Source organism: Triticum aestivum, chromosome 1B (assembly GCF_018294505.1).
Source record: "Triticum aestivum cultivar Chinese Spring chromosome 1B, IWGSC CS RefSeq v2.1, whole genome shotgun sequence".
In the NCBI taxonomy this organism is placed as follows: domain Eukaryota; kingdom Viridiplantae; phylum Streptophyta; class Magnoliopsida; order Poales; family Poaceae; genus Triticum; species Triticum aestivum.
The window spans coordinates 154,754,911-154,826,999 of NC_057795.1; the positions used below are offsets into that span (position 1 = coordinate 154,754,911).

Genomic DNA, 72,089 nt, shown 5'->3' on the forward strand with positions numbered 1-72,089 from the left:
GTAAATCTTTAGTTTCATATTTCTAGTGGAGGAGATGTGAGACCAGTTTATATAGTGGATTGTCCTCACTACACATTGTGATGATTATGAGAAGAGAAAGAGAACAACACACACTCGCCCGGCTCGCCTGGCGAAGGGCGCGAGCATGCGACATGCGCATGAATGGTCCGTCGAAATCCGGTCATGGCTTTGGAGGAGTGCAGCTTCCTTTTGCCATTTTTTTATTTCTTGGCAGATAAGTTGATTGTTTTCTTGTCCAGTAGTTTAGGACTTGGAAATCAAATCAGTTTGAGATCATGATCGCTACGCGATACCGCGTGGGTTCTCCTATATACATGAGTTACCTGTCGCGGCCAAATATACACCGGAATAAGCTAGGGTTTTTTCTCCGCTCTCCTGCATACCGAACACCGACATGCACCAGCGAGTGGGGAAGCAGGTCTCCGAAACCTCTCGTCCTTGTGATCCTACAACGAGAGAAGGTGAATTCGGTTTTTAGGTAGTACTTTGCGCGGCTGCTCGTGTTCTTCATCATAGGTCGTCTTCCATCCAAGTCAGGCGCAGCCAAGTACTGGCGTCTGCAACATCGTCTACTTCGACCGGTCTTCACCAACGTCATCGTCTACAACATAACTTCTGCAACAACCATGGCTACCAACGAACAATATGTGCATCGTGATCTAGTCATGTCTATAATTATGGTTGATGTTGTATGAGCGATGTTGTTGTTTTGTTCATCTAGTATGCTACAGCTATGCATGCTAATTACTGTTCTAGACCTGAATTATTTGCTGAAACTAATTATGAATTTGCCGGATATTCCAACGGTCCTCCTGATATAATCTTGTATACCTGTGTCTATGAACACTGAATAAGTGTATTGCCCCCCCCCCCCCCCCCCCCCTAAGAAAATAACCTTGACGCAACGTCTAATCAGACGGTCATGGGTGTGAATGAGACACAACTCAATCTCAGCTAGTTAGGTTATAGCAAAAGCATTCGATATAAATGGAGATTGAGTTGAATATTCTTTTTTGCGTAAGATTGTGATGAATGTTGACATGCACAAATATATATATATATATATATATATATATATATATATATATATATATATATATATATATATATATATATATATATGACATTTTCTCATTTATTCATTCATATGTAGTGACTTTTTTGTTTAAATACACTTGCATGTATGGATAGCTCTCCCTCTAGATTACATATATAACATGTTTCAACGTGTTAATCATTCTTATGTCATCAGATTTCTAGAAATCGTCACAATTTGATTGTGTCCTAAGTGAACACGCGGTATCTTCTTTGTAAAAATAGTTGAAGAACCGAATTGTTAACAAAATATGTAGTTTTTTATCCATATATAGTTTAATTCATTTAACTAAAGTTCAGCACCAGTTGCTATCAGAAATTTAGAATAGCTAATGGTTTTTGGAAAAAAAATCAGAATAATTAGTTGTAGTTCACTGATTGATTGCTTTAACTAACTTAAGCTTTCCTGAATTAGCTGTATCAAACAGACCGTTCCCCAACTGAATTATTATTCCGATCCTGGGATATCTTCTAATATCGTAGCCATAAACTATTTGTACACGTGAATCACAACCCAAATGTCAACTCTAGGGAGAATATTACATATTTACACCAAAAAATGGCAAAGAAATACATCCACGGGACCACCGCCCTGCGCAAGGATACATTTGCAGACTTCAACAATCAAGTTTGTTTACATATCCATGGCCAATCTAACAGTATCATTTGTATCTGGCCATTTGAAACAATTAATTTTTTCGTCAATTGTCAAAGCTAGAGAAATCTGATGGCCCAACCTTTTCTTTTCTGAGTAGATATTGAGCTATTTTATTTGGTTGAAATTTTCCATGTTGATCTGATGTTCCAACTGAATTGGAGTTGCGCAATCACACGAGTTGCATCTGATATATTGCAGGAGTTTTTTTTTTTTGAGAGTTATATTGCAGGAGTATTTGAAAGATAAGATAGCACAAAAATATTATTAGTAGATTTATTTTAGGATTTCTGGCGACGCGCGTTCAGTGGGAAGAGACGCCTCGTCGACTACGAGGCGTTTTTGGTGACTTCGTCAATCTTAAGATGATATGTCGGCTCGGTCTCTCGGAGGTGCTCATAAGGATAAGGCATGCGTATGCATTCATAGGGATGAGTGTATGCATGTATAGTGCCTAAAAAAAACTATGTGTTAGATAGCTAGCTGGTCTAGCTAGGTCAACTATGGGATCCCCATAAATTAACTCCGACGCGCAAAATTATGGTCCCAAAGAATCAGCAGTATCCATTAATTTACCAAAAAAATGCAAAAAAAATGCAATCAATGTTCTCAAAAATAATTTTATGCATAAATGGATCTGATAATAAAAATCGAGCAATCCAGAGTCAAAACAGTGTCGCATCCATGCAGACGCAACGGAGTCCAGATAGGCTTATAAAGAACAGCAGCACGCGCAGGCGCGCACGTCGTCGGAGCTAGCTTGGCAACGACCGACCATGGTGATGGCGGAGCCGGAGGAGACCCCGGGATCCCAAAGGCCGTCGGCGGACCGTGGCTCCGTCGCCGGGGAGCCGTCCCCGCCCGCAGCGGCGACGCCTCGGCGGCTGACGGTGTGGTGCAAGTCGCTGGTGTTCCGCGGCGACGGGTACGCGGTGTTCGACGACGTGGACGGCCGGATGGTGTTCCGCGTGGACAACTACGGCGTCGGGCCGGGAAGCATGGCGCTCATGGACCACGCCGGCCGCGTCCTCCTCACCCTCCGCCGCCGCCAACGCAAGGTGATCGCTGGTCGACCGAGTAGATCTACTCTATCTACTTTTTTTTGGCTATTATACATTACACGCTCTGATTAGTTTGCTTCGTGCATGACATGAACCCGTTCGACAATTGGCCGCATGCAGATGCTGAGCTTGATGCCGGAGACATGGGAGGTGTACAATGGCGACGTCGACGACGACTCGGCCGCGAACGACGGCCACGGTGAGCCGCACCTCATGATGAGAGCCACCAAGGACCTGGGCAGGTCCAGCTGCACCGCCTCCATGCTTGCCGTGGACAAGCCAGAACTCTACCGCCTGAGCTGGTCCCGGCGGGAGGAGTGGTCGAGGATCCACCGGCGCAGCTCGACCGGCAACGAGACACTCATCGCCGAGGTGCGACGGAAACGAGGGGGGCCAGAGAAGGCGACATTGCTGGGCAAGGACGTGCTGTCGCTGGTGGTGCAGCCGGGGATGGACCTTGCCATCACCATGGCCATGCTCATGATCTCCAACTCGTACCGATGACCCTGGCCCCGTCCAAATCGCCAGGGCAACAAATGTTCATGCATATAGAAGCATCTAGAACATTCCAGAGGTTGTAGAAGAAGCACGTCGGTATACCCATTGTACATCCCCATATTCTTTGGGATTCATTTCAATGTTGCATTCATCCTTCCAGAACAGTTGCAATGTAAACCTTGCAGTGTTGCTGAAGTACTGAACGGGTTCGCTACCATTTCATCTAAGGCCACACACCATGTTCCCAATAGAGATACCAATAACATGGGAAAGGTAGGCAAGCAACGCAAAGACGTGCACATCACAACACTAGTCAAACAGACATCACCAAGTGTTTACTTCCCAGGGCAAAACAACTCACATGCTACAGCTAATTTACAGATCCTACAGATTCTTCCTCCCCTTCTTGTGTGACAGGTTTGCGCCATTGTCAGTACGTAGCAGCATTGTCGTGCAAATCACGGCGAGAACAGCCGCTGTGGCGATAGGCTTACAGCTGGGTACTCGCTGTGCCTGGCCGCAGCCTGCCTGAATTCATCACACCCCTCGCAGTTGTCTAGCATAGGGAGAAAAATGTATTAAGTACAAGGGCAATACAATGTCTATAGATAATTAACTAATCCCTAATTGGAAGAGCTTACCTCAAAGAAAGAGTTGAAGTTTAGTCTCATCAGAAACTGCCTCAGGAAAGGTGCTCTCTGACTTCCAGCAAGTCGACTACTCCTTAGGATGGTGTACAGCGAATTTGATTTCTTGTTGAACTCCTGAATATCGCCAAATGTATGTAAGTTTATGCTACATATACTAGGAAACTAAGCAAAAAGCTGGCTAGCTAAGACATCCATGAGTGATGTGCCAAGCGCTGGCACGTCACTATTTGTTCACAGAAGGCCGATAGTGTTGGGTGGGACAATACCTCAGTTATGTGATCAATCTCAAACATGTTTGAGCCTGTTTCGTATTGCTCGATACTCCAGCAGAACTGCAAGCAGAGCTTCATTATACTGTCCAGTATTCTAGACACTGATCCTATATCCAAGAAGGACTGTGATATCAATGCCGACAAATAGCTGCAATGCAAGAGGTTATAGTCAGCCAAGATACCATAACAGATTAAATCTGTTGCGACCGTGGAAATTCAAAGGTAACACTAGTTGTGGTGGTATTTCCATGTAACTAGGCAAGGAAATCACTATAGTATAATTAAGTGGCCAGGGTCGACTACACAAAAGTACAGGGGAAATTATTGCAACCTGTAGAAAGGGCTATGCAAAACCAAAACATTCATCTATACAAGCTTCAGATAATAGAAAGCACCAATATGCAATGAAACCAACACCATTGGTGGTGAAGCAAAAGAACAAGTTGGTATGAACACAGATCCATAATGTTCCCTTATCTTCTAGGATCGGACCATATGAAAATATTCTACTCAAAAGAAGATGAACATGGCGTAGCATGGATTCGCTAAACAGTACACTATCAAATAAAAAGCTTAACCTTCCTATTGGTAAAAACAAATAAAAAAAGTTAGACAGCATAAAGTGAAAAACGGTTGCTTACTCTTGATGAAAGGTCACTAGTTCTGTAAAATCATGTGAGTCTTGAACGTGAGTTTGTAAGACATTCCACTGTGATTCAATTACATCAACCTGCAAAAGGAAGTAAATAAGAAAGGAAAAGTGAAAATTATCAAACTAAACAAAAGAAATTAAAGTCTAGAATAAATTTGAGACCAGCACATTCCTAGCAGCTATCTGGTCAAATGCCGTCATGTTGTAGCTTCTCGTTATTAAGCAAATGTCATGCACATCCTCCGAATTATTACCAAAGGTAAATGGTAGTTTATCTGGTTATTACCTGGATGTAGAACTGTAGGTTTCTGATCAAGAAAGCCATATGCTCCCTTACTCGCCAAAAAGGCTTCGTGCGTAACCGACGCAGTTGTGTTGCAGAGGAATTCTTCCGATCCTTGCAATAATCAGAAAAATCAACATGATCTTGATGCATTACAGCTGTCCAGGATTTCTCCAATTCCATTTGTGTCCTCTTCAACCGAATGAGATACTGAAAAACTTTGCGATACCTGGATACAGTTTGTGTATCTTAAAAATGGGAATGTAAAAAGCTCAAAAGACTTCCCCTGACTTCCCAGTTGAGTTTAGCAAGTCTTGATGTAACTTTTCAGGATATTAATCACACTCAAAGATCTATGAAATTCAAAATATAATAATTTTGTTGAGAGTAACATATGAAGAACAACACTTACTTAGAAAGAACGTCAGGAGTAAAGAAGAGTTGTAGTGGCCAATCGACGGAATATTCCAGGGCAATACTATGCCAACCATCAAGTGCCAACTCTGAGCTAGCCTTTCCATGCAAGGAAATATCTGATGTGTTGGACTTCTGAAGATCTTTCTGTGATGTACTAGATTTCATACCAAACAGTGGCATCCTACGAAAGACAAACAAAATCAGCTGTCAATGTACGGCACTGAAATTCAAAAAGCATGGCTTGACATCAATTACTCTATGTGCCAAACAGAAATGCTAACCTTAGAGATACCCTGGTGAAGTATTTGTCTTCATCACCTATAGTTTTCAGCGCAGCCTGCAGAATTAAGAACAGGAAATAAATCAAACCTATTTGCTAACATGAGGTAACGCAGCAGAAAACAGAACTCAGCAGGATTCTGTTAAGTTGGTGACAATTAAACCACATAATAAACTGAAATAATAAAATTGTATATCTGTAGGTCTTTGGCAAGAAAAAAGGGGTTGTGTCACTTACCAACTGAAATGGGACAATGAGATCTGCTTCAGCTGTAGATTGACGAGGTGGTAGGCGCATTAATTGACGGCTTTCCTCAAGAAAACACTGGTTCAAAATCGTGATTTTGAGTTTCCAAAAACAACCAAGGAAGGCACTATGGCACAATTTGCACTGTACTAGCGCAACCACGGAGATACATACACGCAAAAGGAATACGGTAGATATATTACCTGGAAAAAATCACCTTTCGCCAAAAGAAAATAATCTTTAAGTGCCTTCAAGTGGCCATTGAGATCAGCGCGTACAACCACTAACTTTTACCAAAGAAAACAATCGGTGATGCTCATGTGCAATAAAACATTGATAGAATATAATGCTTTAAGCCATCTAGTACCTGCCAAAGATGATTAGCTGCAATTGTACGTATTGAGCTAACAGCAGACTCAAACAACCTTTTATGAAACTCGGAAGCATGCTGCAGAAACAATATGGACTTATGTCAATAATGCTCCCATAAAGGATAAGGATAAATGAAAACTTTGACACACAAAACAGGGAAAGATGCATACAGCAATATAAGATGCTGATTTTAAATATTGCCAGCAGAAAGCTAACAACTAACCTTTAGCTGCTTAAGCATGGCATCAACTCTATCTGCTTCAGCCTGTGGCAATAATTCTTCTGCACTAATGTTAGAGAAGTTTGGCAGCTCTTTCAGAGCACCGGAGCCCCCCGTGAAACCTTGCATTCTATGAGATCCTTTCAATGTCTGACTTTGGTTAGTTGGTTCCAGCAATGTAGCACCAGGACTAGGATTTCTAAGAACCCTTATTGCTTTGCCAGCGAATAGAATTGATTCTGCAACTCGCATGTGGATATAATCCGGCAACATGTCCTGTCAAGTGAGAGAAAAACGGATATAATTAGCTAGGGGAACATTTATTGCCTGATTGCCTCATACACATGCATTTCAGAATAAGAGTATAAGCATACCAATGATACATGAAATCCTGAGTGCCAACTAGTAAGGGATGTGTCTTTAGCTAATTTCTGCGCAAATTTATCAGCAACATCAGACTGAGCCGGTTCATTCTCCTCATCCCTGTCAACCTGTCTGAAAAGAAAGGTAAGAAGTTTTATATTGCTCTGGTTCAGGGGCTCAATTAGCTTACTTTTCCCGCTTTTGATACTTTCTTGGTGCCCTTAGTTCAAGCTCCTCTGGGTTTTGACCAAAGGCCTGCCCTTGTAAATATTACAACATGTAACTTGTCTTCTCTCGTTTATTAATTTAAGACTGTAGGGAACTCTCCTACAGTCATTTCATGTTCAAAAAAAAACTAGTAGTTCTCATGCAAAAGGCAACTGATGCAATTCCTGCTATAGACTGTTGGACATAGAGATAATCAAAATCATTAGACAAAGCTCCAAGCAAGCAAATTCTTGTGCCCATCAGTTGACAATATTAGACTTTTTGTGAATCATAATTAGAATTATCACAGAATTTATGAAATAAAGTAAATATGCACAACAAAATATAGAGTTATTCATATTATAACCAAAACTTCAAAAGCACTCGGGATTTGTGCTCCTATAGTTGAAATTTCACGTGCCATTTAGCAGGCCAAAATGTCTAACTGGATATGCCGCTATAATATATCAGAAGCAGCAACTGGATAAGAGAATAGCAATGACAAAATTACAAGATAATTTAATGGAAGCTCTGTAAGTCATGCTGACCTTCTGATGAAAAATTCATGGTACTGATCTTGAAGAATACCATAAACCATCCAAGAAGTCAGCTGGTTAAACATGACCTGGTGTCCATGCCAAAGCAGCCTATTCTTATTTTTACCATCAATGAAAAGAAAATGAATAAGCAAACAACTGATCATAAGGGGCATAAGAAATATGCAGTGAAGTAGTGGCAATAAAAACAGAAGTACAATGTTTCCCATGCAAACACTAAAGGACTGGAAATGTCAGTTATATTTCTTCAAACGCCACATATATATAAGAATAATTGAGGCAATACCTCTGAATGCAGCTTTGCAATTCTGGAACCCCACAATGGCATCTTTTATGTAACAGGTTAAGAAGCTGTCCTCCCTTGATGTCTTTCTGCTCGATTTCCATAACAAGCTCATAAAGTGGAGGCAGAAGAACCTCAAACTACAGATTCACACAACAGTGAATAGGGTCAGTGTCAAAAACCAGACAAATCACATCAGATAACGCACGCCAAAGGAATATAATATTAATCTCTGTGCAAAAGCTAATAAAGACAGTAGAGTCAGTGCTTAACAAATATTGTAAATGCAATAGTTAAGTCCATGGTTGTGCAGAAATTAAAAAATGACACATGGACACAGAAACTGTAAGTGCAAGATGTCGAAGAACAGACCTTATTTAGCCCATGGGTTACTGTCGCCAGGATAGGCAATGGATCTGACAACAGGTTTTGCTCAACCTGCAGAACAGCTGACCTATAAACTGATAAAATCTCAGCAATACCATTGGCAATTGCCCTCCGGTATGCACTCCCTTTTCTCACTTTGCCCTTCAGAGTAATATCAGCATTAGGTGATGAAACCTCAACAGAAGACTGAATCCAACTCAGATCACGAGACTCGGTTGCAAAACGATTCAGTTCTCTGTAATAAAATCCCAGAGATATGAGCCTTTCAATAGCACTCCTGCACAAATAGGAAAAGCCATTTAGTATTTGGTGAACCATGATCTAATGACAAAACATACTGTCTTCTATCTATATCTTGCTTGCCAGGCCATGTCCTACAACATTGATGACGATTCTAAGAACTAAATGCACCAAAATGATTGCTAATACTTTGGCACTGAAAACTTCTATACATTGAGATTCTAATGTAATATTCCTCCCTATTAGGTACGATTTCTTGTATCCAGTATGAGTACTTCACAGTTAACACACAAAATGGACACTTACATGTAGAGCAAAAGCACTGTATATGTATTAAATATGAATATTTTCAGGTACAATTGTTAAGCAGTATTTGTGGTGTATTTATCATGTAAAGTGGTCGGATCCTTCCCTGGACCCTGCGCAAGCGAGAGCTACATGCACCGGGCTGCCCTTTTTAAAAATGGTTAAGCAATAGTTTTTTGTGTATTTATCATGTAAAAGAGCAGATTGGGTAGACACGGAAAGCACTAAATGTGCAATGGATGAACCTGTAAATGTATGTGCTTGCTTCTGAGGTGCATTCATCTCTATCTGCTTAACTAGTTTAAATTATCTACCAAACCTAGTTATCTACAGAGGTTGACGAGAACTAAAGTGTGAAACATTTGAAGCTCTTAAGTCTAGACTTGGACTACTGAGGCTACATTTCTACGAAATATTTCATTTCAGAATTTGTTATTTAGTCCCTTAGTTGAGGCCATATTTCTCGTAAATTCATCATGTGTCAATGTCTTACTCCATCCCAATGTCCGCACAGCACGGTCAATCATGGCATTATGCAATTCTGTATCAACTGATACACTCGCGGACCGACTGGTAGGCATTATTACAAGCTAAATGATGAAAAAGAAGCAAATTGGTCCAATCCTCCATTCACCGATTGCGGTTAACTCTGATTTAGGCAGCCATAAAGCACTTAACGCGGCAGAAACTATGCTTACTCAAGCAATACGACCAGGGAAACAAGTCCCCTGACGCTTCATGTTTGCTTGCTTGTGCCGCATCGCATCGAATTCGACCACCTAACTACACCACAGATCACAGACACCACGACGTGGTTACAGATTCGCAGCAGAGGAGAGGTCTCGGATCTCCCGTACCTCTCTGACGGCTGGAGGAAGGTGAGGTCGGGCGCCAGGCGGAAGGCGGGGCCCACGTCGCCGTCTCCGGCGCCACCGGCTTCGGCCGGCTCGGGGCGGCGGCGGCCGGAGGAGTTGTCGAGCACGAAGTCGCCGGTGAAGCCGAGAAGGGCGAGGAGGAGCTCGTGCAGCATCCCGGCCTCCCCGGGGTTCTCCTAGGGTTTCGGGAGATCGCGAGGGGAGAGAATGGCAAGGAGAGCGACGCAGAGTGGAGTTGGGGAAGGGCGGGGACGGCGGAATTCAGGCGGATTTGTTTTTTTGTGTGGGTTTTGAAATTATTCTTATTGAGGAAAATTACTTGTATTTTTTGGAAAAAACTTCAAATCTATTCATCAAATGTCATGACAGTACAAAGAACATAAACAATAGAAATTACACCTTCATAGAGCACTTGCTGACGACTACAAGCATTGGAAGGAGCCGAAAGCTGGGCAAACCTTATTGTAGTAGACAGTCGAAAGTCTTCATGGTAAGCCCCGAAGAACCGACACATAAAAACAGCAATCGTTGTTGTTGATGAGCGTAGATCAGAAGGATTCAACCAGTAGATGAACGGACGCGAATGAACGAAAACCGAATCAAGCAAAACCACTGAAAACAACTGAATCTCACAAGATCCACCGAAGACACACAGTCCGATAATGTTAAACGCTGTTGGGGAACGTTGCAGAAAATTAAAAATTTTCCTACGGTTTCACCAAGATCCATCTATGAGTTCATCTAAGCAACGAGTCATAGGAGAGAGATTGCATCTACATACCACTTGTAGATCGCGTGCGGAAGCATTCAAGAGAATGGTGATGATGGAGTCGTACTAGCCGTGATCCAAATCACCGATGACCAAGTACCGAACGAACAGCACCTCTGCGTTCAACACACATACGAAGCGCATGACGTCTTCTCCTTCTTGATCCAGCAAGGGGGAAGGAGGGGTTGATGATGATCCAGCAGCACAACGGCGTGGTGGTGGATGCAGCAGAACTCCGGCAGGGCTTCGCCAAGCTGCTGCGGGAGGAGGACGAGTGTAGCAGGGGGGGGAGGCGCCAAGACACAGGGTGCGGCTGCCCTCCCCCTTGCCCTCCTTTATATAGGCCCCCGGGGGGAGCGCCGGCCCTGGGAGATGCAATCTCCCAAGGGAGGCGGCGGCCAAGGGAGGTGGAGTGCCCCCCAAGGCAAGTGGTGCGCCCTCCCCCCCCCCCACCTAGGGTTTCCAACCCTAGGCGCAGGGGGGCCAAGGGGGGCGCACCATCCCACTAGGGGCTGGTTCCCCTCCCACTTCAGCCCACGGGGCCCTCCGGGATAGGTGGCCCCACCCGGTGGACCCCCCGGGACCCTTCCGGTGGTCCCCGGTACAATACCGGGTGACCCTGAAACTTTCCCGATGGCCGAAACAAGCACTTCCTATATATAATTCTTTACCTCCGGACCATTCCGGAACTCCTCGTGACGTCTGGGATCTTATCCGGGACTCCGAACAACATTCGGTTTGCTGCATACTCATATTCATACAACCCTAGCGTCACCGAACCTTAAGTGTGTAGACCCTACGGGTTCGGGAGATATGCAGACATGACCGAGACGGCTCTCCGGTCAATAACCAACAGCGGGATTTGGATACCCATGTTGGCTCCCACATACTCCTCGATGATCTCATCGGATGAACCACGATGTCGAGGATTCAAGCAACCCCGTATACTATTTCCTTTGTCAAACGGTATGTTACTTGCCCGAGATTTGATCGTCGGTATCCCAATACCTCGTTCAATCTTGTTACCGGCAAGTCACTTTACTCGTACCGTAATGCATGATCCCGTGACCAGACACTTGGTCACTTTGAGCTCATTATGATGATGCACTACCGAGTGGGCCCAGTGATACCTCTCCGTTATACGGAGTGACAAATCCCAGTCTCGATCCGTGTCAACCCAACAGACACTTTCGGAGATACCTGTAGTGCACCTTTATAGTCACTCAGTTACGTTGTGACGTTTGGTACACCCAAAGCACTCCTACGGTATCCGGGAGTTACACGATCTCATGGTCTAAGGAAGAGATACTTGACATTGGAAAAGCTCTAGCAAAACGAACTACACGATCTTGTGCTATGCTTAGGATTGGGTCTTGTCCATCACATCATTCTCCTAATGATGTGATCCCGTTGTCAACGACATCTAATGTCCATAGTCAGGAAACCATGACTATCTGTTGACCAACGAGCTAGTCAACTAGAGGCTTACTAGGGACGTATTGTGGTCTATGTATTCACACGTGTATTACGATTTCCAGATAATACAATTATAGCATGAATAAAAGACAATTATCATGAACAAGGAAATATATGAATAATCCTTTTATTATTGCCTCTAGGGCATATTTCCAACAGTGTCCCACTTGCACTAAAGTCAATAATCCAGTTACATTGTGATGAATCGAACACCCATAGAGTTCTGGTGTTGATCATGTTTTGCTCGCGGAAGAGGTTTAGTCAACGGATCTGCGACATTCAGATCCGTATGTAGTTTGCAAATATCTATGTCTCCATCTTGAACATTTTCATGGATGGAGTTGAAACGACGCTTGATGTGCCTGGTCTTCTTGTGAAACCTGGGCTCCTTGTCAAGGGCAATAGCTCCAGTGTTGTCACAGAAGAGTTTGATCGGCCCCGACGGATTGGGTATGACTCCTAGGTCGGTGATGAACTCCTTCACCCAAATCGCTTCATGCGCTGCCTCCGAGGCTGCCATGTACTCCGCTTCACATGTAATCCCGCCGTGACGCTCTGCTTGCAGCTGCACCAGCTTACTGCTCCACCATTCAACATATACACGTATCCGGTTTGTGACTTAGAGTCATCCAGATCTGTGTCGAAGCTAGCGTCGACGTAACCCTTTACGACGAGCTCTTCGTCACCTCCATAAACGAGAAACATGTCCTTTGTCCTTTTCAGGTACTTCAGGATATTCTTGACCGTTGTCCAGTGTTCCTTGCCGGGATTACTTTGGTACCTTCCTACCAAACTTATGGCAAGGTTTACATCAGGTCTGGTACACAGCATGGCATACATAATAGATCCTATGGCTGAGGCATAGGGGATGATGCTCATCTCTTCTTTATCTTTTGCCGTGGTCGGGCATTGAGCCGAGCTCAATCTCACACCTTGCAATACAGGCAAGAACCCTTTCTTGGACTGATCCATTTTGAACTTCTTCAAAATCTTATCAAGGTATGTGCTTTGTGAAAGACCTATGAGGCGTCTCGATCTATCCCTATAGATCTTGATGCCTAATATGTACGCAGCTTCTCCAAGGTCCTTCATTGAAAAACACTTATTCAAGTAGGCCTTAATGCTGTCCAAGAGTTCTATATCATTTCCCATCAAAAGTATGTCATCTACATATAATATGAGAAATGCTACAGAGCTCCCACTCACTTTCTTGTAAAGCAGGCTTCTCCATAAGTCTGCATAAACCCAAACGCTTTGATCATCTCATCAAAGCGAATGTTCCAACTCCGAGATGCTTGCACCAGCCCATAAATGGATCGCTGGAGCTTGCATACTTTGTTAGCATTCTTAGGATCGACAAAACCTTCCGGCTGCATCATATACAGCTCTTCCTTAAGATAACCGTTAAGGAATGCCGTTTTGACGTCCATCTGCCATATCTCATAATCATAGTATGCGGCAATTGTAACATGATTCGGACGGACTTAAGCTTCGCTACGGGAGAGAAAGTCTCATCGTAGTCAATCCCTTGAACTTGCCGATAACCTTTAGCGACAAGTCGAGCTTTATAGATGGTGACATTACCATCCGCGTCCGTCTTCTTCTTAAAGATCCATTTGTTTTCTATCGCTCGCCGATCATCGGGCAAAGTCAGTCAAAGTCCATACTTTGTTTTCATACATGGATTCTATCTCGGATTGCATGGCTTCTAGCCATTTGTTGGAATCTGGGCCCGCCATCGCTTCTTCATAGTTCGAAGGTTCACCGTTGTCTAACAACATGATTTCCAGGACAGGGTTGCCATACCACTCTGGTGTGGAACGTGTCCTTGTGGACCTACAAAGTTCAGTAGCAACTTGATCCGAAGTACCTTGATCATCATCATTAATTTCCTCTTCAATCGGTGTAGGCACAACAGGAACATTTTTCTGAGCTGCACTACTTTCCGGTTCAAGAGGTAGTACTTCATCGAGTTCTACTTTCCTCCCACTTACTCCTTTCAAGAGAAACTCTTTTTCCAGAAAGGATCCGTTCTTGGCAACAAAGATCTTGCCCTCGGATCTTAAGTAGAAGGTATACCCAATGGTTTCCTTAGGGTATCCTATGAAGACGCATTTTTCCGACTTGGGTTCGAGCTTTTCAGGTTGAAGTTTCTTTACATAAGCATCGCATCCCCAAACTTTTAGAAACGACAGTTTAGGTTTCTTCCCAAACCATAATCATACGGTGTCGTCTCAACGGATTTAGACGGTGCCCTATTTAAAGTGAATGTAGCTGTCTCTAGAGCGTATCCCCAAAATGATAGCGGTAAATCGGTAAGAGACATCATAGATCGCACCATATCCAGTAGAGTGCGATTACGACGTTCAGACACACCGTTACGCTGAGGTGTTCCAGGCGGCGTGAGTTGTGAAACGATTCCACATTTTTTTAAGTGTGTACCAAATTCGTGACTTAAATATTCTCCTCCTTGATCTGATCGTAAGAATTTTATCTTTCGGTCACGTTGATTCTCTACTTCATTCTGAAATTCCTTGAACTTTTCAAAGGTCTTAGACTTGTGTTTCATCAAGTAGACATACCCATATCTATTCAAGTCATCAGTGAGAGTGAGAACATAATGATATCCTCCGCGAACCTCAACGCTCATTGGACCACACACATCAATATGTATGATTTCCAATAAGTTGGTTGCTCGCTCCATTGTTCCGGAGAACGGGGTCTTGGTCATTTTGCCCATGAGGCATGGTTCGCATGTGTCAAATGATTCATAATCGAGATACTCTAAAAGTCCATCAGCATGGAGCTTCTTCATGCGCTTGACACCAATGTGACCAAGGCGGCAGTGCCACAAGTATGTGGGACTATCGTTATCAACTTTATATCTTTTGGTATTCACACTATGAATATATGTAACATTACGTTCGAGATTCATTAAGAATAAACCATTGACCATCGGGGCATGACCATAAAACATATCTCTCATATAAATAGAACAACCATTATTCTCGGATTTAAATGAGTAGCCATCTCGCATCAAACGAGATCCAGATACAATGTTCATGCTCAAACTTGGCACTAAATAACAATTATTAAGGTTTAAAACTAATCCCGTGGGTAAATGTAGAGGTAGCGTGCCGACGGCGATCACATCGACCTTGGAACCATTCCCGACGCGCATCGTCACCTCGTCCTTCGCCAGTCTCCGCTTATTCCGCAGCTTCTGCTGTGAGTTACAAATATGAGCAACGGCACCGGTATCAAATACCCAGGAGTTACTACGAGTACTGGTAAGGTACACATCAATTACATGTATATCACATATACCTTTAGTGTTGTCGGCCTTCTTGTCCGCTAAGTATTTTGGGCAGTTCCGCTTCCAGTGACCCTTTCCTTTGCAATAAAAGCACTCAGTCTCAGGCTTGGGTCCATTCTTTGACTTCTTCCCGGCAACTGGCTTACCGAGCGCGTCAACATCTTTGCCGTCCTTCTTGAAGTTCTTCTTACACTTGCCCTTCTTGAACTTAGTGGTCTTATTGACCATCAACACTTGATGTTATTTCTTGATTTCAACCTCTGCTGACTTCAGCATTGAAAATACTTCAGGAATGGTCTTCACCATCCCCTGCATATTGTAGTTCAGAACAAAGCTCTTGTAGCTCAGTGGGAGCGACTGAAGGATTCTGTCAATGACCGCCTTGTCCGGGAGGTTGATCTCCAGCTGGGACAGGCGATTGTGCAACCCAGACATTTTGAGTATGTGCTCATTGACAGAACTGTTTTCCTCCATCTTACAACTATAGAACTTGTCGGAGACTTCATATCTCTCAACCCGGGCATGAGCTTGAAAAACCATTTTCAGCTCCTCGAACATCTCATATGCTCCGTGTCGCTCAAAACGCTTTTGGAGCCCCGATTCTAAGCTGTAAAGCATGCCGCACTGAACGTGGGAGTAATCATCAGCACGTGATTGCCAAGTGTTCATAATGTCTTGGTTCTCTGGGATGGGTGCTTCACCTAGCGGTGCATCTAGGACATAATCTTTCTTGGCTGCTATGAGGATGATCCTCAGGTTCCGGACCCAGTCCGAATAGTTGCTGTCATCATCTTTCAGCTTGGTTTTCTCTAGGAACGCGTTGAAGTTCATGTTGACATGAGCGTTGGCCATTTGATCTACAAGACATATTTTTGCAAAGGTTTTAGACTAAGTTCATGATAATTAAGTTCATCTAATCAAATTATTTAATGAACTCCCACTCAGATTAGACATCCCTCTAGTCATCTAAGTGTTACACGATCCGAGTCGACTAGGCCGTGTCCGATCATCACGTGAGATGGACTAGTCATCATCGGTGAACATCTCCATGTTGATCGTTGTTGGGGAACGTTGCAGAAAACAAAAATTTTCCTACTCGTTTCACCAAGATCATCTAGGAGTTCATCTAGCAACGAGTGATTAGATGCATCTACATACCTTTGTAGATCGCGAGCGGAAGCGTTCAAAAGAACGGTGATGATGTAGTCGTACTCGACGTGATCCAAATCACCGATGACCAGCGCCGAACGGACGGCACCTCCGCGTTCAACACACGTACGGAACAGCCACGTCTCCTCCTTCTTGATCCAGCAAGGGAGGGAGGAGAGGTTGAGGGAGATGGCACCAGCAGCAGCACGACGGCGTGGTGTTGATGGAGCTGCAGTACTCCGGCAGAGCTTCGCTAAGCACTATGGACGTTGAGGAGGTGTTGGGGAGGGAGAAGGAGGCAACCAAAGGCCGAGGCGTTCAGGTATGAAGTCCCTCCTCTCCCCCACTATATATAGGGGTGCCAAGGGGGGGTGGTGCGCAGCCTAGGAGATCCAATCTCCTATGGCCGGCGGCCAAGGGGAGGTTTCCCTCCCCCCCAAGGCACCTAGGAGGTGCCTTACCCTCCTAGGACTCTTGCCCCCTTAAACCCTAGGCGCATGGGCCTATGTGGGGCTGGTGCCCTTGGCCCATTAGGCCAAGGCGCACCCCCTTACAGCCCATGTGGCCCCCCGGGACAGGTGGACCCACCCGGTGGACCCCCGGGACCCTTTCGGTGGTCCCGGTACAATACCGATAACCCCGAAACTTGTCCCGATGCCCGAAACAAGACTTCCCATATATAAATCTTTACCTCCGGACCATTCCGGAACTCCTCGTGACGTCCGGGATCTCATTCGGGACTCCGAACAACATTCGGGTTACTGCATATACATATCCCTACAACCCTAGCGTAACCGAACCTTAAGTGTGTAGACCCTACGGGTTCGGGAGACAAGCAGACATGACCGAGACGACTCTCCGGTCAATAACCAACAGCGGGATCTGGATACCCATGTTGGCTCCCACATGCTCCACGATGATCTCATCGGATGAACCACGATTTCGAGGATTCAATCAACCCCGTACGCTATTCCCTTTGTCTATCGATATGTTACTTGCCCGAGATTCGATCGTCGGTATCCCAATACCTCGTTCAATCTCGTTACCGGCAAGTCACTTTACTCGTACCGTAATGCATGATCCCGTGACCAGACACTTGGTCACTCTGAGCTCATTATGATGATGCATTACCGAGTGGGCCCAGTGATACCTCTCCGTCATACGGAGTGACAAATCCCAGTCTTGATCCATGTCACCCAACAGACACTTTCGGAGATACCCGTAGTCTACCTTTATAGTCACCCAGTTACGTTGTGACGTTTGGCATACCCAAAGCACTCCTACGGTATCCGGGAGTTACACGATCTCATGGTCTAAGGAAAAGATACTTTGACATTGCAAAACTCTAGCAAACGAACTATACGATCTTGTGCTATGTTTAGGATTGGGTCTCGTCCATCACATCATTCTCCCAATGATGTGATCTCGTTATCAATGACATCCAGTGTCCATAGTCAGGTAACCATGACTATCTGTTGATCAACGAGCTAGTCAACTAGAGGCTCACTAGGGACATGTTGGTGTCTGTTATTCACACATGCATTACGATTTCCGGATAACACAATTATAGCATGAATAAAGACAATTATCATGAACAAGGAAATATAATAATAATGCTTTTATTATTGCCTCTAGGGCATATTTCCAACAGTCTCCCACTTGCACTAGAGTCAATAATCTAGTTACATTGTGATGAATCGAACACCCATGGAATTCTGGTGTTGATCATGTTTTGCTCTAGGGAGAGGTTTAGTCAACGGATCTGCTACATTCAGGTCCGTATGTACTTTACAAATCTCTATGTCTCCATCTTGAACATTTTCACGAATGGAGTTGAAGCGACGCTTGATGTGCCTTGTCTTCTTGTGAAACCTGGGCTCCTTGGCAAGTGCAATAGCTCCAGAGTTGTCACAGAAGAGCTTGATCGGCCCCGACGCATTGGGTATGACTCCTAGGTCGGTGATGAACTCCTTCACCCATATTGCTTCATGTGCTGCCTCCGAGGCTGCCATGTACTCCGCTTCACATGTAGATCCCGCCACGACGCTTTGCTTGCAACTGCACCAGCTTACTGCCCCACCATTCAAAATATACACGTATCCGGTTTGTGACTTAGAGTCATCCAGATCTGTGTCGAAGCTAGCGTCGACGTAACCCTTTACGACGAGCTCTTCGTCACCTCCATAAACGAGAAACATTTCCTTAGTCCTTTTCAGGTACTTCAGGATATTCTTGACCGCTGTCCAGTGTTCCTTGCCGGGATTACTTTGGTACCTTCCTACCAAACTTACGGCAAGGTTTACATCAGGTCTGGTACACAGCATGGCATACATAATAGAACCTATGGCTGAGGCATAGGGGATGACGCTCATCTCTTCTATATCTTCTGCCGTGGTCGGACATTGAGCTGAGCTCAATTTCATACCTTGCAACACAGGCAAGAACCCCTTCTTGGATTGATCCATATTGAACTTCTTCAATATCTTATCAAGGTATGTGCTTTGTGAAAGACCTATGAGGCGTCTTGATCTATCTCTATAGATTTTGATGCCTAATATATAAGCAGCTTCTCCAAGGTCCTTCATTGAAAAACTTTTATTCAAGTAGGCCTTGATGCTGTCCAAGAGTTCTATATCATTTCCCATCAAAAGTATGTCATCTACATATAATATGAGAAATGCTACAGAGCTCCCACTCACTTTCTTGTAAACGCAGGCTTCTCCATAAGTCTGTGTAAACCCAAACGCTTTGATCATCTCATCAAAGCGAATGTTCCAACTCCGAGATGCTTGCACCAGCCCATAAATCGAGCGTTGGAGCTTGCACACTTTGTCAGCATTCTTAGGATCGACAAAACCTTCCGGCTGCATCATATACAATTCTTCCTTAAGGAAACCATTAAGGAATGCCGTTTTGACGTCCATTTGCCATATTTCGTAATCATAGAATGCGGCAATTGCTAACATGATTCGGACGGACTTCAGCTTCGCTACCGGTGAGAAAGTCTCATCGTAGTCAACCCCTTGAACTTGTCGATAACCCTTAGCGACAAGCCGAGCTTTATAGATGGTCACATTACCATCCGCGTCTGTCTTCCTCTTAAAGATCCATTTATTTTCTATGGCTCGCCGCTCAACGGGCAAGTCAGTCAAAGTCCATACTTGTTTTCATACATGGATCCTATCTCGGATTTCATGGCTTCTAGCCATTTGTCGGAATCCGGTCCCGCCATCGCTTCTTCATAGTTCGAAGGTTCACCGTTGTCTAACAACATGATTTCCAAGACAGGGTTGCCGTACCACTCTGGTGCGGAACGTGTCCTTGTGGACCTTCGGATTTCAGTAGGGGCTTGATCAGAAGTATCTTGATCATTATCATTAACTTCCTCTCTAGTCGGTGCAGGCACCTCAGGAACATTTTCTTGAGTTGCGCCATTTTCCGGTTCAAGAGGCAATACTTCATCAAGCTCTACTTTCCTCCCACTTACTTCTTTCGAGAGAAACTCTTTCTCCAGAAAGGACCCATTCTTGGCAACAAAGATCTTGCCTTCGGATCTGAGGTAGAAGGTGTACCCAATAGTTTCTTTTGGGTACCCTATGAAGACGCATTTTTCCGATTTGGGTTCGAGCTTTTCAGGTTGAAGTTTCTTGACATAAGCATCGCATCCCCAAACTTTTAGAAACGACAGCTTAGGTTTCTTCCCAAACCATAATTCATACGGTGTCGTCTCAACGGATTTCGACGGAGCCCTATTTAAAGTGAATGCGGCAGTCTCTAAAGCATAGCCCCAAAAAGAAAGCGGTAAATCGGTAAGAGACATCATAGATCGCACCATATCTAACAGAGTGCGATTACGACGTTCGGACACACCATTACGCTGAGGTGTTCCAGGCGGCGTGAGTTGTGAAACTATTCCACATTTTCTTAAGTGTGCCCCAAACTCGTGACTCAAGTATTCTCCTCCACGATCTGATCGTAGAAACTTGATTTTCCTGTCACGTTGATTTTCAACCTCACTCTGAAATTCCTTGAACTTTTCAAAGGTTTCAGACTTGTGTTTCATTAAGTAGATATACCCATACCTACTTAAATCATCAGTGAGGGTGAGAACATAACGATAGCCACCGCGAGCCTCAACACTCATCGGACCGCACACATCAGTATGTATGATTTCCAATAAGTCGGTTGCTCGCTCCATTGTTCCTGAGAACGGAGTCTTGGTCATTTTACCCATAAGGCATGGTTCGCACGTGTCAAATGATTCATAATCAAGAGACTCTAAAAGTCCATCAGCATGGAGCTTCTTCATGCGTTTAACACCTATGTGACCAAGGCGGCAGTGCCACAAGTATGTGGGACTATCATTATCAACCTTACTTCTTTTGGTACTCACATTATGAATATGTGTAGCATCACGTTCGAGATTCATAAGGAATAAACCATTCACCATAGGAGCATGACCATAAAACATATCTCTCATAAAAATGGAACAACCATTATTCTCAGATTTAAAAGAGTAGCCATCTCGAATTAAACGAGATCCCGATACAATGTTCATGCTCAAAGCTGGCACTAAATAACAATTATTAAGGTTTAAAACTAATCCCGAAGGGAGATGCAGAGGTAGCGTGCCGACGGCGATCACATTGACCTTGGAACCATTCCCGACGCGCATCGTCACCTCGTCCTTTGCCAGTTTCCGCTTATTCCGCAGCCCCTGCTTTGAGTTACAAATGTGAGCAACTGCACCGGTATCAAATACCCAGGAGCTACTACGGGCACTAGTAAGGTACACATCAATTACATGTATATCACATATACCTTTTGTTTTGCCGGCCTTCTTATCCGCTAAGTACTTAGGGCAGTTCCGCTTCCAGTGACCGCTTCCCTTGCAATAAAAGCACTCAGTCTCGGGCTTGGGTCCATTCTTTGGCTTCTTCCCAGCAGCTTGCTTGCCGGGCGCGGCAACCTCCTTGCCGTCCTTCTTGAAGTTCTTTTTACCCTTGCCTTTCTTGAACTTAGTGGTTTTATTGACCATCAACACTTGATGTTCCTTTCTGACTTCTACCTCTGCTGATTTCAGCATAGCAAATACTTCAGGAATGGTCTTTTCCATCCCCTGCATATTGAAGTTCATCACAAAGCTCTTGTAGCTTGGTGGAAGCGACTGGAGGATTCTGTCAATGACCGCATCATCCGGGAGATTAACTCCCAGCTGAGTCAAGCGGTTATGCAACCCAGACATAGTGAGTATGTGCTCACTGACAGAACTGTTTTCCTCCATCTTACAGCTGAAGAATTTGTCGGAGACTTCATATCTCTCGACCCGGGCATGAGCTTGGAAAACCATTTTCAGCTCTTCGAACATCTCATATGCTCCATGTCTCTCAAAACGCTTTTGGAGCCCCGGCTCTAGGCTGTAAAGCATGCCGCACTGAACGAGGGAGTAGTCATCGAAACGTGCCTGCCAAGCGTTCATAACATCTTGTTCTGCAGGGAGAACGGGTGCGTCACCAAGCGGTGCTTGTAGGACATAATCTTTCTTGGCAGCTATGAGGATGATCCTCAGGTTCCGGACCCAGTCCGTATAGTTGCTGCCATCGTCTTTCAGCTTAGTTTTCTCTAGGAACGCGTTGAAGTTGAGGACTACGTTGGCCATTTGATCTACAAGACATATTGCAAAGATTTTAGACTAAGTTCATGATAATTAAGTTCAACTAATCAAATTATTAGTGAACTCCCACTTAGATTAGACATCCCTCTGGTCATCTAAGTATTACATGATCCGAGTTAAACTAGACCGTGTCCGATCATCACGTGAGACGGACTAGTCAACATCGGTGAACATCTTCATGTTGATCGTATCTTCTATACGACTCATGCTCGACCTTTCGGTCTTCTGTGTTCCGAGGCCATGTCTGTACATGCTAGGCTCGTCAAGTCAACCTAAGTGTTTGCATGTGTAAATCTGTCTTACACCCGTTGTATGTGAACGTCTGAATAAAACACCCGATCATCACGTGGTGTTTTGAAACAGCGAACTGTCGCAACGGTGCACAGTTAGGGGGAACACTTCTTGAAATTATTGTGAGGGATCATCTTATTTACTACCGTCGTTCTAAGTAAACAAGATGCAAAACATGATAAACATCACATGCAATCAAATAATAAACGTGACATGATATGGCCAATATCACATAGCTCCTTTGATCTCCATCTTGGGGCTCCATGATCATCTTGTCACCGGCTTGACACCATGATCTCCATCATCGTGTCCATCGTCCATGAAGTTGCTCGCCAACTATTACTTCTACTACTATGGCTAACGCGTTTAGCAATAAAGTAAAGTAATTTACATGGCGTTTCTTGATGACACGCAGGTCATATAAAAGAATAAAGACAACTCCTATGGCTCCTGCCGGTTGTCATACTCATCGACATGCAAGTCGTGAATCCTATTACAATAGCATGAACATCTCATACATCACATATAGATCATTCATCATTCATCACAACTTTGGCCATATCATATCACAAACCACTTGCTGCAAAAACAAGTTAGACGTCCTCTAATTGTTGTTGCAAGTTTTACGTGGCTGAATTAGGGTTCTAGCAAGAACGTTTTCTTACCTACGTTAAAGCCACAACGTGATTTGTCAACTTCTATTTACCCTTCATAAGGACCCTGTTCATCGATTCCGCTCCAACTAAAGTAGGAGAGACAGACACCCGCCAGCCACCTTATGCAACTAGTGCATGTTAGTCGGTGGAACCGGTCTCACGTAAGCGTACGTGTAAGGTTGGTCCGGGCCGCTTCATCCCACAATACCGCTGAAGCAAGAAAGGACTAGTAACGGCAAGAAAGTTGACAAATCTACGCCCACAACAAATTGTGTTCTACTCGCGCAAGAAGAACTACGCATAGACCTAGCTCATGATGCCACTGTTGGGGAACGTTGCAGAAAACAAAAATTTTCCTACTCGTTTCACCAAGATCATCTAGGAGTTCATCTAGCAACGAGTGATTAGATGCATCTACATACCTTTGTAGATCGCGAGCGGAAGCGTTCAAAAGAACGGTGATGATGTAGTCGTACTCGACGTGATCCAAATCACCGATGACCAGCGCCGAACGGACGGCACCTCCGCGTTCAACACACGTACGGAACAGCCACGTCTCCTCCTTCTTGATCCAGCAAGGGAGGGAGGAGAGGTTGAGGGAGATGGCACCAGCAGCAGCACGACGGCGTGGTGTTGATGGAGCTGCAGTACTCCGGCAGAGCTTCGCTAAGCACTATGGAGGTGGAGGAGGTGTTGGGGAGGGAGAAGGAGGCAACCAAAGGCCGAGGCGTTCAGGTATGAAGTCCCTCCTCTCCCCCACTATATATAGGGGTGCCAAGGGGGGTGGTGCGCAGCCTAGGAGATCCAATCTCCTATGGGCCGGCGGCCAAGGGGAGGTTTCCCTCCCCCCCAAGGCACCTAGGAGGTGCCTTACCCTCCTAGGACTCTTGCCCCCTTAAACCCTAGGCGCATGGGCCTATGTGGGGCTGGTGCCCTTGGCCCATTAGGCCAAGGCGCACCCCCTTACAGCCCATGTGGCCCCCCGGGACAGGTGGACCCACCCGGTGGACCCCCGGGACCCTTCCGGTGGTCCCGGTACAATACCGATAACCCCGAAACTTGTCCCGATGCCCGAAACAGGACTTCCCATATATAAATCTTTACCTCCGGACCATTCCGGAACTCCTCGTGACGTCCGGGATCTCATCCGGGACTCCGAACAACATTCGGGTTACTGCATATACATATCCCTACAACCCTAGCGTAACCGAACCTTAAGTGTGTAGACCCTACGGGTTCGGGAGACAAGCAGACATGACCGAGACGACTCTCCGGTCAATAACCAACAGCGGGATCTGGATACCCATGTTGGCTCCCACATGCTCCACGATGATCTCATCGGATGAACCACGATGTCGAGGATTCAATCAACCCCGTACGCTATTCCCTTTGTCTATCGATATGTTACTTGCCCGAGATTCGATCGTCGGTATCCCAATACCTCGTTCAATCTCGTTACCGGCAAGTCACTTTACTCGTACCGTAATGCATGATCCCGTGACCAGACACTTGGTCACTCTGAGCTCATTATGATGATGCATTACCGAGTGGGCCCAGTGATACCTCTCCGTCATACGGAGTGACAAATCCCAGTCTTGATCCATGTCACCCAACAGACACTTTCGGAGATACCCGTAGTCTACCTTTATAGTCACCCAGTTACGTTGTGACGTTTGGCATACCCAAAGCACTCCTACGGTATCCGGGAGTTACACGATCTCATGGTCTAAGGAAAAGATACTTTGATATTGCAAAACTCTAGCAAATGAACTATACGATCTTGTGCTATGTTTAGGATTGGGTCTCGTCCATCACATCATTCTCCCAATGATGTGATCTCGTTATCAATGACATCCAGTGTCCATAGTCAGGAAACCATGACTATCTGTTGATCAACGAGCTAGTCAACTAGAGGCTCACTAGGGACATGTTGGTGTCTGTTATTCACACATGCATTACGATTTCCGGATAACACAATTATAGCATGAATAAAGACAATTATCATGAACAAGGAAATATAATAATAATGCTTTTATTATTGCCTCTAGGGCATATTTCCAACAATCGTATCTTCCATACGACTCATGTTCGACCTTTCGGTCTCTTGTGTTCCGAGGCCATGTCTGTACATGCTAGGCTCGTCAAGTTAACCCTAAGTGTTTCTGCATGTGTAAAACTGTCTTACACCCGTTGTATGTGAACGTAAGGATCTATCACACCCGATCATCACGTGGTGCTTCGAAACAACGAACTTTAGCAACGGCGCACAGTTAGGGGGAACACTTTCTTGAAATTATTGTAAGGGATCATCTTATTTACTACCGTCATTCTAAGTAAACAAGATGCATAAACATAATAAACATCACATGCAATTATATAAAGTAGTGACATGATATGGCCAATATCATATAGCTCCTTCGATCTCCATCTTCGGGGCTCCATGATCATCTTCGTCACCGGCATGACACCATGATCTCCATCATCATGATCTCCATCATCGTGTCTTCATGAAGTTGTCACGCCAACGACTACTTCTACTTCTATGGCTAACGCGTTTAGCAATAAAGTAAAGTAATTTACATGGCGTTCTTCAATGACACGCAGGTCATACAAAAATAAAGACAACTCCTATGGCTCCTGCCGGTTGTCATACTCATCGACATGCAAGTCGTGATTCCTATTACAAGAACATGATCTCATACATCACAATATATCATTCATCATTCATCACAACTTCTGGCCATATCACATCACATGACAATTGCTGCAAAAACAAGTTAGACGTCCTCTAATTGTTGTTGCATCTTTTACGTGGCTGCAATTGGGTTCTAGCAAGAAGTTTTCTTACCTACGAATAACCACAACATGATTTTGTCAACTTCTATTTTCCCTTCATAAGGACCCTTTTCATCGAATCCGCTCCAACTAAAGTAGGAGAGACATACACCCGCTAGCCACCTTATGCAACTAGTGCATGTCAGTCGGTGGAACCTGTCTCACGTAAGCGTACGTGTAAGGTTGGTCCGGGCCGCTTCATCCCACAATACCGCTGAAGCAAGAAAAGACTAGTAGCGGCAAGCAAGTTGACAAGATCTACGCCCACAACAAAATTGTGTTCCACTCGTGCAATAGAGAACCACACATAAACCTAGCTCATGATGCCACTGTTGGGGAACGTTGCAGAAAATTAAATTTTTTCCTACGGTTTCACCAAGATCCATCTATGAGGTCATCTAAGCAACGAGTTGAAGGAAATATGCCCTAGAGGCAATAATAAAGTTATTATTTATTTCCTTATTTCATGATAAATGTTTATTATTCATGCTAGAATTGTATTAACCGGAAACATGATACATGTGTGAATACATAGACAAACATATAGTCACTAGTATGCCTCTACTTGACTAGCTCATTAATCAAAGATGGTTATGTTTCCTAAACATAGACATGTGTTGTCATTTGATTAATGGGATCACATCATTAGGAGAATAATGTGATTGACATGACCCATTCCGTTAGCCTAGCACTTGATCATTTAGTATGTTGCTATTGCTTTCTTCATGACTTATACATGTTCCTGTAACTATGAGATTATGCAACTCCCGTTTACCGGAGGAACACTTTGGGTACTACCAAACGTCACAACGTAACTGGGTGATTATAAAGGAGTACTACAGGTGTCTCCGAAGGTACATGTTGAGTTGGCGTATTTCGAGATTAGGTTTTGTCACTCCGATTGTCGGAGAGGTATCTCTGGGCCCTCTCGGTAATGCACATCATTATAAGCCTTGCAAGCAATGTGACCAATGAGTTGGTTACGGGATGATGCATTACGTAATGAGTAAAGATACTTGCCGGTAACGAGATTGAACTAGGTATTGGATACCGACGATCAAATCTCGGGCAAGTAACATACCGATGACAAAGGGAACAACGTATGTTGTTATGCGGTTTGACCGATAAAGATCTTTGTAGAATATGTAGGAACCAATATGGGAATCCAGGTTCCGCTATTGGTTATTGACCAAGAATAGTTCTAGGTCATGTCTACATAGTTCTCGAACCCGTAGGGTCCGCACGCTTAACGTTACGATGACAGTTTTATTATGAGTTTATAAGTTTTGATGTACCGAAGTTTGTTCGAAGTCCCGGATGTGATCACGGACATGACGAGGAGCCTCGAAATAGTCGAGACATAAAGATTGATATATTGGAAGCCTATGTTTGGACATCGGAAAGGTTCCGGGTGAAATCGGGATTTTACCGGAACACCGGGGGGTTACCGAAACCCTCCCGGGGGTTAATGGGCCTTAGTGGGCCATGAGGGAGAAGAGGAGGGCCGGACAGGGCAGGCCGCGCGCCCCCTCCCCCCTAGTCCGAATAGGACAAGGAAGGGGGGGCGGTGTCCCCCTTTCCTCTTTCCCCTCCCCCCTTTCCTTCTCCACCAAGGCAAGAGGGGGGAGTCCTACTCCTGGTGGGAGTAGGACTCCTCTAGGCGCACCCCAAGGGGGCCGGCCGCACCTCCCCCTCCCTCCTTTATATACGGGGGAAGGGGGGCACCCCATAACACACAAGTTGATCTACGGATCGTTCCTTAGCCGTGTGCGGTGCCCCCCTCCACCATATTCCACCTCGGTCATATCGTCGCGGAGTTTAGGCGAAGCCCTGCGCCGGTAGAGCATCATCATCATCACCACGCCGTCGTGCTGACGGAACTCATCCCCGAAGCTTTGCTGGATCGGAGCCCGGGGATCGTCATCGAGCTGAACGTGTGCTGAACTCGGAGGTGCCGTACGTTCGGTACTTGGATCGGTCGGATCGTGAAGACGTGCAACTACATCAACTGCGTTGTCATAACGCTTCCGCTTACGGTCTACGAGGGTACGTGGACAACACTCTCCCCTCTCGTTGCTATGCCATCACCATGATCTTGCGTGTACGTAGGAATTTTTTTGAAATTACTACGTTCCCCAACAGTGGCATCCGAGCCTAGGTTTTATGCGTTGATGTTATATGCACGAGTAGAACACAAGTGAGTTGTGGGCGATACAAGTCATACTGCTTACCAGCATGTCATACTTTGGTTCGGCGGTATTGTGAGATGAAGCGGCCCGGACCGACATTACGCGTACGCTTACGCGAGACTGGTTTCACCGCTACGAGCACTCGTGCTTAAAGGTGACTGGCGGGTGTCTGTCTCTCTCACTTTAGCTGAATCGAGTGTGGCTACGCCCGGTCCTTGCGAAGGTTAAAACAGCACTAACTTGACGAACTATCGTTGTGGTTTTGATGCGTAGGTAAGAACGGTTCTTGCTAAGCCCGTAGCAGCCACGTAAAATTTGCAACAACAAAGTAGAGGACGTCTAACTTGTTTTTGCAGGGCATGTTGTGATGTGATATGGTCAAGACGTGATGCTATATTTTATTGTATGAGATGATCATGTTTTGTAACCGAAGTTATCGGCAACTGGCAGGAGCCATATGGTTGTCGCTTTATTGTATGAAATGCAAACGCCCTGTAATTGCTTTACTTTATCACTAAGCGGTAGCGATAGTCGTAGAAGCAATAGATGGCGTAACGACAACGATGCTACGATGGAGATCAAGGTGTCGCGCCGGTGATGATGGTGATCACGACGGTGCTTCGAAGATGGAGATCACAAGCACAAGATGATGATGGCCATATCATATCACTTATATTGATTGCATGTGATGTTTATCCTTTATGCATCTTATCTTGCTTTGATTGACGGTAGCATTTTAAGATGATCTCTCACTAATTATCAAGAAGTGTTCTCCCTGAGTATGCACCGTTGCGAAAGTTCTTCGTGCTGAGACACCACGTGATGATCGGGTGTGATAGGCTCTACGTTCAAATACAACGGGTGCAAAACAGTTGCACACGCGGAATACTCAGGTTAAACTTGACGAGCCTAGCATATACAGATATGGCCTCGGAACACGGAGACCGAAAGGTCGAGCGTGAATCATATAGTAGATATGATCAACATAATGATGTTCACCATTGAAACTACTCCATCTCACGTGATGATCGGACATGGTTTAGTTGATTTGGATCACGTGATCACTTAGATGACTAGAGAGATGTCTGTCTAAGTGGGAGTTCTTAAGTAATATGATTAATTGAACTTGAATTTATCATGAACTTAGTCCTGGTAGTATTTTGCAAATTGTGTTATAGATCAATAGCTCGCGTTGTTGCTTCCCTATGTTTGCTTCCTATGTTTTATATGTGTTCCTAGAGAAAACTATGTTGAAAAATGTTAGTAGCAATGATGCGGATTGGTCCGTGATCTGAGGTTTATCCTCATTGCTGCACAGAAGAATTATGTCCTTAATGCACCGCTAGGTGACAGACCTATTGCAGGAGCAGATGCAGACGTTATGAACGTTTGGCTAGCTCAATATGATGACTACTTGATAGTTTAGTGCACCATGCTTAACGGCTTAGAATCGGGACTTCAAAGACGTTTTGAATGTCATGGACCATATGAGATGTTCCAAGAGTTGAAGTTAATATTTCCAGCAAATACCCGAGTTGAGAGATATGAAGTCTCCAACAAGTTCTATAGCTAAAAGATGGAGGAGAATCGCTCAACTAGTGAGCATGTGCTCAGATTGTCTGGGTACTTCAATCGCTTGAATCAAGTGGGAGTTAATCTTCCAGATAAGATAGTGATTGACAGAATTCTCTAGTCACCATCACCAAGTTAGTAGAACTTTGTGATGAACTATAGTATGCAAGGGATGACGAAAACGATTCCCGAGCTGCTTCGTGATGTTGAAATCAACGAAGTTAGAAATCAAGAAAGAGCATCAAGTGTTGATGGTTGACAAGATCACTAGTTTCAAGAAAAAGGGCAAAGGGAAAGAAAGGGAACTTCAAGTAGAATGACAAGCAAGTTGTCACTCCCATGAAGAAGCCCAAAGCTGAACCAAAGCCTGAAACTGAGTGCTTACACTGCAAAGGAAATGGTCACTAGAAGCGAAATGCCCTGAATATTTGGTGGATAAGAAGGATGGCAAAGTGAACAAGGGTATATTTGATATACATGTTATTGATGTGTACCTTACTAGTGTTTATAGTAACCCCTGAGTATTTGATACTTGTTCGGTTGCTAAGATTAGTAACTCGAAACAGGAGTTACAGAATAAACAGAAACTAGTTGAGGGTGAAGTGACGATGTATGTTGGAAGTGGTTCCAAGATTGATATGATCATCATCGCACACTCCCTATACTTTCGAGATTAGTGTTGAACCTAAATAAATGTTATTTGGTGTTTGCGTTCAGCATGAATATGATTTGATCATGTTTATTGCAATACGTTATTCATTTAAAATCAGAGAATAATTGTTGTTCTGTTTAAATGAATAAAACCTTTGATGGTCCTACACCCAATGAAAATAGTTTGTTGGATCTCGATCGTAGTGATACACATATTCATAATATTGATGCCAAAAGATGCAAAGTTGATAATGATAGTGCAACTTATTTGTGGCACTGCCGTTTGGGTCATATCGGTGTAAAGCGCATGAAGAAACTCCATAAAGATGGATTTTCGGAATCACTTGGTTATGAATCATTTGATGCTTGCGAACCGTGCCTTTTGGGCAAGATGACTAAAACTCCGTTCTCCGGAACAATGGAACAAGCTACTGACTTATTGGAAATAATACATACCGATGTATGCGATCCAATGAGTGTTGATGCTCGTGGCAAGTATCGTTATTTTCTGACCTTCACAAAATGATTTGAGCAGATATGGGTATATCTACTTGATGAAACATAAGTCTGAAATAATTGAAAGGTTCAAAGAATTTCAGAGTGAAGTGGAAAAATCATCGTAACAAGAAAATAAAGTTTCTACGATCTGATCACGGAGACGAATATTTGAGTTACGAGTTTGGTCTTCAGTTAAAACAATGTGGAATAGTTTCACAGCTCACGCCACCTGGAACACCACAACGTTATGGTGTGTCCGAACGTCGTAACCGCACTTTATTGGATATGGTGCGATCTATGATGTCTCTTATCGGTTTTACCACTATCGTTTTGGGGTTGTGCATTAGAGACAACTGCATTCACGTTTAAAAGGGCACCATCTAAATCCGTTGAGACGACACCGTATGAACTATGGTTTAGCAGTAAACCTAAGCTGTCGTTTCTTAAAGTTTGGAGTTGCGATGCTTATATGAAAAAAGTTTCAACCTGATAAGCTCAAACCCAAATCGGAGAAGTGCGTCTTCATAGAATACCCAAAGTTAACTATTGGGTACACCTTCTATCACAGATCGGAAGGCAAGTTATTCATTGCTAAGAATGGATCCTTTCTAGAGAAGGAGTTTCTCTCGAAAGAAGTGAGTGGGAGGAAAGTAGAACTTGATGAGGTAACTGTACCTGCTCCCTTATTGGAAAGTAGTTCATCACAGAAATTTGTTCCTGTGACTACTACACCAATTAGTGAGGAAGTTAATGATGATGATCATGAAACTTCAGATTAAGTTACTACAAACCTCGTAGGTCTTCCAGAGTAAGATCCGCACCAGAGTGGTACGGTAATCCTGTTCTGGAAGTCATGTTACTAGACCATGATGAACCTACGAACTATGAGGAAGCGATGATGAGCCCAGATTCCACGAAATGGCTTGAGGCCATAAAATCTGAGATATGATCCATGTATGAGAACAAAGTATGGACTTTGATTGACTTGCTCGATGATCAGCAAGCCATGTTAAATAAATGGATCTTCAAGAGGAAGACGGACATGATAGTAGTGTTACTATCTACTAAGCTCGACTTGTTGCGAAATGTTTTCAACAAGTTCAAGGTGTTGAATACGATGAGATTTTCTCACTCGTATCGAAGCTTAAGTCTGTCTGAATCATGTTAGCAATTGCCACATTTTATGAAATCTGGCAAATGGATGTCAAAACTGCATTCCTTAATGGATTTATTAAAGAAGAGTTGTATATGATGCAACCAGAAAGTTTTGTCAATCCTAAAGATGCTAACAAAGTGTGCAAGCTCCAGCAATCCATCAATGGACTGGTGCAAGCATCTCGGAGTTGGAATATACGCTTTGATGAGTTGATCAAAGCATATGGTTTTATACAGACTTTTGAAGAAGCCTGTATTTACAAGAAAGTGAGTGGGAGCTCTGTAGCATTTCTAATATTATATGTGGATGACATATTGTTAATTGGAAATGATATGGAAATTCTGGATAGCATGAAAGGATACTTGAATAAGAGTTTTTCAAAGCAAGACCTCGGTGAAGCTGCTTACACATTGAGCATCAAGATCTATATAGATAGATCAAGACGCTTGATAAGATTTTTCAATGAGTACATACCTTGATAAATTTTTGAAATAGTTCAAAATGGAACAGTCAAAGAAGGAGTTCTTGCCTGTGTTACAAGGTGTGAAGTTGAGTAAGACTCAAGACCCGACCATTGCAGAAAATAGAAAGAGAATGAAAAGTCATTCCCTATGCCTCAGTCATAGGTTCTATAAAGTATGCTATGCTGTGAACCAGACCTATTGTATACCTTGCTCTGTGTTTGGCAAAGGAATACAATTTTGATCTAATAAGTAGATCACTGGACATGGGTCAAGAATATCCTTAGTGAGGACTAAGGAGATGTTTCTCGATTATGGAGGTGATAAAAGAGCCCGTCGTAAAAGTTACAACGATGCAAGCTTTTACACCAATCCAGATGACTCTAAGTCTCAATCTGGATACATATTGAAAGTGGGAGCAATTAGCTAGAGTAGCTCCGTGCAGAGCATTGTGGACATAGAATATTTGCGAAATACATACGGCTCTGAATATGACAGACCCGTTGACTAAGCTTCTCTCACGAGCAAAACATGATCATACCTTAGTACTCTTTTGGGTGTTAATCACATAGCGATGTGAACTAGATTATTGACTCTAGTTAACCCTTTGGGTGTTGATCACATGATGATGTGAACTATGGGTATTAATCACATGCAGATGTGAATATTGGTGTTAAATCACATAGCGATGTGAACTAGATTATTGACTCTAGTGCAAGTGGGAGACTGAAGGAAATATGCCCTAGAGGCAATAATAAAGTTATTATTTATTTCCTTATTTCATGATAAATGTTTATTATTCATGCTAGAATTGTATTAACCGGAAACATGATACATGTGTGAATACATAGACAAACATATAGTCACTAGTATGCCTCTACTTGACTAGCTCATTAATCAAAGATGGTTATGTTTCCTAACCATAGACATGTGTTGTCATTTGATTAATGGGATCACATCATTAGGAGAATGATGTGATTGACATGACCCATTCCGTTAGCCTAGCACTTGATCGTTTAGTATGTTGCTATTGCTTTCTTCATGACTTATACATGTTCCTGTAACTATGAGATTATGCAACTCCCGTTTACCGGAGGAACACTTTGGGTACTACCAAACGTCACAACGTAACTGGGTGATTATAAAGGAGTACTACAGGTGTCTCCAAAGGTACATGTTGAGTTGGCGTATTTCGAGATTAGGTTTTGTCACTCCGATTGTCGGAGAGGTATCTCTGGGCCCTCTCGGTAATGCACATCATTATAAGCCTTGCAAGCAATGTGACTAATGAGTTGGTTACGGGATGATGCATTACGTAACGAGTAAAGATACTTGCCGGTAACGAGATTGAACTAGGTATTGGATACCGATGATCAAATCTCGGGCAAGTAACATACTGATGACAAAGGGAACAACGTATGTTGTTATGCGGTTTGACCGATAAAGATCTTCGTAGAATATGTAGGAACCAATATGGGCATCCAGGTTCCGCTATTGGTTATTGACCAAGAATAGTTCTAGGTCATGTCTACATAGTTCTCGAACCCGTAGGGTCCGCACGCTTAACGTTACGATGACAGTTTTATTATGAGTTTATAAGTTTTGATGTACCGAAGTTTGTTTGGAGTCCCGGATGTGATCACGGACATGACGAGGAGCCTCGAAATGGTCGAGACATAAAGATTGATATATTGGAAGCCTATGTTTGGACATCGGAAAGGTTCCGGGTGAAATGAGGATTTTACCGGAACACCGGGGGGTTACCGGAACCCTCCCGGGGGTTAATGGGCCTTAGTGGGCCGTGAGGGAGAAGAGGAGGGCCGGCCAGGGCAGGCCGCGCGCCCCCTCCCCCTAGTCCGAATAGGAAAAGGAAGGGGGGGGCGGCGCCCCCCTTTCCTCTTTCCCCTCCCCCCTTTCCTTCTCCACCAAGGCAAGAGGGGGGAGTCCTACTCCCGGTGGGAGTAGGACTCCTCCAGGCGCACCCCAAGGGGGCCGGCCGCACCTCCCCCTCCCTCCTTTATATACGGGGGCAGGGGGGCACCCCATAACACACAAGTTGATCTACGGATCGTTCCTTAGCTGTGTGCGGTGCCCCCCTCCACCATATTCCACCTCGGTCATATCGTCGCGGAGTTTAGGAGAAGCCCTGCGCCGGTAGAGCATCATCATCATCACCACGCCGTCGTGCTGACGGAACTCATCCCCGAAGCTTTGCTGGATCGGAGCCCGGGGATCGTCATCGAGCTGAACGTGTGCTGAACTCGGAGGTGCCGTACGTTCGGTACTTGGATCGGTCGGATCGTGAAGACGTACGACTACATCAACCGCGTTGTCATAACGCTTCCGCTTACGGTCTACGAGGGTACGTGGACAACACTCCCCCCTCTCGTTGCTATGCCATCACCATGATCTTGCGTGTACGTAGGAATTTTTTTGAAATTACTACGTTCCCCAACACGAGTCATGGGAGAGAGATTGCATCTACATACCACTTGTAGATCGCGTGCGGAAGCGTTCAAGAGAACCGTGATGATGGAGTCGTACTCGCCGTGATCCAAATCACCGATGACCAAGTGCCGAACGGACAGCACCTCCGCGTTCAACACACGTACGGAGCGGATGACGTCTCCTCCTTCTTGATCCAGCAAGGGGGAAGGAGAGGTTGATGATGATCCAGCAGCACAACAGCGTGGTGGTGGATGCAGCAGAACTCCGGCAGGGCTTCGCCAAGCTGCTGCGGGAGGAGGACGAGGTGTAGCAGGGGGAGGGAGGCGCCAAGACACAGGGTGCGGCTGCCCTCCCCCTTGCCCTCCTTTATATAGGCCCCCAAGGGGGGGGCGCCGGCCCTTGGAGATGTAATCTCCCAAGGGGGGCGGCGGCCAGGGGGGGTGGAGTGCCCCACAAGGCAAGTGGTGCCCCCCCCCTACCTAGGGTTTCCAACCTAGGCGCAGGGGGGGGGCCAAGGGGGGCGCACCATCCCACTAGGGGCTGGTTCCCCTCCCACTTCAGCCCACGGGGCCCTCCGGGATAGGTGGCCCTACCCGGTGGACCCCCCGGGTCCCTTTCGGTGGTCCCGGTACAATACCGGGTGACCACGACACTTTCCCGATGGCCGAAACAGCACTTCCTATATATAATTCTTTACCCCCGGACCATTTCGGAACTCCTCGTGACGTCGGGATCTCATCCGGGACTCCGAACAACATTCGGTTTGCTGCATACTCATATTCATACAACCCTAGCGTCACCGAACCTTAAGTGTGTAGACCCTACGGGTTCGGGAGATATGCAGACATGACCGAGATGGCTCTCCGGTATATAACCAACAGCGGGATCTGGATACCCATGTTGGCTCCCACATACTCCTCGATGATCTCATCGGATGAACCACGATGTCGAGGATTCAAGCAACCCCATATACTATTTCCTTTGTCAAACGGTATGTTACTTGCCCGAGATTTGATCGTCGGTATCCCAATACCTCGTTCAATCTTGTTACCGGCAAGTCACTTTACTCGTACCGTAATGCATGATCCCGTGACCAGACACTTGGTCACTTTGAGATCATTATGATGATGCACTACCGAGTGGGCCCAGTGATACCTCTCCGTTATACGGAGTGACAAATCCCAGTCTCGATCCGTGTCAACCCAACAGACACTTTCGGAGATACCTGTAGTGCACCTTTATAGTCACTCAGTTACGTTGTGACGTTTGGTACACCCAAAGCACTCCTACGGTATCCGGGAGTTACACGATCTCATGGTCTAAGGAAGAGATACTTGACATTGGAAAAGCTCTAGCAAAACGAACTACACGATCTTGTGCTATGCTTAGGATTGGGTCTTGTCCATCACATCATTCCCCTAATGATGTGATCCCGTTGTCAACGACATCTAATGTCCATAGTCAGGAAACCATGACTATCTGTTGACCAACGAGCTAGTCAACTAGAGGCTTACTAGGGACGTATTGTGGTCTATGTATTCACACATGTATTACGATTTCCGGATAATACAATTATAGCATGAATAAAAGACAATTATCATGAACAAGGAAATATAATAATAATCCTTTTATTATTGCCTCTAGGGCATATTTCCAACAAACGCATCACCGGGGCAGGGCAAATCAGAGAGAACATTACTTCATCTTCAAGAAGCCGCCGCCGCCTCGCCTTCCTGAACTGGATATAGACCCTAGCGAAACTCGAAAAAACACCTAAAAGAGAAGTAGGACCCCTCATGTTGGCAATGGTGGAGATCCAACGCACTTTCATGGACATAATGCCATAGGAGGCAAAGCAAATCAGCGATGACGCCGACGGAAGGCGGGAAAACCCTAGTCGCCTTGGGAGCCTCTCTTGGAGGAGGAAAATGTTTCGACAACTCCGATGTAGATGTTGATCACCCAAGTGGTTTCTTGATAGAGAACATTAGTGGAAATTACCTGAATTACTCACATAGCAACACTACAATCATTCTTATAAAGTTGTACCACGTCATCATTTCCTGAAGCAAGCCATACTATAGTGTGGCCGCTGGTTCTACCATAAGATGCCATTGCATGGCTTACATAGTTTTAGGTTCGACGAATACAAGTATTACGAGAATTTGGTTGTTCCATGAGTTGTATGATCTCACAAACAATGAAGGTATACCGAGATCTGCCCATATCTTCCTTCCTCAATAGATCAATGGCCTCCAAGCAATCATGCTCAATAAAAAAACGAAGATCACTCCATTGCAAGGCAAGCAAGAAATCTCCCTTTTTTTTGTGGTTTTTGAAATTATTCGATGCTGCTCTACCTTTTTCTTGTTCTCATACGAAAAAAACAAGAATATGAAATATGTTTGTCATCTTCAGTTATATAGGACTAAAGGACATTTTTTTACTGCCACAACAACATATGATTTTTTCATTCGCAAAAAAACATATGATTTTTCAAATGTTTTTGAGTCGTGAAACTTCATCATGGTGCAAATGAATATTTAGAACAAAAGGATCTACGAATTGCGATTCTACAAATCAAACAACCATAGATGAAAGAAGTGTGAAGTTTCTTTTTTCACCTTTTATACTGCTAGGTAAATAATAGAGAATTTCTTTCTTTTAGAGCAACACACAAAAGGCATCTTATGTCTGATAATTATCATCGAAAATAGTAGCTAGTAGAGGGAGAACAAGACGCAAAACAACTTGTAAAGAAATTACACCTAAAATCATATTGATCGCCTTCTTCCTTCACTTGTTCATCATTTTGCTAGACTGAACAGATAGTAAGGGATAGGGACACATGCAAACGTCCTCGCCATACAAGGCTTTAAAGACCGCAGTAACCGCTCGCCGCTAACAACAAGACCTAGTGGTTGTTGAAAAAAATTAGTTGGGGCAGCACCCCATATATCGCGGGCTTGAAATCATCCACCATCAATCCTTGCATTGAAAATTGAAAAAAAAAACCAGATGATATGTCAAAAAACTTAAGTCACCATCAACGTGAATGCTCTTGCAAGCCTCTACAATTAATTTGAAACAGTTTTAAATCAAAGGAACCCCCATTTTGTAGTTATTCTCTTTGAAACTTTGCTGGCTTTATTAGTAACGCAAGAACAACCAATGGAGTGGTTTCTTAGCTCTTGTAGGTCCTATTTCCTGTAGGTTTTGTTCTCTAGCAGCATCGACAGGTGATGATAGTGATGATGCGTTGGAATAAGGTCTCCATCCTTTTCCTACCTCGACAATGTCTAATCCAACACCGACGAAGGGCCTGTGAGGGTAGGTGTTACCAAACTTGTCGGCTCTCTTTAGATATTGACAGTTTGTGTGTCAGTCGAAAGAAGCAGTTGATTGTCTCGTGGTTTGACGGCTTCGATCTCTTCTTTCAAATTGTTTTGTGTTGCATGGAAATGTTTTTTTGACTGTTACTAGATCTTATTTCTGGCGACGAGTAGTTATTGCATACAGGACGTTTGCACATGTTTCTTTTCTTTATTGTTGGTTCAACATAGTTTTTAGACAGCAACATAAAATCAAATGAGGAAGACCCACCAGTATGATTTTTGATATAACTTTTTTTTCTGATTGTTTTTGGTCTCATTGTCTTTCCGGTTGTACCGTCTATTATTGCCATTGATAATTATATTATTGCCATTGATAATTATATAATCATTTTATTTCAATTGTTGCATTGATAATTAAATATAATCGTTTTATTCCCCAAAAAAATATAATCAGTTTATTTCAATCTATTCACATGGTACTGATTGCTTCAATCAGAGCTCCTACGATCGAAGCCTAAAATCATTGGCGGGCAGGACGGACAAAAGGCTTGCCGGGTTACTTTCTACTCCTTCTGTCCAGAAAAGCTTGTCCCTCACATAGATATATCAGCATCAAGTTAATGCTAGATACATCCCTTTGAGGGACAAGTTTTAGCTTGTCCCTCACATAGATATATCAGCATCAAGTTAATGCTAGATACATCCCTTTGAGGGACAAGTTTTTTCGGACGGAGGAAGTACATGGTAGAAATAACGGTTTTCTATTCTTCGGTGACCGTCCAGGCATTTCTGTTGCGCGACCTGAAAAGCATGTACAGTGCAATGCATTTCTACACGATTGTGCTAAACCCACGTCGTGACAACTAGAATATGCAGTTAAGAAAGTAATGTGGCACGACGACCATATGCAGACCGATTAATATTCAACCATCAACCAAAAAAGCAGATAGGAAATCACAACACAGGGCGAAACTTCGAATATCCCAGTTTGATTTTCAAATATGTACGAGACGGAATTCACATAAACCAAACCAAAACGTTTTCCCTCCGGGTTATTTCCTGTTTCTCCCTCGCAGAATTCTCCGGAAGTTCAGCGCGCAAACCCGGTTTAATTCCTTACAGATGGGTTTTCCCCCATCTTTTCTTACAAGCAACTCAGGTTCCAAATGTGAAGTTTTAACTTAGGTTGCCTCCGCAGGGGGCTGGCTACATCCGAGGAGAGTGCATTTGTCGATACGATGAGCCCTCGGGCGATCTATTCTCTGGCGACGACCTGCCGAGGCCGATCCACTGCCCAAAGAGTCTCCTTGGCGCGGGTGCGGGTGTGGATTCTGATGCGCCGTGGGACTGCTGTGAGCTCCACCAGCTCGTCTCGCAGTCGACCGGCATCAATGGGTACGGCGCGAAGCGATCGCGCTCCCAGGCATAGAATCGGCTTCCTCCAGCTTCATCGGTATCCATTGAACTATGGCCAGATGAACCCGGTGGGAACAGGCAAAATGTTGGGTTCTCCGGTTGAGGTGGAGGAGGGGCAGGTCGCATGCCACCTGATCTATGAGCTCCAGCAAAAAGGCTGGATGATGAACTCTGAGTGTACTGTTCGTTGATGTTGCCATGTGCCCTCATGAACTGAGGTACCAGAGGAGGAACATTAGGAGCTCTAGATCTAGAGCCAGATCTGAAAAGAAAAAAGAAATCATCAAGCATTGATATTCATGCATCACAAGCCGCATCATACTGCAATAATTTCTGCTATAATAAAATAGTTCAATTCTCAAGTGATACTTAGGAAAATGTTATTGTTTGTAAATGGTCTTTAGCCTTAGACTAGTCTAGTTTCAGACTTCCAGACTACCCGACTCATATTACGTCATAGCATGTGCAACCAACATAGCATAACTCCAAAAACCTCAGGAGATTTGGATAAAGCTAACATGGTAGAGGAAACAATGCAACAGCATCAAATGTAGGTCACAGTAAATGCACAAGTCACAGCATCCATTTTAGGGTAATACTAGCATAACACCCGTGCATTGCTACGGAACTACAGAATAATTGAAGTTGTATTGGATTAGCAGTATGCAATAACCAATGGACTTGCGACACTGCAAAGAAAAACTCAAGCAAGCACGCAACATTTCACCTGCGTGACTGCACAGACATGGCAGCACTGACATTACTTATAAAATGCTTTCTCATTCAAAAAATGAGGAAGGCAGTGGTTTTGTTGGTTTGATTAAACTGGGTGAAGAGGCAGGTGTGTGGTTTGAGGCACCCCAACTGCATTATTTTTTACTGCTTCGTTTATAAATAAAAAAATCAAACCGGAGGGCTCTGGTGGGTCCTAATGGATGAGGAAGATTGGACTGGAGTGGGGAGTGAAGTCACTGCACCACCACCAACTCCAATTTATAATAAGATAGTAGAGTGCTTCAAACCAACAACTTTTCATTGTTAAGTTTAGATGACGTTACAATAAGGATACTACCTCTGTTCCTAAATGGATGGTGTTCTAGAAAGCATGCAGTCAAACCTCTCAATCTTTGACATCTGATTAACAAAAAACTAGTTCTATTGATTAGGTGCAAATGGTACCATTAGATTCAACATGAAGAACTGTTTTGCAATGTAAAAGAATTGATATCCTATTTACATATTTATACAGAAGTAATGATCAATGCTTGAAACTATTCAAGTTCAGAACCATCATCTGTTTTAGCGAGTTAATATTTTGATAAAAGCACAAATGCAATATTTTTTTAAGTGTCTTTTCAGTTAGCAAAGCAAGGCCATACGGGCATCAACAGTACTGTAGTCTCTTATGTTACCCCTAATAAAACATCAAATCTCGAGAGAACATGATGCATATCACATCTCAAGACAAAATGATTCCACGGAGCACTTTTCAGTTTTCTGTTTCATTGTCTCATATATGTCATGTGCCTAAGTTATCCATATTCCCAAGCTATCTCATGCATGAAATACAGCTTCATTCTCCATCACCAAAAACACTAGATGGCAACGCTAGAGACTGACAACATCACAGTATGGACATGCCCTAATAGTATGTCATGAGAGCAGAAATAGACAAGAGGTTACCCATTACTGAAGTACGATGGAGAAACAACAGATCCTCGACGTTGGCTATCACCATCCACCCTTGCAGCCCTCATTGATCCAAAAGGGACCCCTGGCTGCTCCGTCACCCCGTTATTGCTGTTGGATTGCACATAGGAATGGGGCAGATGCGCCCAATGGTTATGATGGAAATCAGTGGGTTGCACCGTTTGCAAGGGCCTACCATCTGATGGGCCAGCCAGGTGATTCCAGTGATCATGATAAGCGGAACCATCCATAGTTCTCTCAGGGACATGGGAGCTTGATGATGATGCCAGCGATGGAAGAGGATGCAAGTATGCCACATATGGGCAAGGATGTGTCCCTGGTGCAGCAGATACAGATAGATTCTCTGGAAACACATGCTGTCCCATAAAGTCATGAACTGCATGAAATATATCCAGACATGTTTAGACCTCGAAATAACTTAAACTTACAAATAGATGTCATTTGAATAAGAACTTACAAGTAACTGGGGGTGGTGATTCTCCTTCCCTGGCAGAAGAGGGTAAAACATTTAGCAACATAAGAGAATAATAACATAACTTTCCAATATGCTGAAAACTTCAATATAAATATGACATAACCATGATCTCTGAAACTACATCGTACAGAACAAGTGTGATACAGCAACAGATATCTATTCAATGCAGTGTATGTTGACTGACTGATACTGGCATTAAGAGATGACAGGAGTGACTGTTCCCAATATTGTCAACCATTAGAGTGGCCAGTGCTTTGGCTAAAATTATGTCTGATGTAGATAGACTCTATCACTATGTCAGTATGGTTTGTAAACTATTACATGCACTATGCACGTCAGAAGATTCATGTATACTCTATGACAAGGAAGCCACTATGAAGATTGCCAATAACCTCATGCAGAATGACAGGGTTAAGCCTATCCAGAGTTGCACATTTTTAGGCCCTTCATCGCAAAAGGATAAACTGACAAAGGTGTTCATCTGATTTTATCGGATCACTTCAATAGATTGTAGAGTAGACAAACAGAGTGCTAAGTTACCATTTTCATCTTCAGTCTCCAAACAGTAAACGGACAAGTGTAACATTACTACATTAGCCAGTATAAATACAACATCTAGTGAAAACAAATAACAGGAACTAGCTATGGCCCCACATTTTTCTACATGAGCAAGATACAATAGGTGAAATATTTGAGCTACTAGACCTGCGCTACAAATTTACAGGACAGAAGTAAAACCTTTATATAAAAGCTATCTGTCCAACCATGGATGCACGGAAACTAACTCTGTGGAGAGTTATTATACGATCAAAAATGATAATTTGGAGAATAGAACATACTCAAAGAATGATGGAAGCTGTGCTAAGCGACCAAATGGACACCAATGAAAACGAAACGGCTGCAGATTCAAGATATATATTTGTCAGAATGGGCATGCAGGAATAAATTCAAAGATATAATTAACAATGTATGAAGAAGTAACTACCTTCTCGTAAGGAAAAAAAAAGTACGGAAGTTAAAATAAGACAGCAAACAAACAATCAAGAATAAAAAAACTCAGATGATTTACAAGTAGGCTGCACAACTGTTTCGGAAAAATACAATAATGACGCATAGACATGCAGGGAAGTTGAATAAGCAGAAAGAACATAGGTCACAGGACCACTCACGCATTTGGCAGAATGTGGAATATAACAGTACGGACAAGCAGCAAAATTATTTGGGAAAACTCCAGAATGAAGCACTCAGCAGGTCTACACTGGTTTATGCATAACAAAATTAGCATGACCACTAGCGCAGTAGTGTGTTACTTATTTCAAAAGTAATCCAGTGTAGCCTTAAACTGAATGGACAATATCTACAGAAACAAAGCGAACAATCTGGGCACAAGATGAACCACCTTGAAATAGGATACAAAAGAATATTTTTCTACAATGTTAAACTAAGACAGGGTCAAAATTGAGGCATAAGAACGTTGCTCTGTAAGTGCACGACTAAGGCATGGTCTCGGCAATATTGTATCAAAGTCATAATAGCATGATAACTCTGGTTACGGAATTCACATAAGCAGCCAGCGACCTATCAGATCAGTGTTAAAAGACTTTGGTGGTGAAGAAACCCACATGGCAATCAAATGTTTCCAGCAAAAAAATGTACAAGCTAAAGTTTGTGTTATTAAAGGAATAGAAGGCATAGCAAATTTTGCATAAAAATGGCAAGTATCTACAAAACAAATGGTCAAATAATCAAGCATGGTCCAGTGTCAACCATTTGAGTGCAGACAAACTGAATATCGCTAGGTAAACAGAACATAACTAAAATTTCAAACACAAGAAAATTGTGTTGTAAACAATGAACATTGCCGGCAAGAAAATACAGATCACTACTTCAACAACGATTTCATAATATTCAACAAATGAAGTTCACATGGTCACGTACCATCTCAGAGTAACTAACATCATAAAGGTCCTCTTCATGAGCCCACTCATCCATGTTAATATCATGTGAGGGGCGGGAACCATTTGCATACAGCCAATTCCCTTTCTCAATTTTGCGGCAGTTCGGGCATTGCATAACTCCTTTGGCATTGAATGCCGATCCAATGCAATCTGAAAACGTTGACACTCAGAGATTAAATAATTCGCAGTCCAAACAAATGGCATCCATAACATGCCCCTCCATGTTTAACTGACATGTGGGTCCAGGGCCCTGATGTCAATGAGACATGGAAATGATTATTTTTTTCCTTTGAATAAACCAAAGAACAACAAACAGTATAATTAAGGAGCACTGCTTTAAGGTTGGTTAAAGCATACTACAGTATCATGACGAAAACAGAATAAGTAATATTGCATTAAACCATGTAGTTGCACTTCTGCACCCCAAAGGTCACCATAACCATATCCCCTTGCACAAAACTGCTTCTCAGAGTCTAATCTTACCTTACATACTTCACACTGTTGGAGTTAACCATGTTGTCTAGGTGTTTTGTTCACGTTTCATTGTGATGCATGGCACTATTACCATATAGAGGCAGGGTGGTGGTCAACTAAGTTCTTGTTAGTTGCATATGTGGAGTCATGGCCCAGAATCAGATCAGTAAAGAGCAAAGTGTGCGCACTGCTGGCGAATCAGCAGACATTAGTCGAGTGCATATATGCACATGTTGCTAGAATTAGTCATGACTCGTGTTAAATAACCCCGTAATTGGTGCATGCAGTGCAGATGTGGCCTGATTGTACTATGTGTTAGTGTCAGGCTACATCTTATATGCATGCAATGTTTTCGAGTTATATGGCCTTTGAATGAGCAGAGGCTGTGCTAGTGCTGAAACTATGCGGGAGTGAAGTAAGTGAAGAGCCATGCTCAGATCAAGTAGTTGTGGACTCAATTGTGTGCTGTGTCGTGTGTCCTTATAAAAAAGGACTTGCAACCATTTGTAATTGTTGCGTGAGATGATAAATCCATTACGGTATCATACTGAGATCAACAATATATGCTTGCTTCCTCGGTTAAGTTAACATTCACAATAAATCCATTACAGTATCATACTGAGATCAACAGCCAACCCAGACTGCTTGATGAAACCACCAAGTTCACTACTCCTGAAGTTTTGAGTATCTTCTTTAAGGCCCTCTAGGTTTTAACTTTAATTTTAGCAATTTCGTGGTAATGTATAAATCTCATCAAGATCAGCCTCCAAAATCCACACTTCCAGCAAAATTTAATGACAGCTGGCTGAAAAGCCCAGAAATTTCCAGAAAAGGGAGCACATTTTGCATCAAATTCTTGTTGAATCTAGACAAATCAACCTTATTCCGCCGAAATAACAAAGAGGCTAGGTCAATCGAGACACAATTACCAAATCCAGACCCCAAACTGCAATTTCCTATCGAGCCTGAGTAAGATAACGCAAAATACGCTACCAAAACCTACCGCACCGGGATACTGGAACTTCGTCGGAGATCAGAACAGCGTGAAATGATCGCAATTCAGCCAGATACTCACAGATAAATATCATTCCGAAGCTCCTTCACATCAGAATCGCCGGCCCAGTCATAATCCCCAAAATAGCATCGCATAATTCATTGCAATAACGCATCAACAGATCGGACTATAGCCCCTTACCGAGGTGGAACTCGTGGCCGCACTGCAGCCTCGCCGTGGACCTCTCCGCGCTGGCGGCAACGACCGCGTCGAGGCAGATCGAGCAGGACACCGCCGCCTTCTCCTCCTTGCCGCCAGCCCCCTCCTCCGCCTCGAGGGGCTCCTCCTCCCTCGGCTCCGCCCCGGCCCCCATCCCCCCCGTGCTCCTCCCCTCCCCTCCACCAACCAGCTCTTGGCCGGATCTCACCAAATCCTCGGCGATAGACGGCTCGAAACGGCCGGCCCGGCGAGGGCGAGACAGTCCCGGCGCCGGAATCGACTCCCCGCGCGTCGGGGATCGCACGCGCGCTCTCCTCGGGTTCCTCGCGCCCTGTCCAATCGCGAGGGATGCCTCCTCCGTCCCCTTCCTCTCTCTTCTCTATCTCCTCGCCTCCACGAGAAATTAGAAAGAAAGAAACTCTGGGGGAAAACAGAAGAGGGGAGGGGAATAAAAATGGCTGTTTTGGGATGAAAGCCCTCCCGGAGTATGGTATTTGCACTTGTCCGCTTAGTAGGTGGTTCACGCTTCACTGTGGCCGCTTTAGAAGGATTTTCTTTTCTAAAGAATATTTTAATTCTACTCTAAAATTTCAGCAATGACGTGGTACCACCCTATCGTCTACAGCATGAACGATTAAGAGATGGGCAATGCTAGTCGGTCGACCGCTTAGAATATCAAATCGGTGACCCTAGGAATCGCGTGATCAAAGTTGGGTGAACATGCAACTCCGTCATTTCTCCTGTGTCATCCACGGAGCGAGAAAATAAATCCTCATGCGTGCCTCCCCTTTCCACGGCTCGCGCGTGAAATAGCTGGGGCGCCGAATGCTCCTCCGTCGACGGCCATGGCTATCGCATCATGTCTTAGCAGCACGGCTGCAGCGGAGCGCCTTGCCGTCGACGTTACTCCTTCATCCACGATCAAGATTGTCCACCGAGGGCCCATGGTTGTTCACCATCTCAACAGCGCCCCACGGCCTCGCATCACGTTGGCTCGTGCAATTTGTGTCGCAGCTCCATCATCACCGGTTGCAACTCCCATGTTGCCGATTCCAGCTCCCCGCATGATGGGACACAGCATTTTGTAGGCACCAATGCAGCTCCACACGTCATCGGTCCCAGCTCTTAACGTCTATGGTTGTAGCACCGCCAATGACGGGTGGCGGCATCCTGTAGGCACAAATGTGACTTTGTGTGTCACCACTTACAATTCCGAGCGTGCATGGTTGTAGCGCCGTCGATGACGAGGCACAACATCATGTCGACACCGATGCAACTCCGTGTGACATGTTCCAGCACCTAGCATGCACGGTCCCATCTCCCAACGTATAAGACTGTAGCACCACCAACATGCACGGTTCCGACACATCGTCGTAGCCGCATCATCGTCGGTCGGTTCCAGCATGAAGTGACCATGGCCGCAACATCGCTGATAGCCTATTCCATCATGTGGTTGTAAGGTCCCGGCTAAGCCCATCTGTTCACCCATCGATTCTTGGCCATTGCGTCTAGGATCTAGACCGACCCCACATACCACCATTAGTCTTTCATGCGCATTTTGTCATCACCCTGCGCGCACTTGAGATTAGCTTCTCTATCGATCACCCATCCTCAAATTGCTCCAGGCCAAGCACGTTTAACTTTGTGATTTGTGATTCCTTTTTGGATGGGCTCCTGAAGAAGAAGGTGCATCTTATTTATATGAGTAGTATATTATTTCTATTAAGTCAGAATGTCACATACACCCCCTCCCTCAAAGGAACTGGCGTCATCGTAACATTCCCTTGACACACTACTGTGCGCGTCGGTGCTAGCATGTGCCCCATGTATGCATCATTGACGCGCACATGTCCGTGTACCCGTGAGGGTTGGATCTGATACCAATTATAACGCCTCAGTCAAACTCATTGGTTCCTAGTCGTTGCATATGAGTAGACTGGCCGCGCATACCAGCACTAGTCTTTCTAGTGCACTTTATCCCCACTCGTGTGCACCTGGGACCAACTTCCCAGTCGGTGACCCATCCTCAAATTGCTGCAAGCCAAGCACGCTTTGAGGTTTCTTTTGGATGGACTCCTAGAAAATATGGTGCACCTTGTTTATATGAATAGCCTATCATTCCTATTAAGTAGGGATGTCACAGTGGTCCTCTGCACGATGCTCGGCCGCCGTCGTGGCATGGCGACCTCATGGTAGCTGGTTACCTCCTAGCTTGGTCATGGCTGGTGGCAGCAGCGGGTGCTTCGGTAGTAGCTTTGTAGCCTTGCTCACAACAAGAAGAGGAGAAGGAGAAGGAAGCAGGTGGTGCCCATGGCCCTTGAAAATTTAGCGGGCGTGCTAAAAAAGTGGAGAGAAGTCTCTCTTCCTATCCACTGCCGTTAAAAACTACATGTGTTGGAGAGGAGGGTGAGTAGGAAGGCGATGACACGTGGACATATCGTCTACAGTGACGACCGGCTCGCCAGAGTCACTCGATTTAGTTACTGGAAAGAAAGGATGAAGTGAGTGAGAAAGAGGTATGAAGTCTCCGACAAATTCTTCAGCTGTAAGATGGAGGAAAACAGTTCTGTCAGTGAGCACATACTCACTATGTCTGGGTTGCATAACCGCTTGACTCAGCTGGGAGTTAATCTCCCGGATGATGCGGTCATTGACAGAATCCTCTAGTCGCTTCCACCAAGCTACAAGAGCTTTGTGATGAACTTCAATATGCAGGGGATGGAAAAGACCATTCCTGAAGTATTTGCTATGCTGAAATCAGCAGAGGTAGAAGTCAGGAAGGAACATCAAGTGTTGATGGTCAATAAACCACTAAGTTCAAGAAAGGCAAGGGTAAAAAGAACTTCAAGAAGGACGGCAAGGAGGTTGCCGCGCCCGGCAAGCAAGCTGCCGGGAAGAAGCCAAAGAATGGACCCAAGCCCGAGACTGAGTGCTTTTATTGCAAGGGAAGCGGTCACTGGAAGCGAAACTGCCCTAAGTACTTAGCGGATAAGAAGGCCGGCAAAACAAAAGGTATATGTGATATACATGTAATTGATGTGTACCTTACTAGTGCCCGTAGTAGCTCCTGGGTATTTGATACCGGTGCAGTTGCTCACATTTGTAACTCAAAGCAGGGGCTGCGGAATAAGCGGAAACTGGCAAAGGATGAGGTGACGATGCGCGTCGGGAATGGTTCCAAGGTCAATGTGGTCGCCGTCGGCACGCTACCTCTGCATCTCCCTTCGGGATTAGTTTTAAACCTTAATAATTGTTATTTAGTGCCAGCTTTGAGCATGAACATTGTATCGGGATCTCGTTTAATTCGAGATGGCTACTCTTTTAAATCTGAGAATAATGGTTGTTCCATTTTTATGAGAGATATGTTTTATGGTCATGCTCCTATGGTGAATGGTTTATTCTTTATGAATCTCGAACGTGATGCCACACATGTTCATAATGTGAGTACCAAAAGAAGTAAGGTTGATAATGATAGTCCCACATACCTGTGGCACTGCCGCCTTGGTCACATAGGTGTCAAACGCATGAAGAAGCTCCATGCTGATGGACTTTTAGAGTCTCTTGATTATGAATCATTTGACACATGCGAACCATGCCTTATGGGTAAAATGACCAAGACTCCGTTCTCAGGAACAATGGAGCGAGCAACCGACTTATTGGAAATCATACATACCGATGTGTGCGGTCCAATGAGTGTTGAGGCTCGCGGTGGCTATCGTTATGTTCTCACCCTCACTGATGATTTAAGTAGGTATGGGTATATCTACTTAATGAAACACAAGTCTGAAACCTTTGAAAAGTTCAAGGAATTTCAGAATGAGGTTGAAAATCAACGTGACAGGAAAATCAAGTTTCTACGATCAGATCGTGGAGGAGAATACTTGAGTCACGAGTTTGGCACACACTTAAGAAAATGTGGAATAGTTTCACAACTCACGCCGCCTGGAACACCTCAGCGTAATGGTGTGTCCGAACGTCGTAATCGCACTCTATTAGATATGGTGCGATCTATGATGTCTCTTACCGATTTACCGCTATCCTTTTGGGGCTATGCTTTAGAGACTGCCGCATTCACTTTAAATAGGGCTCCGTCGAAATCCGTTGAGACGACACCGTATGAATTATGGTTTGGGAAGAAACCTAAGCTGTCGTTTCTAAAAGTTTGGGGATGCGATGCTTATGTCAAGAAACTTCAACCTGAAAAGCTCGAACCCAAGTCGGAAAAATGCGTCTTCATAGGATACCCAAAAGAAACTATTGGGTACACCTTCTACCTCAGATCCGAAGGCAAGATCTTTGTTGCCAAGAATGGGTCCTTTCTGGAGAAAGAATTTCTCTCGAAAGAAGTAAGTGGGAGGAAAGTAGAGCTTGATGAAGTATTACCTCTTGAACCGAAAAATGGCGCAACTCAAGAAAATGTTCCTGAGGTGCCTGCACCGACTAGAGAGGAAGTTAATGACAATGATCAAGATACTTCTGATCAAGCCCCTACTGAAATTCGAAGGTCCACAAGGACACGTTCCGCACCAGAGTGGTACGGCAACCCTGTCTTGGAAATCATGCTGTTAGACAACGGTGAACCTTCGAACTATGAAGAAGCGATGGCGGGCCCGGATTTCGACAAATGGCTAGAATCCATGAAATCTGAGATAGGATCCATGTATGAAAACAAAGTATGGACTTTGACTGACTTGCCCGTTGAGCGGCGAGCCATAGAAAATAAATGGATCTTTAAGAGGAAGACAGACGCGGATGGTAATGTGACCATCTATAAAGCTCGGCTTGTCGCTAAGGGTTATCGACAAGTTCAAGGGGTTGACTACGATGAGACTTTCTCACCGGTAGCGAAGCTGAAGTCCGTCCGAATCATGTTAGCAATTGCCGCATTCTATGATTACGAAATATGGCAAATGGACGTCAAAATGGCATTCCTTAATGGTTTCCTGAAGGAAGAATTGTATATGATGCAGCCGGAAGGTTTTGTCGATCCTAAGAATGCTGACAAAGTGTGCAAGCTCCAACGCTCGATTTATGGGCTGGTGCAAGCATCTTGGAGTTGGAGCATTCGCTTTGATGAGATGATCAAAGCGTTTGGGTTTACACAGACTTATGGAGAAGCCTGCATTTACAAGAAAGTGAGTGGGAGCTCTGTAGCATTTTTCATATTATATGTAGATGACATACTTTTGATGGGAAATGATATAGAACTCTTGGACAGCATCAAGGCCTACTTGAATAAAAGTTTTTCAATGAAGGACCTTGGAGAAGCTGCTTATATATTAGGCATCAAAATCTATAGAGATAGATCGAGACGCCTCATAGGTCTTTCACAAAGCACATACCTTGATAAGATATTGAAGAAGTTCAATATGGATCAATCCAAGAAGGGGTTCTTGCCTGTGTTGCAAGGTATGAAATTGAGCTCAGCTCAATGCCCGACCACGGCAGAAGATATAGAAGAGATGAGCGTCATCCCCTATGCCTCAGCCATAGGTTCTATTATGTATGCCATGCTGTGTACCAGACCTGATGTTAACCTTGTCGTCAGTTTGGTAGGAAGGTACCAAAGTAATCCCGGCAAGGAACACTGGACAACGGTCAAGAATATCCTGAAGTACCTGAAAAGGACTAAGGAAATGTTTCTCGTTTATGGAGGTGACGAAGAGCTCGTCGTAAAGGGTTACGTCGACGCTAGCTTCGACACAGATATGGATGACTCTAAGTCACAAACCGGATACGTGTATATTTTGAATGGTGGGGCAGTAAGCTGGTGTAGTTGCAAGCAAAGCGTCGTGGTGGGATCTACATGTGAAGCGGAGTACATGGCAGCCTCGGAGGCAGCACATGAAGCAATATGGGTGAAGGAGTTCATCACCGACCTAGGAGTCATACCCAATGCGTCGGGGCCGATCAAGCTCTTCTGTGACAACACTGGAGCTATTGCACTTGCCAAGGAGCCCAGGTTTCACAAGAAGACAAGGCACATCAAGCGTCGCTTCAACTCCATTCGTGAAAATGTTCAAGATGGAGACATAGAGATTTGTAAAGTACATACGGACCTGAATATAGCAGATCCGTTGACTAAACCTCTCCCTAGAGCAAAACATGATCAACACCAGAATTCTATGGGTGTTCGATTCATCACAATGTAACTAGATTATTGACTCTAGTGCAAGTGGGAGACTGTTGGAAATATGCCCTAGAGGCAATAATAAAAGCATTATTATTATATTTCCTTGTTCATGATAATTGTCTTTATTCATGCTATAATTGTGTTATCCGGAAATCGTAATACATGTGTGAATAACAGACACCAACATGTCCCTAGTGAGCCTCTAGTTGACTAGCTCGTTGATCAACAGATAGTCATGGTTTCCTGACTATGGACACTGGATGTCATTGATAACAAGATCACATCATTGGGAGAATGATGTGATGGACAAGACCCAATCCTAAACATAGCACAAGATCGTATAGTTCGTTTGCTAGAGTTTTCCAATGTCAAAGTATCTTTTCCTTAGACCATGAGATCGTGTAACTCCCGGATACCGTAGGAGTGCTTTGGGTATGCCAAACGTCACAACGTAACTGGGTGACTATAAAGGTAGACTACGGGTATCTCCGAAAGTGTCTGTTGGGTGACATGGATCAAGACTGGGATTTGTCACTCCGTATGACGGAGAGGTATCACTGGGCCCACTCGGTAATGCATCATCATAATGAGCTCAGAGTGACCAAGTGTCTGGTCACGGGATCATGCATTACGGTACGAGTAAAGTGACTTGCCGGTAATGAGATTGAACGAGGTATTGGGATACCGACGATCGAATCTCGGGCAAGTAACATATCGATAGACAAAGGGAATAGCGTACGGGATTGATTGAATCCTCGATATTGTGGTTCATCCGATGAGATCATCGTGGAGCATGTGGGAGCCAACATGGGTATCCAAATCCCGCTGTTGGTTATTGACCGGAGAGTCGTCTCGGTCATGTCTGCTTGTCTCCCGAACCCGTAGGGTCTACACACTTAAGGTTCGGTGACGCTAGGGTTATGAAGATATGTATATGCAGAAACCCGAATGTTGTTCGGAGTCCCGGATGAGATCCCGGACATCACGAGGAGTTCCGGAATGGTCCGGAGGTAAAGAATTATATATAGGAAGTGCTATTTTGAGCATCGGGACAAGTTTCGGGGTTATCGGTATTGTACCGGGACCACCGGAAGGGTCCCGGGGGTCCACCGGGTGGGGCCACCTGTCCCGGGGGGGCACATGGGCTGTAGGGGGTGTGCCTTGGCCTGGATGGGCCAAGGGCACCAGCCCCTATAGGCCCATGCGCCTAGGGTTTCCACCATGGAAGAGTCCATGTGGTGGAAGGCACCCTAGGTGCCTTGGGGGGGAGGGAAACCTCCCCTTGGCCGCCCCCCCCCCTAGTAGATCTCATCTACTAGGGTCGGCGCCCCCCCTGGCACCCCTATATATAGTGGGGGAAGAGGAGGGATTTCAGACCAGCCCCTGGCGCCTCCATCTTCCCCCCGTTACGTCTCTCCCTCGTAGTCTCGGCGAAGCCCTGCTGCTGTGACGCCCTGCATCCACCACCACGCCGTCGTGCTGCTGGATCTTCATCAACCTCTCCTTCCCCCTTGCTGGATCAAGAAGGAGGAGACGTCTCCCGTCCCGTACGTGTGTTGAACGCAGAGGTGCCGTCCGTTCGGCGCTGGTCATCGGTGATTTGAATCACGTCGAGTACGACTACATCATCACCATTCTTTTGAACGCTTCCGTGCGCGATCTACAAAGGTATGTAGATGCATCTAATCACTCGTTGCTAGATGAACTTCTAGATGATCTTGGTGAAACGAGTAGGAAAATTTTTGTTTTCTGCAACGTTCCCCAACACCCCATGTATGCATCATTGACGCGCACATGTCCGTGTACCCGTGAGGGTTGGATCTGATACCAATTATAACGCCTCGGTCAAACTCATTGGTTCCTAGTCGTTGCATATGAGTAGACTGGCCGCGCATACCAGCACTAGTCTTTCTAGTGCACTTTATCCCCACTCGTGTGCACCTGGGACCAACTTCCCAGTCGGTGACCCATCCTCAAATTGCTGCAAGCCAAGCACGCTTTGAGGTTTCTTTTGGATGGACTCCTAGAAAATATGGTGCACCTTGTTTATATGAATAGCCTATCATTCCTATTAAGTAGGGATGTCACAGTGGTCCTCTGCACGATGCTCGGCCGCCGTCGTGGCATGGCGACCTCATGGTAGCTGGTTACCTCCTAGCTTGGTCATGGCTGGTGGCAGCAGCGGGTGCTTCGGTAGTAGCTTTGTAGCCTTGCTCACAACAAGAAGAGGAGAAGGAGAAGGAAGCAGGTGGTGCCCATGGCCCTTGAAAATTTAGCGGGCGTGCTAAAAAAGTGGAGAGAAGTCTCTCTTCCTATCCACTGCCGTTAAAAACTACATGTGTTGGAGAGGAGGGTGAGTAGGAAGGCGATGACACGTGGACATATCGTCTACAGTGACGACCGGCTCGCCAGAGTCACTCGATTTAGTTACTGGAAAGAAAGGATGAAGTGAGTGAGAGAGAGGGGGGAACAGTCGGGAAAGAGACTGGCGCATGAGGGGAAAATAACGGAGATGCCACCACACATGCGTGTGCCCGGATTATGTGTGGCGTCTGGGGGGGGGGCAAAGATGATATCAGTCGCCCAATCATGATCAGTTACCTTAGGAAATTGCCATCCAAAGTGAGAACAATAGTCTATCTTTTTCATCAAGGACGATAGTGTCATTGTTGCGGTTAGTCTTTTTTTTTCATACTTGTCGTTCACCTAAGATGACATTAGCATGTAGCTTCCACTTAGTACAATTGTAGTATCTCATTCGCAGTATGGACAAGAGGAAACTACCTTTCCATTCCCTTGGACGAGAAGTTTATTTTACACCATCCACCCAGGTCACTCTTTTGCCAATGTTTGTGTCATTTATCCTTTTCGGCCCCCCAAATGTCATGTGTGGTCACGGAGGACATCCTCCCCGCATCCCTCGGTTCACCGTGGTAAGGTGTGTCAACAGACTCCACCCTGACAGGCTTTTAGCTCACTGCTTCGGTGCGTAGTTAGTCCAGCGGCCCCCTACTTTTCATGGAAGCTGCAACAACCACCATTGAGATGTAGCTCTCCATGACCTGATTATCCAAGCGTCACCACAATTGCTACACGAGTTCACCCCCTAGTTTTGTAGGGTGGGGTAGTTTACCTTACACCATCAACCACGACGACCACACCTACATCTATGGTACGGTGGTTGAACAGTGTATTAGCACGACCCGATACTTCAGACTCAACCACAGTTGCTCATGTAGATAGGTTTTTGTCGTCCATAGCAGGGACGACATTCCTCAGTTCTCTTGTTTGAAAATGACATGGTGGTGTCATCCTTACGGATACAACAAATGTTTAAAAGGCTGACTAAAACGGTCATGTGGGTACTGTGGTCATAGTCTTGAGAAAATGGCCTCAAGATGTCATTATACTTTGTAATTTAGAATATATATTCAAAGGTTTTGCTTTAGAATAAATTGTTGGTGGTTTTTAAAATGTTTTTGGTGCAACCGGTATTGCATCGTGTCGTCTAACAATGTAAGGGTGTGTAGCTTTTATCTCTCAAGTTTATGTGTTTTCTTCCTTGAGTGTATAACTAGATAATTGTCCGTGTGTTGCAATAGTGTGTGTGTGTGTGTGTGTGTGTGTGTGTGTGTGTGTTAGTACATTATTATGTGATTACATGTTCATATTAATGTGATTGTGTAAATATGTGTTTATTAAAAAAATCATGGTTGGCCAACCAAAATAAATTCTAGAATTTTATTTAGTAATCACTTATTTGATCTGAATTTATTGGTTTACCAAAGAAAACATAACATCATTTGGTAAGCCAATAAAAGGTGGGCAAATTATGATAGTATTCAAGAAAAAATGATGAGAAAACCAAAGTTATAGGAGGGAAACAATCAGAATGGAGAGAGGGAGACGGAGAATGTAATTAAGGTTGGCTGAAGTGTTCTGTTCGGCAGTAAAACAAACCTTACGTCTTTTTTAAGTAGTAGACATTCAGGCGTAAATAATATTGAGGTCATCTGTTTTGTCTATTGTTTTTCATGTTTGTGGTGAGTATACAAGTTATAATTCATTTTTTTTGCAAATAGTTATAATCATCTTCTAATCTTATACAAGAATTAAAGACAAATGTGTTACAGTTAAACAAAACAAATAATTAGCATGACGATAAATGGTTATGATGATGAATATGAATTTTGACATTGAATTGTTTCATGTTCTTGCCTATATTGTATGTGTTTCTAAGACGATTTAGGAGGGGTTTCTTCTTCTCCTATCGTTGCCGATTTGCTTGATAGTTATGTGTTTTACATGCCATGCAAGCAAATCAAAGAAAGATGGTCTTTCGCTTGTTTGAAGTTCCTTGATGGTACTCGAACTAGAGGAATTTGCATTGTTGTAAAGACAAGCGGATGTTGAGTATCGGTTCCCGAGCTCAAATGCACCCTCATGAATGGTAAAATGAAAATAATCATTTTTTAAAAATGTCCTTTCAACATTGTTGAATGTTCTAGGTACGTATAAATGTCCGTGAGAAAAAGATTCCTAATGCTCCGGTTGAAAAAAAATACAAAATCAATGCTACAAAAATACTAGTTTTGAAAGTACTAGCACATATGCCCGTGCGTTGCAACGGGAGATGTACTTAACGTGTTCATCAAAAAGTTTAATATCACGCTACGACAACATTCAGGCGATGCAACCCGGCGCCAGCAAAGAGGCGGAGGCCAAGGTTTAGCACAAATATATACCAGCCTCACATTAAGAATCATATATACGATACTTTGTGTTATGATTTTTGTATGACAAGTCCAATCATATTATCCATAATAATCAAAATACAGCAGAACCATTAGATTATTTAAGGGTCGTACTCGCTCCATCTTGCATGCTTCGTTGGGCGTTAATTCCTTCACTCCTCACAAATTTCTTCTTCTTAATAGTTATTATATTATAGCATACCGTGCGTTGTAACGCAAGATAAACTGGCATATATTCAAATTTATGCGCTCGCGAGACTCTTGAAATGTCGTCTCCTTAATTATCCTTGAATTGATGCGTCCTCATTTAATTATGCGCCATCAATCCGTCTCATTGAAACAAAAGTTATGTCGTCCCCTATTTGCAACACACTATAGTAACAAATGTGCCCGTGCCTTGTAATGGGAGAAACAAAAGCTTGCATGTCCGACTCATCCATATTATCAATTCTAATCTTTGGTATCATCACAAATGGTAGCCAACTTATCCATCTATTCAACACCGGTCTCTGTTATACCTGATCCATGCATTGTCCTAACTAAATCATCAATTATCGTGAAGTAGTTAAACGGCTCAACTTATAAATAGTGAAGGAAGTCAAGGCCCTCCTGATGAATGAATGATGAACCTTGTTAAGATTCGTCATAGTAAAAAAATTGCTAGCCACGTTAAGGCTGTAGTAGGTAGACAACGCATGTCCTATTGGTTGTGAATTTTTGAATTCTTCTTTGAATGTTACGAAAGTTATAGAATAATGTGACCAGTTGATGAAATTATAGTTTGCACACAAAACCCGGAAACTTTGCGAGCGTGAATGTGATCTCCATGCTAGGTATGTGATTGACACAACGAGCGAGATGGGGTGCCTGGTATCGGATAAGTTATTCGTAGCCATCCATTATTCTGACCTCTATCTCGATGGTGTCAGCCCGAATGGGCGGAGCCTGACCGTAGTTGAAACAGGGATCCTGCACCATGGTCTCTTTGACGTCCAACGTGATAGAGTCGGATAGTAGACACCCGCAATTTTTTGTCAAACGAGTTGAGTCCATATGTATTATATGTGTCATTTTTTTGGGAAATTATATGTATTTATCAATAATATGCAAATAAACCAACAAAATTATATTAGAAGTGAATAGTTAGTATGTATATTTGCTCGAGAAGTGGTCCGAGAATTAACATATTCAGAATATTCTTTAGTCAGTGCGATATGAGAAAATCAAGTACCGTCGAGTGAAAAATCATCATCATGTTCCAGGAATCAGATTAATTAGTGGACTCAATTAATTCTGATCTAATTGGCCACAAGAGTGAAAAATCATCATCATGTTCCATGTATATGTATATTTCGCATGATTTTCTCATGCTAATCCCTCTACGAATGGCCGATTTAATCGCATGATTCTTTCTGATTTATTAATCAGATGATTCTTTCCCACTAATTCCTCCACGAATGGTGTGGCTTCAGCCAATTTAATCCCATAATTTTCTCCCACTAATCCCTCCATGATTTAATATTGGCATGGCTTCAGCCAATTTAATCCCACAATTTTCTCCCACTAATCCCCCTCCATGATTTGACCGGCATGGCTTCAGCCAAGTTTTTTCCCACTATTTCCTCCGTGAATGCCCGGATCTCTCTCTATGTCTTTCCATTAATTTCGGCCCACTGATTACCCTCTCCGTATTAATCTCAAGGCGCTTATTGATTTCAACTTATACTCATATATAAATTGGTGAAATTATATGCAAAGACGCGAGGTGGTACTATACAATATATACGAAATCTCTTTTGTTTACACAGGCCTTATTTATATCAGTTGGATCTATGTGAGAAAAATTGTTGGCAGATGGTGAGTTCGATCCCTGAAAGCAGCAACTATTTTTTGCGGGATTAATTGGTGGGCCACAAGGCATGCCGCTGTCGGAAGGCTGAACTGTTTTTTTCCGACGTACGAAAATCCAGTAACGACGGACGGACGAAATCTCGTAATGACGGACCAAAATTAGGGAGGAAGAAGCAACAGCCCTTTTATTATTAGGTAAAGAGGTAAAGATAAAGATTTTGTAGTTTTGATTTTGTTATTTTTCTAAAATCTCCACAAATGTGATTTTATCACGAATATTTACACGTGAGATGAAGGATGGAAACTAAGCATAGTTTGTTTAGAAAAAAACAGATTTTTTTGAATTGTTTTTCCTTTGTTTGATTTTGCTGCTTATAGAGGAGCACTTGAATTAGAAGGGCACTTCTTGCTTATAACATGTAGTAGACCCTAACTTGGATTTGTTAACTTGCCGCAAAAAAAAAGCTTGGATTTGTTAGCAATGCACAGCGGTTCGCTTCACTTCTCTCCGGAAGAAGGGAGAAATGCAACACTTGTGGAGTAGCATCCAAGTAAGAACCATGTCGCGATTACAGAAAATACAGAGCGTTTGGATGCAAAAGCTAAAGCTGCCGCTTGTTGCGTTGCGTGGTCCGAGAGCGCACTCGGCCGCCCATGACCTGCGCATACAGCCACCCCTGGCCGTCTGATCCAAATCCGACGCGTCACAAAACAGCCTACCAGCAGAGTGTCAGATAACAGCTATCCGTGGGGGGAAGGGAAACGGCGGGCGTTGGCTTGCCCCGTTGCCCGCGCCGAAAACGCCAGTATACGCGAGTTCCGGGTCGTCGGCCCGCTTTTGGTGGACCAGCTACGTCAGCGGGTAGTTCTTGGTGGCTGGCACCGACGTGAACGCTGCCCAGATTTGACTCGCAAAGACGGCCACTCAGGAAGCAGGGGGCGCGTGTTGTACTTGGTCAAAGGAAACTTACCTTGTAGGCCAACTCCCAGACCCAAGCGCACATGAATTTTGTCCATTTTTTATTCGTTTGAGATAGAAAACGAATAGGCGGTCATGGCCGGCATACCAACGCGAATACCCATCTCAAACGGACAACGTCAACCTTTTGAAAAGAACAAAGAAAAACGCAGCGGTCCAGCCCGGCCCCGTTTGCCGCCCCGCCTGCCGCCGGCACCCCCGCGCTCGTCTGGCCCCATTTGTCGCCTCGCTGCCTCACCCCCGCCCGCGCCCCCTCGCCGGCACCTGCGCGCTCGCCCGACCCCGCCTGCACATCACGCCCGCGCCGGCCATGTTCTCCCCGCTCGCCCGTCGAGCTACGCGCCGGAGTGGCTGGCTGGACGGGGTTGAGGCACTGTGGGAAAAGGAGGAGAGAGAAGGGTGGGTGGATGGGTGGGGGTGGGCCCCTATGTTTCAATGACAGGCGGGCCAAGGCTATATGCAAACGGACGCGAGCAGACGAGCGTGTTGCAGGAGCGTCCGTAGTTTGTCCGTTTCAGACGCAAAGCCAGCCCAGGTTTGCTCTGAGAATGGGGTCGAATGGACACGAAACGGACAAAAAATGAGGATGGGTTCGTGCGTTGGGTCGTGCCTTTTGTCCGTGCGGCCCCACACAGATAAAACCGGACGACATGCGTCCACGTTTGGAGTTGGCCTTACAATTTTATTAGACATGGCGCCCCAAACCGGCCTCAAATGCGCGAGCGGCCTGCCCGGTCACTCGCCGGTCTAAAAATGTGACCTAGACGGACGCCTCAAACGCCCGGGCTGACTGACACCCCTCATATCCAGCCTAAATATGAGGCAGATATGGTGCGTCTGCTACTTCTTGTGATTGCGTTGGTTTTGCCTTGAAGAGAAAAGGGTGATGCGGTAAAGTAGAGATAACTATTTTCCTCAGTTGAGAACCAATGTATCAATCAGTAGGAGGAACACACAAGTCACCAATGATTGCACCTACACAAAAAAACAAATACTTACACCCAATGCAATAAAGGGGTTGTCAGTCCCTTCAAGGTTACTTGCAAGGATGAGATCTGATAGAGAGAGGTATAAAAGATAAGTAAAAGTGCAAAATAAAGTAAAGGTAAATAAATTCTAGCAAGGTATCTTTGGGTTTTTGGTTTTATAGATCTAAAAATAATATGATAAAAGATAGACCTGGGGGGCATAGCTTTCACTAGAGGCTTCTCTTTTGAAAGAACGCACACGATGGGTAAACAAATTACTGTTGAGCAATTGATAGAAGAGCGCAAAGTAATGACGATATCTAAGACAATGGTCATGAATATAGGCATCGTGTCCGTGACAAGTAGACCAACTCCTGCCTGCATCTACTACTATTACTCCACGCATCGACCATTATCCAGCATGCATCTAGTGTATCAAGTTAACAAGAATGGAGTAACGCCTTAAGCAAGATGACATGATGTAAAGGGATAGATCCAATCAATATGAATAAACCCCACCTTTTTATCCTTAGTGGCAACAATATAAATACATGCCATGTCCCCTTCTGTTACTGATTGAACCCACTACAAAAGCACCTCCTCCATTGCAAAAAAAACAATCTAGTTGGCCAAACCAAATCAATAGATCAGAGATAAATACAAAGCTATCTTAATCATGCATAAAAGAGTTCAGAGAAGACTCAAATAATATTCATAGATAATCTGATCATAAATCCACAATTCATCGGATCTCAACGAACGCACCGCAAAAGAAGATTATATCGAATAGATCTCCAAGAACATCGAGTAGCACATTTATAAAAAAATATGATCTAGCATGACATGTATAAAAAAATATGAACGATGGCAAAGCCACAAACACTATGTAAACTATATGATCATGCAAAGCAAAATGACAATGATGGTATGTGTCATAATAAAATGGGATGGTGGAAGTTGCATGGCAATATATCTCGGAATGACTATGAAAGTGCCATAACAGGTAGGTATGGTGGCTGTTTTGAGGAAGATAAAGAGTGTATCATATCACGGGGTTTGGATGCACCGACGAAGTTTGCACCACAACTCAAGGTGAGAAAGGGCAATGCACGGTACCGAAGAGGTTAGATAAATGCGGAAGGGTGAGAGTGTGTATAATTCATGGAGTCGACATTAGTCATAAAGAACTCACATACTTATTGCAAAAGTTTATTAGCCCTTCATGTCTACTATGCAACCTTCTCCTTGTAGACGTTGTTGAGCCTCCAAGTGCAGAGGTTTATAGGACAGTAGCAAATTTCCCTCAAGTGGATGACCTAAGGTTTATCAATCCGTGGGAGGTGTAGGATGAAGATGGTCTCTCTCAAACAACACTACAACCAAATAACAAAGAGTCTCTTGTGTCCCCAACACACCCAATACAATGGCAAATTGTATAGGTGCACTAGTTCGGCGAAGAGATGGTGATACAAGTGCAATATGGATGGTAGATATGAGTATTTGTAATCTAAAAATATAAAAACAGCAAGGTAACAAGTGGTAAAAGTGAGCGTAAACGGTATTGCAATGCTAAGAAACAAGGCCTAGGGTTCATACTTTCACTAGTGCAAGTTCTCTCAACAATAATAACATAATTGGATCATATAACTATCCCTCAACATGCAATAAAGAGTCACTCCAAAGTCACTAATATCAGGGAACAAACAAAGAGATTATTGTAGGGTACGAAACCACCTCAAAGTTATCCTTTTTGATCAATTTATTCAAGAGTCCGTAGTAAAATAACACGAATCTATTCTTTCCGTTCGATCTATCATAGAGTTCATACTAGAATAACACCTCAAGACACAAATCAACCAAAACCCTAATGTCACCTAGATACTCCAATGTCACCGCAAGTATCCGTGGGTATGATTATATGATATGCATCACACAATCTCAGATTCATCTATTCAACCAACACAAAATACTTCAAAGAGTGCCCCAAAGTTTCTACCGGAGAGTCAAGACTAAAAACGTGTTCCAACCCCAATGCATAAGTTCATGAGATCACGAAACTCACAAGTTGATCACCAAAACATACATCAAGTGGATCACGTGATATCCCTGAAGGAAATATGCCCTAGAGGCAATAATAAAGTTGTTATTTGTATTTCCTTATATCATGATAAATGTTTATTATTCATGCTAGAATTGTATTAACCGGAAACTTAGTGCATGTGTGAATACATAGACAAACAGAGTGTCACTAGTATGCCTCTACTTGACTAGCTCGTTGAATCAAAGATGGTTAAGTTTCCTAGCCATAGACATGAGTTGTCATTTGATTAACGGGATCACATCATTAGAGAATGATGTGATTGACGTGACCCATTCCGTTAGCTTAGCACTTGATCGTTTAGTATGTTGCTATTGCTTTCTTCATGACTTATACATGTTCCTATGACTATGAGATTATGCAACTCCCAAATACCGGAGGAACACTTTGTGTGCTACCAAACGTCACAACGTAACTGGGTGATTATAAAGGTGCTCTACAGGGTGTCTCCGATGGTGTTTGTTGAGTTGGCATAGATCGAGATTAGGATTTGTCACTCCGATTATCGGAGAGGTATCTCTGGGCCCTCTCGGTAATGCACATCACTATAAGCCCTGCAAGCAATGTGACTAATGAGTTAGTTACAGGATGATGCATTACAGAATGAGTAAAGAGACTTGTCGGTAACGAGATTGAACTAGGTATTGAGATACCGACGATCGAATCTCGGGCAAGTAACATACCGATGACAAAGAGAACAACGTATGTTGTTATGCGGTTTGACCGATAAAGATCTTCGTAGAATATGTGGGAGCCAATATGAGCATCCAGGTTCCACTATTGGTTATTTACCGGAGACATGTCTCGGTCATGTCTACATAGTTCTCGAACCCGTAGGGTCCGCACGCTTAATGTTCGGTGATGATCGATATTATGAGTTTATGTGTTTTGATGTACCGAAGGTTGTTCGGAGTCCCGGATGAGATCAGGGACATGACGAGGAGTCCCGAAATGTTCGAGACGTAAAGATTAATATATTGGAAGGCTATATTCGGACATCGGAAAGGTTTTGAGTGGTTCGGGTATTTATCGGAGTACCGGAGAGTTACGGGAATTTGCCGGAGAGTATATGGGCCTTATTTGGCTTTAAGGGAGAGAGAGAGGGGCACGCCTAGGGCAAGCCGTGCGCCCCCCAAGGCCTAGTCCAAATTGGACTAGGGGGAGGGGCGGCGCCCCCTCGTTCCTTCTCTTCTCTCTTCCCCTTCCTTCTCTCCTACTCCTACTACATGGAAGCGGGGGGGGGGGAATCCTACTCCCGATGGGAGTAGGACTCCCCAGGGCGCGCCATAGTAGAGGGCCGACCCTCCCCCTCCTCCACTCCTTTATATAAGGGGGAGGGGGGCACCCCATGGACACACAAATTGACAATTGTTTTAGCCGTGTGCGGTGCCCTCCTCCATAGTTACACACCTCGGTCATATCATCATAGTGCTTAGGCGAAGCCCTGCGCCGGTAACTTCATCATCACCGTAACCACGCCGTCGTGCTGACGAAACTCTCCCTCGGCCCCAACTGGATCAAGAGTACGAGGGACGTCATCGAGCTGAACGTGTGCTGAACGCGGAGGTGCCGTACGTTCGATACTTGGATCGGTTGGATCGCGTTACTAAACGATTCCGCTTTCAGTCTACGAGGGTACATAGACAACACTCTCCCCTCTCGTTGCTATGCATCACCTAGATAGATCTTGCGTGATCGTAGGAATTTTTTTAAAATTACTGCGTTCCCCAACAGTGGCATCCGAGCCAGGTCTATGCATAGATGTTATATGCACGAGTAAAACATAAAGAGTTGTGGGCGATAATAGTCATACTGCTTACCAGCATGTCATACTTCGATTCCGCGGTATTGTTGGATGAAGCAGCTCAGACCAACATTACGCGTACGCTTACGCGAGACTGGTTCTACCGACGTGCTTCGCACACAGGTGGCTAGTGAGTGTCTGTTTCTCCAACTTTAGTTGAATCGAGTGTGGCTACGCCCGGTCATTGTTGAAGGTTAAAACAACACATTTGACGAAAAATCATTGTGGTTTTGATGCGTAGGTAAGAACAGTTGTTGCTAAGCCCGTAGCAGCCACGTAAAACTTGCAACATCAAAGTAGAGGACGTCTAACTTGTTTTTGCAGGGCATGTTGTGATGTGATATGGTCAAAGACATGATGAGATATATTTTGTTGTATGAGATGAACATGTTTTGTTAAAGTTATCGGCAACTGACAGGAGCCTTATGGTTGTCTTGTTATTGCATAATATGCAAGCGCCATATAATTGCTTTACTTTATCGCTATGCGATAGCAATAGTTGCAAAAGCAATAGCTGGTGAGACGACCATGTGATGACACGTTGATAAAAGATCAAGATGATGGAGATCATGGTGTCATGCCGGTAACAATGGAGATCATGACGGTACTTGGGAGATGGAGATCAAAGGCACACAATGATGATGGCCATATCAACATGTGATGTTTATCTTTTATGCTTCTTATTTTTCTTAGTTCGGCGGTAGCATTATAACATGATCCCTTACTAAAATTTCAAGGTATAAGTGTTCTCCCTGAGTATGCACCGTTGCGACAGTTCTTCGTGCTAAGACACCACATGATGATCGGGTGTGATAAGCTCTACGTTCACATACAATGGGTGCAAGCCAGTTTTGCACACGCAGAGTACTCGGGTTAAACTTGACGAGCCTAGCATATGCATATATGGCCTCGGAACACTGGAGACCGAAAGGTCGACCGTGAATCATATAGTAGATATGATCAACATAGTGATGTTCACCATTGAAAACTACTCCATCTCACATGATGATCGGACATGGTTTAATTGATTTGGATCACGTGATCATTTAGATGACTAGAGGGATGTCTATCTAAGTGGGAGTTCTTGAGTAATATGATTAATTGAACTTTAATTTATCATGAACTTAGTCCTGATAGTATTTTGCAAATTATGTTGTAGATCAATAGCTCGCGTTGTAGCTTCCCTATGTTTTTTATATGTTCCTAGAGAAAACTAATTTGAAAGATGATAGTAGCAATGATGCGGATTGGGTCCGTGATCTGAGGTTTATCCTCATTGCTGCACAGAAGAATTATGTCCTTGATGCACCGCTAGGTGAAAGACCTATTGCAGGAGCAGATGCAGACGTTATGAACGTTTGGCTATCTCAATATGATGACTGCTTGATAGTTTAGTGCACCATACTTTACGGATTAGAACCGAGACTCCAAAAACGTTTTTGAAACGTCACAGAGCATATGAGATGTTTCAAGAGCTAAAATTGGTATTTCAGACTCATGCCCGTGTCAAGAGGTATGAGACCTCCGACAAGTACTTCGCCTAAAAGATGGAGGAGAATTGCTCAGCTAGTGAGCATGTACTCAGAATGTCTGGGTACTACAATCGCTTGAATCAAGTGGGAGTTAATCTTCCAGATAAGATAGTGATTGACAGAGTTCTCTAGTCACCATCACCAAGTTACTGGAACTTCGTGATGAACTATAGTATGTAAGGGATGACAAAAAACTATTCCCGAGCTCTTTGTGATGCTGAAATCGATGAAGGTAGAAATCAAGAAAGAGCATCAAGTGTTGATGATTGACAAGAGCACTAGTTTCAAGAAAAGGGCAAAGGGAAAGAAAGTGAACTTCAAGTAGAATGGCAAACAAGTTGTCACTCCTGCGAAGAAGCCCAAAGCTGGGCCAAAGCCTGAAATTGAGTGCTTCTACTGCAAATGAAATGGTCACTGGAAGCGGAAATGCCCTGAATATTTGGTGGATAAGAAGGATGGCAAAGTGAACAAGGGTATATTTGATATACATGTTATTGATGTGTACCTTGCTAGTGTTTATAGTAGCCCCTGGGTATTTGATACTTGTTCGGTTGCCGAGATTAGTAACTCGAAACAGGAGTTATAGAATAAACAGAAACTAGTTGAGGGTGAAGTGACGATGTATGTTGGAAGTGGTTCCAAGATTGATATGATCATCATCACATACCCCCTATACTTTCGGGATTAGTGTTAAACCTAAATAAATGTTATTTGGCGTTTGTGTTGAGCATGAATATGATTTGATCATGTTTATTGCAATACGGTTATTCATTTAAAGTCAGAGAATAATTGTTGTTCTATTTACATGAATAAAACCCTCGATGGTCATACACCCAATGAAAATAGTTTGTTGGATCTCGATCGTAGTGATACACATATTCATAATATTGATACCAAAAGATGTAAAGTTGATAATGATAGTGCAGCTTATTTGTGGCACTGCCGTTTGGGTCATATCGGTGTAAAGTGCATGAAGAAACTCCATAAAGATGGACTTTTGGAATCACTTGGTTATGAATCATTTGATGCTTGTGAATCGTGCCTTTTGGGCAAGATGACTAAAACTCCGTTCTTCGGAACAATGGAACGAGCTACTGACTTGTTGGAAATAATACATACCAATGTATGCAGTCCAATGAGTGTTGATGCTCGTGGCGGGTATCATTATTTTCTGACCTTCACAGATGATTTGAGCAGATATGGGTATATCTACTTAATGAAACACAAATCTGAAACAGTTGAAAAGTTCAAAGAATTTCAGAGTGAAGTGGAGAATCATCGTAACAAGAAAATAAAGTTTCTACAATCTGATCGTAGAGGAGAATATTTGATTTACGAGTTTGTCCTTCATTTAAAACAATGTAGAATAGTTTCACAGCTCACACCACATGGAACAACACAGCGTAATGTTGTGTCCAAACGTCGTAACCGCACTTTATTGGATATGGTGCAATCTATGATGTATCTTACCGATTTACCACTATCGTTTTGGGGTTATGCATTAGAGATAGCTGCATTCATTTTAAATAGGGCACCATCAAAATCTGTTGAGACGACGCCTTATGAACTGTGGTTTGGCAAGAAACCGAAGTTGTCGTTTCTTAAAGTTTGGGGCTGCGATGCTTATGTAAAAAAGCTTCAACCTGATAAGCTCGAACCCAAATTGGAGAAGTGCGTGTTCATAGAATACCCAAAGGAAATTATTGGGTACACCTTCTATCACAGATCCAAAGGCAAGATATTCGTTGCTAAGAATGGATCCTTTCTAGAGAAGGAGTTTCTCTTGAAAGAAGTGAGTGGGAGGAAAGTAGAACTTGATGAGGTAATTGTACCTTCTCCCGAATTGGAAAGTAGTTCATCATAGAAATTAATTCCAGTGATTCCTACACCAATTAGTGAGGAAGCTAATGATGATGATCATGAAACTTCAGATCAAGTTACTATAAAACCTCATAGGCCTTCCAGAGCACATACCGCACCAGAGTGGTACAATAATCCTGTTCTAGAAGTCATGTTACTAGACCATAGTGAACCTACAAACTATGAGGAAGCGATGATGAGCCCAGATTCCGCAAAATGGCTTGAGGCCATGAAATCTGAGATGGGATCCATGTATGAGAACAAAGTGTGGACTTTGGTTGACTTGCCCAATGATCGTCAAGCCATAGAGAATAAATGGATCTTCAAGAGGAAGACGGATGCTAATAGTAGTGTTACTATCTACAAAGCTCGAATTGTCGCAAAAATGTTTTTGACAAGTTCAAGATGTTGGATACAATGAGATTTTCTCACTCGTATCGATGCTTAAAAGTCTATCCGAATCATGTTAGCAATTGCCGCATTTTATGAAATTTGGCAAGTGGATGTCAAACCTGCATTCCTTAATGGATTTCTTAAATAAGAGTTGTATGTGATGCAACCAGAAGGTTTTGTCGACCCAAAGGGTGCTAACAAAGTGTGCAAGCTCCAGCGATCCATTTATGGACTGGTGCAAGCCTCTCGGAGTTGGAATATACGCTTTGATGAGTTGATCAAAGCATATGGTTTTATACAGACTTCTGGTGAAGCCTGTATTTACAAGAAAGTGAGTGGGAGCACTACAACCTTTCTGATAAGTATATGTGAATGACATATTGTTGATCGGAAATGATGTAGAATTTTCTGGAAAGCATAAAAGAAGTGTTTGAAAGGAGTTTTTCAAAGAAAGACCTCGAGGAAGTTGCTTACATATTGAGCATCAAGATCTATAGAGATAGATCAAGACGCTTGATAAGTTTTTTCAATGAGTACATACCTTGACAAATTTTTGAAGTAGTTCAAAATGGAGCAGTCAAAGAAGGAGTTCTTGCCTGTATTACAAGGTGTAAAGTTGAGTAAGACTCAAAGCCCGACCATGACAGAAAATAGAAAGGAATGAAAGTCATTCCCTATGCCACAGTCATAGGTTCTATAAAGTATGGTGTGCTGTGTACCAGACTTATTGTGTACCCTGCCCTGAGTTTGGCAAGGGAGTACAATTTTGATCTAGGAGTAGATCACTGGACAGCGGTCAAGATTATCCTTAGTAAGGACTAAGGAAATGTTTCTCGGTGATGGGGGTGATAAAGAGTTCGTCGTAAAGAGTTACATCGATGCAAGCTTTTGCACCAATCCAGATGACTCTAAGTCTCAATCTGGATACATATTGAAAGTGGGAGCAATTAGCTAGAGTAGCTCCGTGCAGAGCATTGTAGACATAAAATATTTGCAAAATACATACAGCTCTGAATGTGACAGACCCGTTGACTAAACTTCTCTCATGAGCAAAACATGGTCACACCTTAGTACTCTTTGGGTGTTAATCACATAGCGATGTGAACTAGATTATTGACTCTAGTAAACCCTTCGGGTGTTGATCACATGACGATGTGAACTATAGGTGTTAATCACATACAGATGTGAATATTAGTGTTAAATCACATGGTGATGTGAACTAGATTATTGACTCTAGTGCAAGTGGGAGACTGAAGGAAATATGCCCTAGAGGCAATAATAAAGTTGTTATTTATATTTCCATATATCATGATAAATGTTTTTTATTCATGCTAGAATTGTATTAACCGGAAACTTAGTACATGTGTGAATACATAGACAAACAGAGTGTCACTAGTATGCCTCTACTTGACTAGCTCGTTGAATCAAAGATGGTTAAGTTTCCTAGCCATAGACATGAGTTGTCATTTGATTAACAGGATCACATCATTAGAGAATGATGTGATTGACGTGACCCATTCCGTTAGCTTAGCACTTGATTGTTTAGTATGTTGCTATTGCTTTCTTCATGACTTATACATGTTCCTATGACTATGAGATTATGAAACTCCTGAATACCAGAGGAACACTTTGTGTGCTACCAAACGTCACAACGTAACTGGGTGATTATAAAGGTGTTCTGCAGGGTGTCTCCGATGGTGTTTATTGAGTTGGCATAGATTAAGATTAGGATTTGTCACTCCGATTGTCGGAGAGGTATCTCTGGGCCCTCTCGGTAATGCACATCACTATAAGCTTTGCAAGCAATGTGACTAATGAGTTAGTTATGGGATGATGCATTACAGAGCGAGTAAAGAGACTTGCCGGTAACGAGATTGAACTAGGTATTGAGATACCGACGATCGAATCTCGGTCAAGTAACATACCAATAACAAAGAGAACAACGTATGTTGTTATGCGGTTTGACCGATAAAGATCTTCTAGAATATGTGGGAGCCAATATGAGCATCCAGGTTCTACTATTGGTTATTGGCTGGAGATATGTCTCGATCATGTCTACATAGTTCTCGAACCCGTAGGGTCCGCACACTTAACGTTCGGTGACGATCAGTATTATGAGTTTATGTGTTTTGATGTACCGAAGGTTGTTCGGAGTCCCGGATGAGATCAGGGACATGGCGAGGAGTCTCGAAATGTCGGAGACGTAAAGATCGATATATTGGAAGGCTATATTCGGACATCGGAAAGGTTCTGAGTGGTTCGGGTATTTATCGGAGTACTAGAGAGTTACGGAAATTCGGCGGAGAGTATATGGGCCTTATTTAAAACAATAATGAGGCTAGACAACTCACCTCCAGAAGGCTCCCCTGATTGGTCGTTCATTGGCCGTCCGATCTGCATTCTAACGCACCTGAGCCGTTGGATCTTCACAACAGTCAAATTCGATTTTCACCTCGCGGTCATTTCCACTAGCCTATGACGGGTGGGCTCGTTTAGGGCGTTCATTGGCTGGGTAAGCCGTACCCGTGTGCAGGAGATTTTGGCCAATCCACTCCGCGTGTTCCGCAACCAATCGCCCAATCCCTTCCTCGCCTCAGTCCCGTGCCAGCCGCCGCCCAAACCCTAGCCCCCGTTTCCCTCGACCCTCACAGTAACCGCATCCACAGCGGACGCGGCTCGTCTGACGTACGGGCCACACACTGACGTGTGGGTCCGGACCCACCCGTCAGCGGCCCAACGGCAGGGGGCCGTACGTCAGGGGATCCGGCTCCATCCACAGCCACCTGCTCCTTCTCACAGCTGCCGCACCGTTCCTCCCTTCCACCCCTCCTCCTTCCCGGATCCCCACCACGGCGCCGACCTGCAGGCAAAGGGCGACGAAGAGTGGCAGACGAGCACAACGAGGGAGAGGAAGAAGGGAGATAAAAAGGAGGCCGGCGGCGAGGCCCAGCGACTAATGCCTCTCCGCCTCAAGCCCCGGCATCACTGCCACCAGATCCACCTCGCAACCTCTCTTCCTCCCCTGTCTGACTGCTGCGTGGTCGCGTCAGGCCCATGCCGGTGCCGCCGCCATCGCTGGATGGCTCCGTCGGTCCCTCCCGCTCCAGATCGAAAACTGAGAGAGCGACGGGAGTGAAGAAGGGGATCGGGGGAGGGGAGAGCACAGGAGAGAAGGCGATCTCGCGGCTGACCGCAGTGTGCAAGGCAGACGGGTGAGAAACATTTGTCGTCGTGCCGCTGGCGGCTGGAGCTTTGGAATGCGGCCATGGCCATGGGCGGTCCTGGAGTCGGGATCGCGTGCGTGATGCCTCCAACCTGCTTTGCTGCTCCTGCGATCTCAAGGTATGGTATCGATCTGCTTTGCTGACCCTGTTGTATTTTTTCTAACTGAAATTACTCATGACCTACTGCTTCTGTGGCTTAACCGCATTAGGATGTGCTCTTCCAATAGAATCAAGTTTCAAATCAGATATGTGCTGCCCATTTGAGGCTGTGCCTCCTGGGGGTTGATAACAGCTTTGTGGAATCCGTTGCAGTTAGGACTCCTGCGGCCAGAGTAGCTGACCCTGAACATTTAAATTGTGTATTTGTGATGGGACTCATGGGAGATAGCTGATTCATTTGCCTGAAATTAGACCTTGACTTACCTGATCCAACTTCCCCGGTTGATCCAGGCACGACGTCGGATGAGAGAGAGCAGGGGAGGGCCAAGAGGCCAGCGGTGTGGAGTGGAGCAGCGAGGCTGAAGACCGGGCAGCGGACGCCTCACGGGGTGGAGGAGAGGCCGGTGATAGGGAAAAGCAGCATCTTCATGGATGAGATCCTGACAGCTGAAGATGGTGCGCACGGGAGGAGCTTGGAAGATGTCAAGGTGAGCTTCTCTCAATCCTTCTCCCCTTCATGCCCCTTGCAAATTTTGCTTGTTTCAGATCATATGAAAGTGAGTATAGTCTTGTTGGCAATTGCATCTGCTATTTCTTTCTTTGCTTTTTCCATTTCCTACAAGAAGATACCAGACATTGTCTCTGATGATTTTGTTGGCTACAGGGGCGCCG

At 44.2% G+C, this 72,089-nt stretch overlaps 3 protein-coding genes and 1 long non-coding RNA gene across 9 annotated transcripts in view; 2 read left to right on the top strand and 2 right to left on the bottom strand.

Moving 5' to 3' along the window:
• The first annotated feature begins 2,433 nt into the window (after positions 1–2,433).
• On the top strand, positions 2,434–3,494 carry LOC123113130 (protein LURP-one-related 5). Its single transcript, XM_044534283.1, has 2 exons — positions 2,434–2,829; positions 2,953–3,494. The coding sequence occupies exons 1-2, from the start codon at positions 2,548–2,550 to the stop codon at positions 3,334–3,336; spliced, it is 666 nt and encodes a 221-aa protein (XP_044390218.1). The 5' UTR covers positions 2,434–2,547; the 3' UTR covers positions 3,337–3,494.
• LOC123113125 (gamma-tubulin complex component 4) lies at positions 3,430–10,211 on the bottom strand. The gene is made up of 16 exons (XM_044534270.1): positions 9,923–10,211; positions 8,505–8,796; positions 8,136–8,272; positions 7,841–7,939; positions 7,097–7,217; positions 6,726–6,998; positions 6,498–6,578; positions 6,334–6,417; positions 6,122–6,208; positions 5,886–5,941; positions 5,600–5,785; positions 5,191–5,416; positions 4,894–4,982; positions 4,247–4,400; positions 3,972–4,094; positions 3,430–3,886 (listed from the first exon to the last, which is right to left on the bottom strand). Exons 1-16 carry the CDS (start codon positions 10,093–10,095, stop codon positions 3,821–3,823), a joined length of 2,247 nt encoding a protein of 748 aa, XP_044390205.1. The 5' UTR covers positions 10,096–10,211; the 3' UTR covers positions 3,430–3,820.
• Positions 10,212–39,385: 29,174 nt separating this feature from the next.
• LOC123113135 (E3 ubiquitin-protein ligase RFI2) lies at positions 39,386–46,069 on the bottom strand. Its single transcript, XM_044534289.1, has 6 exons — positions 45,645–46,069; positions 43,956–44,125; positions 42,857–42,915; positions 42,000–42,028; positions 41,516–41,918; positions 39,386–40,094 (listed from the first exon to the last, which is right to left on the bottom strand). Exons 1-6 carry the CDS (start codon positions 45,814–45,816, stop codon positions 39,623–39,625), a joined length of 1,305 nt encoding a protein of 434 aa, XP_044390224.1. The 5' UTR covers positions 45,817–46,069; the 3' UTR covers positions 39,386–39,622.
• A 24,745-nt stretch (positions 46,070–70,814) lies between these two features.
• The window catches only part of LOC123113141 (uncharacterized), a 3,761-nt gene continuing 2,486 nt past the window's right edge, over positions 70,815–72,089 (top strand). For 3 of the 6 annotated variants that reach the window (XR_006455963.1, XR_006455952.1, XR_006455965.1), the window contains exons 1-3: positions 70,815–71,376; positions 71,709–71,905; positions 72,082–72,089. The exon at positions 72,082–72,089 is cut by the window's right edge. This is a non-coding gene — a long non-coding RNA (uncharacterized lncRNA). The remainder of the gene's footprint in view (positions 71,377–71,708; positions 71,906–72,081) is intronic. The other 3 variants (XR_006455961.1, XR_006455964.1, XR_006455949.1) reach the window with 2 other exon arrangements.

Excerpts from the sequence above, each read along its gene's own strand:
- LOC123113130 (XM_044534283.1), top strand. The coding sequence starts at position 2,548 with ATGGTGATGGCGGAGCCGGAGGAGACCCCGGGATCCCAAAGGCCGTCG. Across the intron at positions 2,830-2,952 it reads TCCGCCGCCGCCAACGCAAG|ATGCTGAGCTTGATGCCGGA; the intron begins GTGATCGCTGGT and ends GGCCGCATGCAG.
- LOC123113125 (XM_044534270.1), bottom strand. The coding sequence starts at position 10,095 with ATGCTGCACGAGCTCCTCCTCGCCCTTCTCGGCTTCACCGGCGACTTC. Across the intron at positions 8,273-8,504 it reads TAACCCATGGGCTAAATAAG|TTTGAGGTTCTTCTGCCTCC; the intron begins GTCTGTTCTTCG and ends GTGAATCTGTAG. Across the intron at positions 7,218-7,840 it reads CATGAATTTTTCATCAGAAG|ACAGGTTGACAGGGATGAGG; the intron begins GTCAGCATGACT and ends CTTTCTTTTCAG.
- LOC123113135 (XM_044534289.1), bottom strand. The coding sequence starts at position 45,816 with ATGGGGGCCGGGGCGGAGCCGAGGGAGGAGGAGCCCCTCGAGGCGGAG. Across the intron at positions 44,126-45,644 it reads CGGCCACGAGTTCCACCTCG|ATTGCATTGGATCGGCATTC; the intron begins GTAAGGGGCTAT and ends CAACGTTTTCAG. Across the intron at positions 41,919-41,999 it reads ATCACCACCCCCAGTTACTT|TTCATGACTTTATGGGACAG; the intron begins GTAAGTTCTTAT and ends TATTTCATGCAG.